Source organism: Ricinus communis, chromosome 2 (genome assembly GCF_019578655.1).
Source record: "Ricinus communis isolate WT05 ecotype wild-type chromosome 2, ASM1957865v1, whole genome shotgun sequence".
In the NCBI taxonomy this organism is placed as follows: Eukaryota; Viridiplantae; Streptophyta; class Magnoliopsida; order Malpighiales; family Euphorbiaceae; genus Ricinus; species Ricinus communis.
In genome coordinates this window covers 13,100,630-13,172,718 of record NC_063257.1, presented here as the reverse complement: position 1 = coordinate 13,172,718, position 72,089 = coordinate 13,100,630, and the positions used below count along the sequence as shown (strand labels likewise).

The 72,089-nt window shown below is 33.3% G+C and overlaps 2 protein-coding genes and 1 long non-coding RNA gene across 5 annotated transcripts in view; 2 read left to right on the top strand and 1 right to left on the bottom strand.

Moving 5' to 3' along the window:
* Nucleotides 1–25,387: 25,387 nt before the first annotated feature.
* LOC8282017 (ATP-dependent RNA helicase DBP2) lies at nucleotides 25,388–32,182 on the top strand. 3 transcript variants are annotated; one of them, XR_001535542.3, is made up of 15 exons: nucleotides 25,420–25,809; nucleotides 25,993–26,085; nucleotides 26,204–26,368; nucleotides 26,499–26,594; nucleotides 26,768–26,842; nucleotides 27,169–27,330; nucleotides 27,886–27,966; nucleotides 28,925–29,023; nucleotides 29,419–29,514; nucleotides 30,022–30,153; nucleotides 30,676–30,750; nucleotides 31,075–31,164; nucleotides 31,253–31,327; nucleotides 31,541–31,777; nucleotides 31,851–32,182. XR_001535542.3 is itself a non-coding variant. In XM_002523909.4 (14 exons), exons 1-14 carry the CDS (start codon nucleotides 25,540–25,542, stop codon nucleotides 31,709–31,711), a joined length of 1,680 nt encoding a protein of 559 aa, XP_002523955.2. In that variant the 5' UTR covers nucleotides 25,421–25,539; the 3' UTR covers nucleotides 31,712–32,182. The 3 variants fall into 3 exon arrangements, 2 of the variants coding, with proteins under 2 accessions (XP_048227048.1, XP_002523955.2); XM_002523909.4 differs by having other exon boundaries at nucleotides 25,421–25,809; nucleotides 31,541–32,182; XM_048371091.1 differs by lacking the exons at nucleotides 31,253–31,327; nucleotides 31,541–31,777; nucleotides 31,851–32,182 and having other exon boundaries at nucleotides 25,388–25,809; nucleotides 31,037–31,164.
* Nucleotides 32,183–37,967: 5,785 nt separating this feature from the next.
* LOC8282009 (protein NETWORKED 4B) lies at nucleotides 37,968–43,310 on the bottom strand. Its single transcript, XM_015722237.3, has 4 exons — nucleotides 43,095–43,310; nucleotides 41,567–41,636; nucleotides 40,942–41,053; nucleotides 37,968–40,039 (listed from the first exon to the last, which is right to left on the bottom strand). The coding sequence occupies exons 2-4, from the start codon at nucleotides 41,579–41,581 to the stop codon at nucleotides 38,280–38,282; spliced, it is 1,887 nt and encodes a 628-aa protein (XP_015577723.2). The 5' UTR covers nucleotides 41,582–41,636; nucleotides 43,095–43,310; the 3' UTR covers nucleotides 37,968–38,279.
* A 25,012-nt stretch (nucleotides 43,311–68,322) lies between these two features.
* LOC8282012 overlaps nucleotides 68,323–72,089 on the top strand; it is a 6,835-nt gene continuing 3,068 nt past the window's right edge. The window contains exons 1-6 of the long non-coding RNA XR_001535539.3: nucleotides 68,323–68,478; nucleotides 69,685–69,735; nucleotides 70,152–70,273; nucleotides 70,394–70,449; nucleotides 70,561–70,611; nucleotides 70,726–72,089. The exon at nucleotides 70,726–72,089 is cut by the window's right edge and continues 970 nt beyond it. This is a non-coding gene — a long non-coding RNA (uncharacterized LOC8282012). The remainder of the gene's footprint in view (nucleotides 68,479–69,684; nucleotides 69,736–70,151; nucleotides 70,274–70,393; nucleotides 70,450–70,560; nucleotides 70,612–70,725) is intronic.

Genomic DNA, 72,089 nt, shown 5'->3' with positions numbered 1-72,089 from the left:
TTTCCATACGAAATTTTCAAAAAATATAGTCGAATCCACTAAAGTATGGTTTGAGGTGTTAGACCCTTATATTGGTTGCCATTTGATCTTTACACTTGCAATAAAGCTTGAAAATGAGTGAAATGCTCTTATACCACTTGTTGTCCTTTGGAACCAAGAAGGGTGAGTTGAATTGGCGACTTCAAATTGCAAAAATTAGATGAAGTATGTAAGTTCAAGAATCCCAAAACTAAAATAGGCAAATAACATGAGAGTAAAGGTAAGAAAAATTGACACAAGGGGTTTATAGTGATTTGGGAACAATCCTCCCAATGTCTACTCATCAAGATCGCACTTAAGTATTCCACTACTATCAATTTTGATTAGAAACCTTGGATTTTAACAAGCTCACTCAATAACTTGGTGTTTTAATAGGCTAATACTAAACATCTTTCCTTATTATATCAACATCTCACTAAGTCTCTTAACCTTTGAATTTTTTATGGAAAGTCAACAACCAATTCCTTATATTTTTAAGACCTAGGCTCACACAACAATCCCTTTTAGTATAGTTGAAAAAGAATTCAACTTAGAACATTATACAAAGAAAGAAATTTATGTAGTAAGATGAGAAATAAATTTGTAAGAGTTTAGGCATTAATAATTTCACACACATATGTCTTATGTCTTTATGAGGGGTATTTATATTTATACCAACCCCTTAAAGAGGTTACAAGGGTCCATAACTTATTTAATGCAAACCTTGATGATTTGACAAAAAGCAACTTTCTGCTTGAAAAGCGCCCTCACGCTTTCTAAGTATAGTCATTGAATCTCCTATGGCTCTAAACACCTGGCTTTGTAACAACAGTTATCTTTGTAATGGTCACTGACTCAGCATTAATTGGGAAAATTGTCCTTGCACTCTAGAAGCGCCCTCACAATAGCCTTGTCTGTGGTCAAAGGCACCCTTACACTTCAACTCACGAACCTCGTGCCAAAAACTATGTTTCTCTTTGATTTGAAGCGCCTTCGCACTCCAAAAGCACCATTATGCTTCTTAAAGAGGAGACTCTTTGACTGTCAAGTGGCTTGATGAGATTGGGGATCTTCTAGGGGTCTTTCCATATAGATGGTCAACTTTGATCAAATGAAAAATACCATCGCGCTTCTCAAGCGCCCTCAAGCTTTTTAGGTTCTTGCAAAGGATTCTTGAGAAACTTAATGCACCTTTATCCAATCCTTGTCGCCTTAAGATGCTATTATATAAACACTGAAACAATTTATTAGCAACTCTTATTTTGAGTGTTAAGATCAAAATAGAGGTCAGCACACAATTTCACACACACACACACACACACACACACACACACACACATATATATATATATATATTAAATATAAAACTGATAACAAGTCTCCTAACAGAAGATTGACGGGTCTCCTTAGAGATCAAGATCGATCGCCACTTGTCGCCAAACAGCCTATTACCTAGAAAGAGCCATTGAGACAGACCCCACCGAGGAGATCTAGTGGGTTAACCATAGACCTAGCTTAGAGACAAAGCATTAAGTATAGGACACGTGGCAGTATCTAATTAGACCAAGAGGGGGAAATATTACTTACTCTCACATATAAAGAACATGATGGATAAGGTAAAATTTAAGTTATTTATCCTAACCTTAATCTCACTACTTTCTCTCTTCCTCTATCTAACTTGATCATCGGAGTGGGTGCACTGTTCTTCCCTTTGACACTCCTTACTCACTGATTATTGTCTTGCAGGATCGAGCTAGAAAACTCTCAAATGGTTGTCATCAATTGGTGTGGTGAGCTCAGCACGACAAATAACCGAGAGAATGAGAAATTTGAGATCTAAAGGGTACATAAACAACCTAAAAAAATAAAATTTTTGATAGTTAAAGAATGCAGGCAACACAAGATCCAAAAATAAGGAGGAAATATGACCCGAATATCCATTTGTAGTACCTCTAATGATAAAAATTCAATGCCTATAATCTTTACTCAAACTAGCTTAAATCTCTATGCATAAATGGTATATAACTATGGCTATTGTATCTATTTGGTACGATAACTCAATAATCTAAACAAATGGTACCTCAACTGACCAACAATGAATCGGGTTACACTTTTCGGTCATTATATAATAATGTGGTGCTAGATTCTCTCATTAACTACCACATCATCTTTTATTTGGACACAACTAATCCTAATTAGATGTTGAAAATTCTCTCGGCTCTTCTATTTTGAACGCATACCTTGCAATTGCGCTTGTGAATTTAAATTTTTAGGCTTACTAGAATTAATTATGTACCGTTCAGTGGTAACGTAAAAGTTAAAGAAAGAATTTGGCTACCATATCAACCTAAAACGGACAAAAAGTATAAAGGTAGCCTCATATGAATCATTAATGGTGATTTAAGGTATCATTTTTGTGATTATTGAGTTGAGTTACCAAATAGATATAAGTGAAAAGTTATGGGTTCATTTATGTTTCTTACCCCTAAAAATCCACAACAAGGAATGCCATAGATTTTGTTTCAAATATTGGTTACTAGCTGTATTGTTTGCAGTTTATTTGGCAGTCAACTCAAAGAAGAATTTGAAGAAACCATATAATGGGAGGCTTAGCAAGGTTTTCGCAAGAAGGATGCGTCGACAGAAATCGTATGTCGTTGTTCGTAGAAGCTGTTGCCATATGCTTGGAGTGAGCTTGAGAAGTTTTCTACCCTTTTAAAGTGATTATACTACTAATTTGATAACTTTAACTCATATTCATGGATCTTTTTAGTATCCCTTTACTTTTTAAAGGTGCTAAGTGATATAAGTTTTCACCCTTTTCACTTTAGCTATTGCTGAGCACGATTTAGGTGCATTATTTTTATATGATTAGCTTTACTATCTAAAAACCTCCTAAGTCTTGCATGTTTCCAGCCATTGTAATGGAGTAATGAGCCAACACTTAAAATTTATGAAGATTTTTTAGCTCTTTTTTTACTATTTAAAATCCTTATGTGGGTATATAATGTGTAGTTTTATATAAAGTTATGTTTTTAATTCTTATTTACATTTCTACTGTATTGGTGCCTTAATATATAACGTCAAAGCAAATGGAAATCTTTTAGGCCCTACCACTAAGAAGAATTAGCCTAAATTTCAATTGGTAGGCCATTTATTTGTTTAATTACTTTATCAAATAGTAGTAATTGAATTCGCTTATTAGGGATGAATTTTGAATTGATTTAGTGGCACCTCCGAAGTTATCAACCATGAAGTCCACACACGCCGACGTATATATTTACATGTTATTCATCTGCAAAAATTTGCACATACTAAATTATCATATTTCCAAAATTGATTTTTTAAAAACCAATTTCATAATATTTTAACTCAAAGAAAGGGGTGGGGCGGCAGTTACATGTGGGTTGTTTAGTTTCAATGTGATTTCATGAGGGCAAGGTATTTGTCAAAAGTCCTAAAAGAAAAATGTATTAGCATTGGAAAACAACACTGCTTCTATTTTTGTGTCTGATGGATAAGGTATTGGTGCATGCACAACACATGTTCGGTAAAATGCTTGAGAGGAGGAGGTTCTTTTTAGAGCATTTGCTTATTTAGTTTGATGAATTTAAGATTGCCCGGAATTTTTGTTCAGTTGCATAGTTTATTTGAGCCTAGTGGGCATGTAATGCATATATAATATATTGAATACATGTGTTGGTTTGTATGCTTTTTCCTTGCAAAGATTGGTTCATGCTCATTAGTTGTTGATGTTCAACGTGGAAATAACATGCTTACATTTCGGTTAACAAGTTTTCTAGTATTCAATATGAATGTGGGTCATTAGAGCGGACTTTGTAGGCTTTAAAAGGAACATAAGTATATTTTATCTTCATTAGATTTGGTGATTCTTGGACTAGCAAAAAATAAAATAGTTGAATTAATGTAAAAATATTCTGGTGGGATGGTTAAATTAAGGAGAATTTATTTGTTTTAAACTCATATAATTGTTTATTCTAAAGTAATTCTCTTCAAGTATTAAAGCCTGAAGAAGAAACTCAATTAGCAAGACACGCGATGGAGCTGCAAGAGTCTAAATAGAGGGGCTTCACCGCATTCATCTGAACCGCTCTCATCAAGGATTAAAAGCCAAAAACAGATAAGGTTCTATTCTTTTCAGTGTTAATCTATTTAAGGGCACATAAATAATTAGTGCTTCTAAGTATTCTTAGCCCAAAGGGCTTAAGAATACGGCAAACTTTAAAATAGGACTTGCTGGTCTTTTCGCAAGCTTTGGATGTTATTTCTTTATAAATACGAGTACGTAAATTTGATTTAATATGGCAAGATGGTAGCTTAATAAGGTTTAGTGTATTTTCAATCCTTAATTGGATAGTAATAGAGCCATGTCAATTAGTTGTGCACTTGTTTACGTTATGCATATTACACTTTCTAAACCAGTCAACATGATATCATGATTGTAAATATAAAGTCATAATGCTATCACTAAAACTAAACTAAGAATGGAGCACAAATAACCAATATGTTCTACACTAATTCATATTTTTCTGCATCAAAATTGCAAAAGGTGATAAGAGAAAAACCTAATCACATACTTTATATACAAACTCAAAGTGTAATTATCGCTTTTTGTTTAAAACTTGCATCATTATGTCTGACACTAACCGACCAACATTGCTTCATGAGTGAAGACATGCGACTTGATACATGTGAAGACTACTGAAATGCCATCGTACACAATGTTCAAGTTCAGAACTTAGAGAAAATGATAAACCCATCTTAAAAATATTTTCAATCCTTTTTAAAATGCTTATAATTTACTTTTGAAGATATATAGATTCATACCTTATCAATAGGTTCATTTCAAAGTCTCGTGGATCATAATTCTTTAGACATCTGACTTTCGAACTCTCTAGTAATCCATTACGAATATGATTCTCTTCAAAACCGAGAAGGTCTCCCCACTTTTGCTATCCAATCAGTCTATTTGGATAGTGGCAGCATTTTTGACGACTAATTAACCTCATAATGATATAAACACAACCAACCACATCAACTTCAATAAACAACAAGCAACAATAATAGTCAGAATAAGAATAATAAAGCACTTCTAGACTAGTATTACATGTCAAGCCTGCGCCCATAGTCCGATGATTGCCCCATCATTTAGGAGGTTCTAACTCAATCTCGTTATACAATTAAAATCTATTTTTCACATAATGTATGCATGCATATCATATTAATCGCTAAGTGTCACCAATCTCATTCGCATTTAAAGGCATCCTTAATGCAAAGGGGAGAGCGGATAATGCATATACATATATAAATAATATACTACTCATAGTACGACGCTCCATAACTAAGCTTCATGCGGCGCGCTTGATAACTTTGGGTTATCTAATCTAGGGCTGAGCATGGATCTCGGTGATTCCCACTCGAACCGATTAACCGTATCGAAAAATATCATAACTGAAATAACCAAAATTTTTTATAACCGAATTGAACTGATCCGAATTTTTTTTCTATTACGGTATAGTACTGGTTCTTTAGTAAAAACCGTACCATAACCGTACCAGAGCCGATCCGTTTTGTATTGATCCAGACCAAACCGTAGAACCAAATTTTTTACATATATTTATTAATAATTATTTATATTATATAAATATCTATTAAAAATAACAATAATATTATAAAATACTTTATACTCTATAAAAAAATTATTTTATATTTATCATTTTATATAATTCAAGCAAGTATTATCGAAATAACAAAAAATACTACATATTAAAAATAACTATAATATTATAATGTACTTTATACTTTATAAAAAAAATATAAGTTGTATATTAATATATCATATAGTATATTGATACTAATATACATATCTAACATTAAATTTATAATTTACTATCTACTAACTTAACCGTAATATCTTTTCTTACCACATACTACAAGCATACACCTAACAATTTGAACACACCGTCTTTCTCTTTAGAATACACCGTCGCATCTCCCATTTTGCAATTCAGAAAGACAAAATCCCTAAAGCAAATTCCTGAATAGAAAATCAAAAGGAAGGAAGAAAATCGCTTGCGTAGACATCTTCCTCTTTAGAATACACCACCGCACCTCTCAATTTTCAATTCAGAAAAATAAAATTCCTAAAGCAAATTTCTAGACAGAAAATCAAAAGGAAGAAGAAAGAAATTGGCTCGACTAGACGTCTTCCTCTTTAGCGCCACGCATAATTGGCTCGCAAAAATGCAGAAGCAAGAATTGGTTCACATAGACGTCTTCCTCTTTAGCGCTCTCTCTTTCCATAATTATGTCGTCGTTGTTTAGTCCCGGATATTTTTCTTTTCTTTTTTTCTTTTTTATTTTTATTTTTGATGGGTAGATTGTTGGCTGCAACTGTGAAAAATATTTTATTTTAATGATTATCATCTGCAAAATATATTTATGCTAGCAATAACATATATTTTAATGGTTTGTATTTGAACAATGAATGAATTGTTATACTTGCAAGTGACTGAATTGCAAAACATATTGTTAAGAATGTGATTGCAATTTTAATTCAGATTTTCATGCTACTTTCTTTAGGTTGGTAATCATATTTTCTCTAAATGTGTTTGATTAAAGATGAGATTAAAGTTGTATTTTTTAAAATTTTTTAGAACCGAAAATAGCACTGAACCGAACTGTATTTAACCGTAAAAATTGGTACAATACGGTACGGATCCTTTTATGTTTGGTACAGTACTGGTACCTTCAATTTTAAAAGAACCGAGGTTTGGTATGGTACTGGTGATTTATAGATAACCGAACTGTACCGATCCGTGCTCGGCCCTAATCTAATCAGAAATAGACAAATGAGAGTTTACAAATTCTTGAGTTCTAATCCTATTACCCATCCCCACATGCGGTACACACAACAATTCTCATCACACTATCACAAGTAATTCAATTCAATCATAAAAAAAGAATAAAGCAATTTAAAGAAAAAAAATTAAAATATCCCAACATAGTCAATAATCATCATTTGAAGTAACCCAAAGCTCTTACTCACTTCATCATGAAACTTAATAAAATTAAAAATTAGCTACTAACCTAATCATGGAATTATTTAGAGATTATGTAAAGGTACTAATCTTAGAAATGGAGTTGGATTTCATCAAAGAGGACTTTACCATAGACATGCAAAGAGATAACTAGAGGTAGAGGATGGTGAATAGTAAAAATTGTAGAGAATATGTAGAGAGAAAAAAATAATTACGAAAAAAATAATTACGAAAAAAATAATTACCATAAAAATGGTTACTTGAGATATTAAATTTAAAAATGAAACGGGATATAAATTAAAAATAAATTGGTATATTCTAACTTACTCAGACAAGAGGACATGTAAATGTAACCAAAACATCAATCAAATGACTAGATCTGGGCAGTGCTAAAGCATTAGAAAAGAAACAGAATTCAGAGTGCAGGTTCATCTAGGCATTTTCTGCAACTTCTTCTCTAAAATACACAAAACACCAAAAGATTGAAGGAACAATGAAGTAAAATATGCCTTGAGGTAGTTCCCTGCTTATTGCAGGTTTACTGAATTTGGATATTTGCAGCCGGTCTTAAAAATCACAACAGTATACTTAAAGGTTAAAAACAAAATCTAGTAGACAAGCTACGTATTAGGCACTTAAAACTTCATTCAAGAAGTCGATCAGTCAATCGCTAGCCAGCTTGGCTCTAAGGTCATAGAACTTACTCACATGTGTTACCAAATTCTACTATCAACTTCAAGCACCAATCTTACGCAGGGGCCTTTGGATTTATTTAAAAACATTCACAACTGAGTTGTAAAAATTTGTAGCATAATCGATTTGCAGGTTAATGTCATTGGAGTAATACTTTGCTCAAAGTCCTTTTTGTCTGGCTTTTCATTTATAAACTTAGAGAGAGGTGGAAGGAGTGGGATGGACCAGGAGAAAACAATGACTAATAGGAGTTCCAACAAAAACAAAACGAACAAGAAAGCTGCATGATATTGTGCACTTACTGAAAAAACATTGTCCTAATCATTTATTGTTCTGTACCTAGTGATTTGTCATAAAAGTTATTCAACTTAAAATTTAGAAACAAGATTTGATGCATACCTAACTGGCTGCATTCAGGGCCCTCGTCGCCTCACAAAGATTGGCATATTTTTGCAGCAACAGCACCAAGAATAGCAGCACCCAATAAAACATGATTGCTTTCTCGTGGTAGTACAATAGGGCAACCTGCACCAATCATGAACAACTAAGCATTAAGTTTGTTAACATGCACAACACTAAAAAAATAACATAAAACTATTATTCTCAAAAGTAGTCAGAGCAAGCTATCAGTCTTAAAAAACTAGTGTTCAATTCACAACTCAAATTTGAAACTTTTCACCAACTCTTAGTTTTAAAATGAATAGACTAAATTAACCTTTTCATTATTTCGTTAATGTTATTTACTACTCTTTTAATTTTAATTTAAAATAACTTAATTTGAATTTTTTAAGAATAAATAAAAATTTAAATTATTTCTTATATCCCTTAAATTTACTAATTTAATATTAAAATAAAATATTTGTTATTTATTTTAATAAAATTATTTTAGAAGAATAATAAATGCGACACTTTAATAGAAAGGAGAAAAAAATAATTAAATTGATGTCTACGTCATTAAACACATAAACAGCACCAACCATAGATAATTTTATCAAACACAATTTCTTGTTTATGTTGATAGTTTCTTTTTCTCTTTATGTATTTTATTTAAATATTGTGTAAATTGCAGATATTAGGTAACCTCTCTCTGCCTCAATTTAATTCACATAGAATCATTAATCCACAAAGACATGAGATTGTTCGAAACTTTCTAGTCAAAGACCTTGAGGCTTTAAGTGTGAAGGCATTCCAATGGTGGAATCAATAACAAGTTGACAAAAAATAATAAATCAGAAGCATCATTTATTTTCAAAGCTCTGAACTATTGTAAAATCTCTGGGTTATGTACCTGGTGAAAATGCCAATCAACTTTATAAAGATTTCTTTCTCAGATTTTATCAAATTCCTATGATCCTGCACAAGTTTACACAAGTCCTGAGTAGCAGGAGGACCTATTCCAAAGCTTTAGCAATTAATGCACGTTGAGATAGTTGCTGCTCATAAAGCTCCCAGAATACTCGGTATTTGGCATCATGATACTACTTCAACTTTGAGTCTTTTGATGGATGAATGACCTGGAAAAGGATCAGGTTAATTACATTTAATCAAGTGGATATTAATAAAAAAATATATATGACAACAGAGTAGAACAGTTTGCACAAGTCTTAATCCCAGGTTAGCAGCTATTTACATTTTAGAATATCCCAGGTTAGCAGCTACAGTCCTCTCAGTTTGCACCCTATTTTATTTTATATAGTAACATACAACTCCTATTGATTTTGAAATTAACGGGAGCCAATCCATGTACCATTGACAACAAGATAACAAGTTGTTACTAATCAAACATAACAGATAACTATTCCAAACATATTGACTAGTAAAGGCAGTGCTGAGTAGAAAAATAAATTAATGTAGTTTAAGGCTATGCAGAGGTGGTTTATTAATGTAATCAAACCTTCAACCAAATGACTAGACCTAGGCAGTGCTAAAGTATGACATAAGAAACAAAATGCAAGTGAAAATTCATTTAGGCAATTTTTGCAAGTTCTTCTATATAATACGCAGAACACCAAAACTTTGAAGGAGCAATAAGGTAAAGTCTGCCATGGGTTGCCGAATTCTATCATCAACTTCAAGCCTCGATCTTAAGTAAGAGCCTTTAGATTTATTTATTCATAACTGATCTATAAAATTCTGTAGCATAATTGAGGTCAACGTCATTGAAGTAATACTTCCTTCAAAGTCCTTTTGTCTATTTTTCTCATTTTTTTCTTAGAGAGGTGGAGGAAGGTGGAGGGAATAGGACAAACCAAGAGAAAACAATGACTAATAGGAATTCCAACAAAAATAAAATGCACAAGAAAAGCTGCATTATGTTTTGCACTCACTTAAAACCTCTCCCCTAATCATTTATTGTTTTGTATCTAGTTATACAGGTGTGAGTCCATTTTCCCTTACTTATGGTCATAATATTGTGTTGCCTATAGAGGTAGTAGTTCCTTCATTAAGAGTAGAAAAACATAATGGTTTGCACCTAAAATGGCTGGGGAGAGGAAAGGTTCCTTATTTAGGGTACTCCCGGGAGCAGATCCAGTGGAGACGGGGTGGGGCCTGTAGCTTAGAGGATTAGAACACGTGGCTACGAACCACGATGTCGGGGGTTCAAATCCCTCCTCGCCCACAACCGGCCAAAAAGTCATAATACAATGAGCCCATGGTGATGGAATTAGAATAGATATATGAGGAAAGAATGCAAGCTCTTAACAATCTAATTGCCCAAGAAAAGAAGGTAGCCAGACTATACAATAAAAGAGTAGGAAAAAAGTCATATGATGATGGGGACTTAGTTTGGAAAATGACATTACTTGTAGGAATGAAGGATAGAGAACTGAGTAAAATGGTCTCCGAATTGGGAAAGTCTATTTAAAATTTATAAGGTATTGGAAGGTAATGCGTATTGATTGTCTAGTTTGAAAGACAAACCACACAAAAGATACATTAATGGAAAGTACTTAAAGAAATATTTTTCCACTATGTGGGAGATGATGAAAAAGGAGAGAGTTGGAGTGTAAAAGCCAATCCACAGCTTGAAGGATCTGAAAATGATATTTCTAATTGTTTAGAGATTTGTAAGGCCAAAAAATGACCATTCTTTTACTTAGTTTGTCTTAGCTTTAGTTCTTTTTCTTTTTCTTTGTAAGTTGGCTTTAGAGCCATTGAAATTTAGATTAATGAAAATAGGCCTCATGGCCACTTCTCCTATTCTTCTCCTATTCCTCTTGTTTTATTATATTTTGGCTAATAAGATTATGTAGAAATGCAACAAAACATATAGTTGCATGATGCAAAATGGCTGAAAGTGTAAGTGTGCTGAGGTAGAGTGAAGTGAATGCATGAAATGAATGACTGCATGATGCAGAAGATTTGGTTGTGTGCAAGTATGTTCAAGGTAAATTGAAATGGCTACATGAAGTAGCAAGAGAGAAATAAGGCCACCTTTTTCCAGAAAAAGAAAATACAAACACAAAGCATAGTTGAAGAAAGATCAAGACTTGATCAAACATTAAAGAAAACCAAAGTTCAAATTCAACTAAACCAAATAAAGATAGCCAACACCTATGGCCATCACCAACCAAGCATTAAAAAAAACATATTTGAATAATGCAGTGATAAGAAGAATGCGAAGTGGAAGATACCTCATGAGCTAGAAAAAGTGTCACACCCCCGTTACATGCTAACCAATAGATATTAGCCAGGTAGCATACAAGCATCATAGACCATATACTACATGTAGATAGGTCAATATGCAGATTGTTAAGAATCAAAAGGTTATTAACACATAAACATATGATTATACTTAAACATCATTTAACAAGTATTCAAAACATCTTCTTATGCCTTACAAGGCACACTTCCATATACATCACATAACTGCATACAAAATGCATCAGGAGGAGACTCCACAAAACTGGCCCAACCTGGCAAAACTGCTAAAAGCTAGACTTCAGATACAACTAACGGATGCATTACTATTTACAAACCTGAAAAGAAAAATTTTGGAGAGGGGTGAGTCTCCAGCTCAGTAAATAAATAATCAATATAATCTATATCACATACACTTAATACAAATTTCCACCCAATCACATAACTTACCATGATTCATAATTTAGGCATAAATTTATACCATTCTACTCAATTCATTACAACCATCATAGAAAAAATACAATTCAGCAATTATGGTTAGTTTTCACGGCTTGTGGATCCCCTTTAATGTGCTGCTATACCTCATCCTCACCTATTGCACACGTAAGCTGCTCCGCCTCATCCTCGCATTACACACTTTTATAGCCTCTCTAGGCTTTAGCATCCTAAGGCTTTATATTTTTTTTTCACAGGAGAATCCACCATTCACATGCACATATGCACCTAACATCATAATTCAATCATTTCACTTATATCATATTCAAGCAATAACAATTGTTCTACTCAACACCAATCATTTCCATCTCATTCATTCAAACATAATACAATATTAAGCAAACACAACCATTCGCGGAATATTTGATTAAATATATGAACATAGCAAATACTAACTATTTACTTACTCAAAATACACTTATTCCTTCATCATAGAAGAACTTCCTTTCTCCACAACTTCCTTTCCAGGCCTTTGAGTTCCTGTTAACACATTCATCAATTCACATTTCATGCATATTCCAAATATTCATGTAAATGCTAGTTCTAATGCATTACAAGGTCATCCCCTCTCTAATTTATAGGTCTAACTCTTCCTCTAAGACTATCAATTACTGTTTTAATATCATATAAACATGTTCCATCTAGCTATATACCAATTTAACTCAAATTTACATCAAATAAATTGCATAAAACTAATCTCTAACATCTTTGTTTTCTAGACAGAATTTAGTATCAAAGTATATTTATTGCTGGAAAAAATTGGCTTAATACAAAAATCTCATATTAAATAGACATATACCTTTATGTGTCTAGTTTCATCTCTAAGAAGAATTACTCAATTCTGACTTCTATAGATTTAATTATTCCCAAATTACTGAGCAAGGGTCATACAGCAATCTATTTGCTCAATTTAAGAAACTAAAACGGCAAAAATAGCAAAATCACAAAACTACAAAGTTATAGAGGACTCTTCAAAATTCTCATAGACACTAATTAAGCTTAATTTGGACTTATATAATGCATGTTATGCCCAAATTACAGAACATTAAGGTTGCTGGAATTTTGACAGCTTTCTGTCTTGACATACTTAAACTTAAATCAAGCTTAATCTCTATGCAATTATTCAATACTAAACTAATTCATGATAATCAGACCTTTAATTAATCAATGAAAGTGTCAATTGAAGTTTTCTCAATTTATAATCAAGAACCCTAATGACAAATTAATAATACTCAAGTAACAACTCACCAATTTCAGCTTTTGGGTTGCTAATATGCTCAAATCCTTTAGCTTTAGCTTGGCTCCTTCAATAGTTGGTAAAATCCTATCTTACTCTTAAGTTTTTCTAGGTATTCCACTCCTCTCTCTTGTTCCAAATTTTGAGTTTTTGGTCATGTACGAATTTTAGAGAAATGAAGAAGTAAAATGAGCTTGTTCATGGTTCCAATTTCCAAGATTCATCTCTCAATGCCACCACCTACTTAAACTAGTTTTATCATCCTAAATTAATTCTTACTAACCATACATAGGTACTAACTTTTAATTGTATCTTTTAAGTCCAATCTATTTATCCAACCTTCAACTATTTGTTCAATTAAGTCTTAAGGCTTAATACACATAATCCAAGTACTTAATCAACTTATCTAAATTAATAATCTAATATCATGCTTTTTATTCTCTACTTATAATTAATATATATCTATTCTCATAAAATAAAAATATTATTAATATACCATCATATGCTCAATGATTAAATGTAAATGCACATAACATGTATGATGAGAAAATGCAGGCGTTACAACTCTCCCTTCCTTAAGAAATTTCATCCCCGAAATTTTAACAACTCACCAACATTATTATGGAATAGATGCGGATACTTCTGTCTCATATGCTCTTCCACTTCCCAAGTTGCTTCTCTTGGTGAATGATGACTCCACTTAATTTTGTCCATAGGAATGTCTTTATTTCTCAATTTTTTAACCCTTCGATCAAGAATTTCTATCGCTTCTTCCACATATGTCAACTTTTCTGTGATTTCTATCTCTGGCTCTAGAATAATATGACTAGGATCTTATCTATATCGCCTCAACATAGAAACGTAAAAAACATCATGAATAAAAGACAACTCTGTAGGTAATGCTAACCTATATGCCAATGGTCCAACTCTTTCAATAATTTCATAAGGTCCTATATACCTCGGACTCAATTTTCCTTGTTTACCAAACCTTAATATTCCTTTCCATGGTGATACCCGCAAAAAAACTTTATCACCCACAATATATTTCATTTCCCTTCGATGCAAATCAGCATAACTCTTTTCATGCATCTTGCCTTCAGGCTACTTTCAAATTCTTTTTAACTATCTCTATTTTATCCACTATTTCTTGTACCAATTCTGGACCTTCAAGCTGTCTTAAACCTTCAACATCCCAGCATATTGGACTTCTACATTTCCTCCTGTATAAAGCTTCATATGGAGCCATACCGATACTAGAATGAAAATTGTTGTTATACGCAAATTCCATCTATGGTAAGTAATCATCCCAGTTACCCTTGAACTCAAGTTTGCAAGCCCTCGTCATATCTTCTAATGTCTGAATAGTTCTTTCTGATTGCCCATATGTTTGAGGATGAAAAGCTATACTAAAATGAAGCTTTATACCATATGCTTTCTACAAACTCTCCTAAAAACGAGAAGTAAATCTAGGATCCCTATCTAATACAATAGATATAGGCACACCATGCAATCTAACAATCTCAAAAATATACAATTCAACAAGTTTATCAAAGTGAATCTGTTTGCTTCACAGGTAAGAAATGAGCACATTTAGTAAGTCGATCAACAATTACCCAAATAGCATCATGCTTGTTAAATGTACGCGGCAGTCCCATAACAAAATCCATAGTAATCTTGTCCCACTTCCACATAGGTATAGATAAAGAATGAAGTTTACCTGCAGGTGCCCGATGCTCTCCTTTCACTTGCTGACATGTCAAACACTTACTCACAAATTCTGCCACATCCTTCTTCATTGTCGGCCACCAATAATAAGGCTTCAAATTTATGTACATTTTGGTACTTTCAAGATGCATTGCATAAGGTGCATAGTGCGCTTTATGCATGATTTCCTTTCTCAAATCCCCTACATCAGGTACACATACACGATTTCTATTCAATAACACACCATCATCTTTCAACACAAATTGTGTATTCTTTCCTTTTTGTACTCTACCCTTCATCCTTTGCAAATAAGAATCTTCACACTGTGCATCCTTAATTTTATCTCCAATCAAAGGCTTTATTTGTAATGTGGCTAACAAAACATTGTCATAAACATAAAACTTCACATCCATAGCTCTAAGTGCAACTAAATATTCCACATTGTAAGAAATCATACTTGAAAAATTTTCCATTGTCTTCCTACTTAAAGCATCAGCAATAACATTTGCTTTTCCAAGATGATAATCAATAGTGCAATCATAATCCTTTAGAAGCTCAATCCATCTTCGTTGTCTTAGATTCAACTCTTTTTGCGTAGGGATATATTTCAAACTCTTATGATCGGTAAATATCTGAAATGTCTCCCCGTATAAATAATGTCGCCATATCTTCAATGCATGTACAATAGCTGCTAATTCAAGATCATGCGTAGGATAATTCAGCTCATGAGGTCGCAATTGTCTTAAAGCATAAGCTATAACCTTCCCATGCTGCATTAAGACACATCCAAGTCCTTGCCTAGAAGCATCAGTATATACAACATAACCTCCATTTTCATATGGCAATGCAAGTATTGGTGTAGTAGTAAGCCTTTTCTTCAACTCTTGAGAATTTTGATCACACAACTCAGTCCACTGGAATGACACATTCTTCTTTAACAAAGCTGTGAGAGGCTTAGCAATAATTGAAAAATCTTTTACAAATCTTCTATAATAGCTAGCTAACCCAAGAAAACTTCGAACTTCAGAAACATTTCTAGGCAGTTCCCATTCAATAATTGCTTTAATCTTTGATGAATCTGGTTGCACTCCATGTTTAGAAATAATATGCCCTAAGAATGCAATTTCCTCCATCCAAAACTCGCATTTGTTGAATTTTGCATACAACTGTTTTTCCCTTAAAATCTGTAAAACAATTCTCAAGTGTTGTTCATGCTCTTCTAGGCTTCTAGAGTAAACTAGAATATCATCAATGAACACAATAACAAAGTGATCTAAATATGGCTGGAAAGTCTTGTTCATCAGTGACATAAAAGCAGCAAGAGCATTTGTTAACCCGAATGGCATCACAATAAATTCATAATGCCCATACCTTGTTCTGAATGTTGTCTTGGCAATAGATTTCTCTTCAACCTGGAGTTGCCAATAACCTGATCTTAAATCAATTTTAAAGAACACAGTTGCACCTTTTAACTAATCAAGCAAATCATCAATTCTCGGCAATGGATATTTATTCTTCACTGTAATCCTATTCAATTGCCTATAATCAATACATAATTGCATACTACCATCCTTTTTCTTCATAAACAGAACTGGTGCTCCCCAAGGTGAAGTACTTGGCCTGATGAAACCTTTATCAAGCAACTCTTTTAATTGCTTCTTCAATTCTTTCAATTTCAATGGAGCCATTCTGTATGGTGCAATGGAAATAGGTGTCGCGCCAGGGATGATGTCAATCTCAAAATCAACCTCTCGATTTGGTGGCAAACTAGGCAAATCATCTAAGAAAATGTTAGGAGATTCTCTGACCACTAGAATGTCTAATACCCCTGGATTGACCTTAGTAGTATCTACAAAACTAATTAGATATGCTTCACATCCATCTTTAACTAACTGACATGCAGTCATTGCTGAAATCAAACAATTAGGAATTGTTTTCCTTTCACCCACCATTATTGTTTTGATTTCTCCTTGTATTTCCATAGCCACTTCCTTCGTTTTACAATCAACAATAGCATGATTTCTTGACAATCAATCCATCCCCAAAATAACATCAAACTCTGTAAGATTAATAACAACCAAATATGCATGTAGTTTGACACTATCTACTACTACAGGACATGATCTCACTATCGTATTTACTGTGATAATACCCCCAGTAGGCATAGATACATATATATCATAACCTAATGCCTCTATATTATCATGAACATGTGATGCAAAATCATGTGATATGAATGAACATGTGGATCCAGGATCAATAAGAACATGTGCATCAGAATCATGAATAGAAAGTATACCAGTAACAATTTCAGGTGCTACAAATGCTTCATTTCTAGTTGTAGCAAATACTCTAGCTTGTGCTTCAGGTTGACCAATTTGTTCTAATAGTGTTACTGAAATAGTTAAACCTCATCTGCCACCTCTTCCGCTGCCTCTGCCTGAACCAACTGGAATATTTTCACCAACACTACTTTGACCCACTGTATCAGATTCTCCAGCATTATTTCTTCTCATAGGACAATCTCTAGAATAATGTCCTAGCCTACTACAAGTGAAACATACTATTGGTCTAGGTCCCCAATATTCTCCAGTATGTCTCCTGTTGCACGTAGGACAAACAGGAGCAAACCCTCTACTGGCCGAAATTTATCCTCCCTCAAGTCCGGATGAATTGTATCCACCTCTGCTATAAGGTATTGTGGAGGATCTACTAGACTGACCACCAAACCCTCGTCCACGATAACTACTCCTCTGTGAGTTAGAGCCTCTGAACGAAGAAATACTAATCTGTCTTGGAGGATTACTATAAGTACCAATGATTTTCTTCTTTTTAGCTTCCATAGTATTCCTTTCAAATGATGTTTCTTCAGCTCTCAAAGCAGCTTCAATTGAGGCATTGTAATTCTGAGGTTTCACTGCCATTTTCTCATGAATGTCAGCCTCAAACCCATCTCAAATTTCTTCGTTTTCAGTTCTTCTGGTGCATACTTAGATAATCTCACAAATTGAACTTCGTACTCTGCAACTGACATATCATTCTGCTTCAACTGAAAAAATTCAAGCTTCTTTCTGTCTCTATAAATTTCTGGAGTATACTTCTCAACAAATTCTATCAATAAATCATTCCAAATCAAAGTCATTAGTCGATCTCTGCTTCTTAAAACTGTTTCCCACCAATCAAGTGCATCTTTTTCTATTAAAGGCACTGCATATAGAAGCCTCTGTTCTGATGTGCAATTAAATCTGTCCAACACCCTTTTTGTATTTCGTAACCATTCCTCAGCCTCAGTAGGATTAGTAGTACCCTGAAAAACATTAGCACCTTGTTTCCTAACCCTTTCATAATTCTTATCTATCATGGCCTCTTGTGGTTGAGCTTGAGGCGTTGGTGCTTGTTGTCGAGCTACCCTTTGCATCAGAAAATCCATAAACTGTTCCATAATATTTTGTACATTCGATTGTGCGGCAATTTCAGAATGTAGCTCATGCTCATCATGTTGATCATGTTCAGATGCATTTTCATGACCATGTACAAACTCTAATGACTTATTTGGGCAACTGCGTGTTCTCCTTGTCTCTCCATCTATATATATGAAATGCAAACACTCAGTCAAGTTCAAAGAACATATGTCATATGCTTAATGATGTGCAACATGAATATACTCCCAATGAATCTAATCCCTGCTCTGATACCACTAAATGTCACACCCCCATTACATGCTAACCAATGACATTAGCTGTAGCATAAGCGTCAGACCATATACTACATGTAGATAGGTCAATATGCAGATTGTTAAAAATCAAGACATAAGGTTATTAACATATAAACATATGATTATACTTAAACATCATTTAACAAGTATTCAAAACATCTTCTTATGCCTTACAAGACACACTTCCATATACATCACATAACTGCATACAAAATGCATCAGGAGGAGACTCCACAAAACTGGCCCAACCTGACAGAACTGCTAAAAGCTAGACTTTGGATACAACCAACGGATGCACTACTATTTACAAACCTGGAAAGAAAAAATTTGGAGAGGTGAGCCTCCAGCTCAATAAATAAATAATCAACATAATCTATATCACATACACTTAATACAATTTCCACCAAATCACATAACTTACCATGATTCATAATCTAGGCATAAGTTCATACCATTCTACTCAATTCATTACAACCATCATAGAAAAAATACAATTCAGCAATTATGGTTAGTTCTCACGGCTTGTGGATCCCCTTTAATGTGTTGTTCCGCCTCATCCTCACCTATCGCACACGTAAGCTCCTCCGCCTCATCCTCCTATTACACACTTTTATAGCCTCTCTAGGCTTTAGCCTCCCAAGGCTTTATATATATATTTTTGTTCATAGGGGAATCCACCATTCACATGCACACATGCACTTAACATCACAATTCAATCATTTCACTTATATCATATTCAAGCAATAACAATTGTTCCACTCAACACCAATCATTTCCATCTCATTCATTCAAACATAACACAATATTAAGCAAACACAATCATTCGCGGAATATTTGATTAAATATATGAACATAGCAAATATTAACTATTTACTTACTCAAAATACACTGATTCCTTCAGCATAGAAGAACCTCATTTCTCCACAACTTCCTTTCCAGGCCTTTGAGTTCCTGTTAACACATTCATCAATTCACATTTTATGCATATTCCAAATATTCATGTAAATGCTAGTTCTAATGCATTACAAGATCATCCCCTCTCTAATTCATAGGTCTAACTCTTCTTCTAAGACTCTCAATTACTATTTTAATATCATATAAACATGTTCCATCTAGCTATATACTAATTTAACTCAAATTAACATCAAATAAATTGCATAAAACTAATCTCCAACATCTCTATTTTCTAAATAGAATTTAGTACCAAAGTATATTTATTGCTGGGCAAAATTGGCTTAATACAAAAATCTTGTATTAAATAGACATATATGTTTATATGTCTAGTTTCATCTCCAAGAAGAATTACTCAATTCCGACTTCTATAGATTTAATTATTCCCAAATTACTGAGCAAGGGTCATACAGCTAGTTGTCCCCAAGCAGCAATCTGTTTGCTCAATTTAAGCAACCAAAACGGAAAAAATAGCAAAATCACAACAAAACTAGAAAGTTTTAGAGGACTCTTTAAGATTTCCATAGACACTAATTAAGCTTGATTTGGACTTATATAACGCATGTTATGCCCAAATTACAGAATATTAAGGTTGCTGGAATTTTGACAATTTTCTGTCTTGACATACTTAAACTTAAATCAAGCTTAATCTCTATGCAATCATTCAATACTCTACTAATTCATGATAATCAGACCTTTAATTAATCAATGAAAGCATCAATTGAAGTTTTCTCAATTTATAATCAAGAACCCTAATGACAAATTAATAATACTCAAGTAATAACTCACCAATTTCAGCTTTTGGGTTGCTAATATGCTCAAATCCTTTAGCTTTAGCTTGACTCCTTCAATAGTTGGTAAAATCCTATCTTAATCTTAAGTTTTTCTAGATATTCCGCTCCTCTCTCTTGTTCTAAATTTTGATTTTTGGCCATGTACGAATTTTAGAGAAATGAAGAGGTAAAATGAGCTTGCTCATGGTTCTAATTTCCAAGATTCATCTCTCAATGCCACCACCTACTTAAACTAGTTTTATCATCCTAAATTAATTCTTGCTAACCATACATAGGTACTAACTTTTAATTATGTCTTTTAAGTCCAATCTATTTATCTAACCTTCAATTATTGGTTCAATTAAGTCTTAAGGCTTAATACATATAACCTAAGTACTTAATCAACTTATCTAAATTAATAATCTAATATCATGCTTCTTATTCTCTACTTATAATTAATATATATCTATTCTCATAAAATAAAAATATTATTAATATACCATTATATTTCCAATGATTAAATGTAAATGCACATAACATGTATGATGAGAAAATGCAAGTGTTACAAAAAGTGGATCCCTAGCATTCAGTAGTATGGTCATTTCCTTACCCAATATAAGCAAACCAGTGAGGAAAATAATATCTTAGTCAAAGAAGCAGGCCCAAAAGGGAAATTGAAAGAATGAACAAAAGGAGAGCAAAATCTCAAAGCATCACAAAGTAGATCCTGCTCCATAGACATCAGGTGCCTAGTCATCTGAATGAGATAAAAAAAAGCCCGGATGCTTCCACATTTTCTCAAAATGAAGCTGAAGTCTGTCTACCCAGGTGCACTAGTCTAAAGAAGATTTTGGCCAAGCCTTGATCTTGCTGGAAGGCTCCAAAGGCTGAACCACAGAACCTAACAAGAGCTCACCAACATCAAGAGGATAAGGGGAGATAGGAAGACTACCCTGATTATAACAAGCTCCCACGTTGAGATAAGAGCTATCATGAATAGCCTAAGGTGTAAAAACATTAGGAAATTCCCTGCAGTGGAATAATTTTTATTTATTTAGTAATGAATGATTGCAGGTGTTAAATAAAGAAAAGTATGAAGGAAATTTGAAGGTAAAAAATGATGGTAAAGAAGGAGCACTATCGTGAATAGCCTCAGGGGTAAAAACATTAGGAAATTTCCTGCAATGATATATTTTTTGTTTGTTTAGTAACGAATGAATGCAAGTGTCAAATAAAGAAAATTATGAAGGAAACCTAAAGGTCAAGAAAGATGGTAAAAAGGAGGAGCCAAATAAGGGAGTAGAGGAGATGTAGTAGGAGCAACGTCCAAGGGAGGCACTTGTAGAAAGAAATAAAAGAATATCAAGAAAGAAATATAATAGGAAGAAAGGGCGTAGAAAAGAAAATCCTCTCAGATGAGAGAAATATTCACTTACGGATTTGCATAAAGAGGCCTAGCGAGAAGACGTGAAGAACCAAGTGAAAGAAGTTCCTAAAATAAAAGGTGCAAACATATTAGTAGTAAAGATAAAGGAAAGCATCAAACACAAGCCAAATAAAGAAAATACCTCATTCTTAAAGGTGAACAAAGCCCTAAAGCCTGACCCATGAAATAAAAGGAAAAGGTGCACACGAAGAAAAGATTTAAGATATAAAAAGTATTAAGAGTCTAGATTTTGTTGGTTTGAGTTCCTCAAAAGAATAGGACCAACTCAGTATTTAGAAGGAGATCCCCAAGTTGGAAATAATCTTGGGGATCCAGTTCCCCAAGTTGGAGATATTCTTAGGAATCTAGTTAATATTTTAAAATACTTTATTAAGGGAGTCCCAAGTAAAATTGGTAATTGGGGATCCGGTTCCCCAAGTTGGAAATATTCTTGGAGATCCAGTTAATATTTTATTAAGGGAGCCTCAAGTAAAATGGGTACGTGGGGATCCAGTTCCCCAAGTTAAAAATATTCTTGGGGATCCAGTTAATATTTTGAAATATTTTATTAAGGAAACCCCAAGTAAAATGGGTTCTTGAAGATCCAATTCTCCAAATTGAAAATGTTCTTAGGGATCCAGTTAATATTTTAAAATATTTTATTAAGAGAGCCCCAAGTAGAATGGGTATTTGGAGATTTAGTTTTCCAAGTTGAAAATGTTTTTGGGGATATAAGGAATATTTTAAAATACTTTTGGGAGGGCCCCAAGTAAAATTGGTATTAGGAATCCAAAGCCCAAAGTAAAATAGTTCTAGGGGATCAAAAAAAATTTGTGAGGCCATAAAATTGATTTTTGTTCGAGGCACTCAGAATTTGAATTTCCAATTTACAAAAGAATATATTTTGCTTTAAACTCCGAAATAAAATTTATAGATCCCAAAATAAAGATTAAACTTTTTCACACAAATTTTCAGTGTCTCAAAAGCAAACATATTCTACACACATCAAGCTATGTCTTAAGATTTTTCTAAGCAGTTTGCACTCTAATTTAGCCAAAAATATGATAAAATATTAAGGACAATGGATAAAAAATGTACCTTTTTTTGTCTCCTTTGGTACACTAGAAATTTTTTGCAGTGGGTATACTTTCCAATACCAAGATCGGGTCTTTACACAAACGAAGTCCCACAAATCACTGAAAGAATCAGAGCAAATGGGTACGGTTTGAACCAAACCAGTTGGTCGTCAGTTTGGTCTAAGACCACCAAAGAAAACTGTCCCAAAATCAGATGGAGCAAAAACGTCGTTTGGGTTGGGCAAGCGTACAACATCTACATTGCATGAGGAAACGACAGTAGTTGCAGACGGTGGCGGGGCGATGAGCAATAGCGGCGAGATGGCGTGTGGATGAACGAATGGCGGAGACGTGGCTCAACTACGATGGCGATCGCTATTCACTTAAAGGGAAGGTTGTCATTAAGTGATGAGAAAGAATTGTTCTCACCCATGGAAAGGGAGGACGATGAAACAGCACCACCGGTAAAGGATCCAATGGGGAAAGAGAGAAAAATGAGAAAAAGTGAGATTTTAGGGATTTTATGGAAAGAAGAAGGGACCTTGAGGTATATTTGTGATTTTAAATGGGTTTTTATTTGCAAAGTCAAGAAAAGAGATGAGTTTTGAAGGGAAAAGTTGGAAAAAAAAAATATTTTAGAGTCCCAGTGGGAGATGAAGATCTTGAGATTAAATTTTTTTGGGACTCTGAAGATTGTTTTGCTTCAGTTAATACCACACATCATATGGTGATTGGACTTTGGGCCTAAAATTCTTTGACATTATGGATTGGATAAGGATGAGAAGAATGGAGATTGAAAGAAAATAAATTCATACATATAGGTTTGGCCTATGGGCCAGGCATATAAATAAGGGGGCAAGTGTTGGGCCTAAAACTATTTTTGGGCCTAAAAATAAAAAAAAAGTCCAAAAGACCAAAAGCCAATAATTATGAAGTTAACTAATTAATTAATTTATTCTAGTTAGTTAGTTTAATTGATTAATTAGTTTAGTTGGTTAATAAATTCATGGAAACAAGGGTGGGTGACATGTACAAACGTGAGGAGTTATAAAAAGCAGTTACCCCCAGCCCCCCAGAAGAAGGAGATAACGGGGCTCTATGGCATAGAAGGCAGAAGAATATCCCCAAGCAAACTGAAACTTGGGAATCTGTATAAAAGCATCAGGGTGTCAACTGTGAAGAAGGATCAACAATCTACAATAACAACTACACTGCACAATACAAATTCCCAGCAAACACATTTCAAAGCTAGTTTTCTAGTCAATTATTATTATTCAAACATTCTTTTTGTGTTTATGTTCATTCCAAACATTTAATTGTTTATGCAATTCTCCAAAAAATTAAATACCATTCGTTTAGTAACCATTTACTACTATTCTTCAATTAATTCTTGCGGTGTCTGTTGAGGATCTAAGCAAATTGTGATAAATGAGCTTAGGAATTTACAAGAAATCTAATTAAAGAAGTCAATTAAGGCGCATTAATTACAAATGTTCATGTACCTGTACACGTGGCATGCTGAGCATCAAATTCTCGCCAAACAATAACCATTTTTGGTTATGGCAAAAAATATATGTATTGTAACTATAATTATAATTTTAATATTTAATTTATTTTGTAATAGTTGTTGTAGAAATTAAATGTTAAATAGAATTTATTATTTTTTTTAAATATCACTAGTCACCGGAATTCGGTTATCCATTATCGTAATCCAGCGCCGATCTCTGAAAATTAGTCATTGGATTTTAATTATAGATCGCTGCCGTCGAAATTTGGTGATCGGTCACCGGATAATAATGGTGGTTGGTGGTTGAAAATATTTAAATTATAATAATAAAAATAAATATAAATATATTATAAGTAATTATAATATATAGATTTTTTATGTATTGAGCATTACATTAAATTAAAAATAATTAATTAATAATATATTGTTAATACATAAAAAATTTTAATTACTAAATAAAATAAAATAATAAAGCATGTAATGCAATTATCAGTACATGCTTCATTACATCATAACAAATATAGCCATACAGATAAATGTTAAACTGGCAAAATTAATAATTAAATTATCAAATTCACTAATATAAACTATTAATGAAATTAATTTCCCTAATATCTAGAAATACTTGAGATTCCCTTTTGAACTCATCTGATTACATTTTATAGTTAGTAGTTTAATATTTATCTTCATTTAGTTTTATTATTTCATTTCACACAATTCTAATTACTAAATATTTTATTTGCTAAATATATTTTAGTAAATAATTTATAATTTTCGTGAAATTGATACTCTATTCTTTTTTTTATTACTTATTAAGTTATTTGTGCGTACTTGAGATCAGTCATTTATAGTCATGGCAAAACTTTTATTAGAATTTTCGACTAAAAGATTAGGAGCTAACGAGCTATTAATTGGATCAGAAAAAAAAAGCGAGCTATTAATAGAAATTTTAGAAGCAAATTAGAAAGAAAAAAAGAAATTTAATTTAGGAGTGAATTGTACCTTGAACGTAGTTCAGGTCAAAGTTGATCCTTAAGCCTATCTGACTACGAAGTAAAGTTAGCCCATCACACACTTACACACGGTCTCAGACAACCAACCATCGTCTTCCACGTCATTATCTGATTTCTTCTTTGTTACCTCATCTCTCTACTCCATTCCACCTCATTTTGACATTTTCACTCTATACTGTATCTTCTGAAGTGAAAAGCAAAAATTGTTACAAACCAAACGCTTAAACGATGTCGTATGTACCTCCACACCTGAGAAACTCCACCGCCACCACCACTACCACCACCACCACCACCACCATTACTTCCTCAATAACGCTAGAGAATGATCACAGCACTAAGCTTTCTACTTCTACTTGGAAATCTCTCTCCTCCACTTTATCCAATGGCTCTCGCCGGACCACCGCCGCTTTCACTTCGCCGAGAACCTTGTCCGTTCCCGACCCCGTTTTGCCTCAGTGGACACCCTCCGAACGCGTTCTTCGCTTGAACTCGCAGCAGGTTTACTCGCAACCTTTTTTTTTTCTTTTAATTATTATTGTCATCATTTACTCTTTCTCAACTGCTTAGGTATCTCCTGGTTGTTTTTATTTGTTCTTATTTAATCTCTTCACTTATTTTTTAGCTTGTTATTTAGGGTTTCTCTCTGGCTCATTTTGCCTTCTTGTTGCAATTACATCGCAGGTTGAAGATGTCCGTGCACGGCTTAATATTGAAGTTACTGTTGCTTCAGGCTCCCCTCCGGCGCCTGCTCCAATTGAATCCTTCGAGGATATGGTAATGTGTTGCATTTTAGATAATGAGATTTATATTATATTAATCTTTTGTTATCGGTGTGATTGTTTTGATGAACCTATTCACAATGTTAAAATTTGGTTATACGTACTTGTGCTAGTGTTTGAACCAAAACATTATGAAGGACATTGCGTATCATGGATATACTAGGCCGACTCCAATTCAGGTTCAGGCCATGACTGTTTCTCTCAGTGGAAGAGATCTGTTAGCTTGTGCTGAAACTGGTAGTGGCAAAACAGCTGCATTCACCATTCCTATGATACAGGTATTGTGCGTATCAGTGATTTTTTATTTTCAATTTTATTCTTTTGAAGGTTCTTTTCCTTCTCTCTTTTTTTTTTTAAAAAAAAAATGTATGTGCTTATATTTAATTGGATTATTGTTTCAATCTACAGCACTGTTTGGCTCAATCTCCCATTCGACGTGGTGATGGACCACTAGCACTGGTTTTAGCTCCTACTAGAGAGCTGGCTCAACAGATTGAAAAAGAGGTTGATCTAACTTTTATCTATAGAGAACTTTGAGATCATGAATTAACAATTATATGCACTGGTCTGGTCTTGTGTGTGTGTGTGTGTGTTATTTTTCTACATGCGAACTATCTTCAGCTATTGTTTGAATAAACAAGTGACTATGTTGAGTAGCATTGTTATATATTTTTCAGGTCAAATGTTTTAGTAGGTCTCTTGACTCCTTCAGGACTGCAATAGTTGTTGGTGGAACAAACATTGCTGACCAGGCAAGTACTAGTGGCATAATTGTTTACAATGGTTGACTGAATTCTCAATGAGCATTGGAGTGTAAAAAAAAAAAAAAATGGTAGTTCACGTGCATGTCTTCCTCCCTAAGGGATTGTGTGCATGAGGTTAGGCAGAACGAAAAAGCGTTATCATTTTCTGTGGTTTTACTGAATCAATCCTCATAAGAATGGCATCTTGAAACAACATTTTGTTTTCTGCTGCTTGTTTTTCTATTTTCTTGTTTTAGTATAGGAACCATAGTCACTATTTAATTACTTAAAAGGCATTTTCTTGTTTTTTTTCTTTTTGCTGGGCACAATGACAGAGGTCTGAGCTACGAGCAGGAGTGGATATAATGGTTGCTACTCCTGGAAGATTTATTGACCATTTACAACAGGGAAACACTTCCCTTTCTAGAATTTCATTTATTGTTCTGGATGAAGCGGATAGAATGCTTGATATGGGGTTTGAACCACAGATTAGAGAGGTATGAGATGCTGCAATTTAGCACTGAAATGTTGGCTTCAACGTTTCATGTCCATTTTTCTCAGTTGGTAAACTTGATCTTGTAGCTGACTCTTTAAAATTAGCTCTTTTTCACTTGTGCATACCAATAAGGATGAGGATGAGGCTCACACATGAGAATCTTTCATAAGCTGAAACTTTATCTTAGAAAGGATGTTTAAAGGTGAAAAATTAAGGATGCTCTTCCTTCTATTAAAACAAAAAGAATTTAATGCCAAGACTAACAAAAAAATTGTTAACTGGGATGAACAATCTAAGGGAATCATTAAGGTTAGATTTCCCTTAAGCATACCGCTGAATTTTGATGATTGGTTTCCTTTTTTCCCTTTCTTCTATTTTTCTTCTTCTTACAATTTAAAAAACACTTTTATTATCTGTATTGTGCTCTCATGTTTCTTAATGCATTGCTGTAGTATAACTGGATTCATCAACATTGAGCAGATTAGAAGTTTGCTTGCTGTGATAACTTGCTCACAATGTTATGAAAGAAGACATTAGTTCTTTAATAATGCTTCAGGTACTGCATAACCTTCCGGAAAGGCATCAAACTTTGCTGTTCAGTGCAACTATGCCAGAGGAGATTGAGACACTAGCCCAGGTAAGATTTCCAGCTCATTTTCATTTTTATTCCTATACAACTACAAGCATGGCACTATCTACATGGGAGAGGAAACTGGAAGCCTGGATGATCTGATTCATCTATGTTGCTTGTTGTAGCATATCAATCCCCTAAATCAAATCCTTGTCTAAATAGTATGATATCTACTATTCAATTTGAGATGTAGTACCCAGGATAGAGGCTTCACATTCACGTCTTCAGGTTTCCTTATGTGGAAGTTAGAGAGTCATGTAGGAAGCCTCGAGTATTTCCTTTTCTACTGTAAGAATTTTCATATATATATATATATATATATATATATATATATATAATGAAATTTGAGTTGTTCGATCAAGTGAAGGAAACTCAATGGAACTCATAACTGTCTCAATGTTTTTTCTTTCACTGATATTCAAGAGCTAAGACCACTCTAATGCTCCTTTTTTCCATGCATAAACTGAACCAACTATTAGGATAAGTGTTGATTGCTCTTGTTTCCTATAATTTTTAAGTAATAATTTCTTTTTAATTAGCTAGACTCTTGTACTATGAAAAACTTTATATGAAGGATCAAATTTGTGGTACATTCTGATTAGACTGAGTGATTTGAAGTGTAATTAATGTTTCTGATTGCTGTCTTCCCTAATTTAGTCCTGTTGGCATATTCTGTGAGGCCTTTGCAGAGTTTTATAGTTGATTGGCTGTAAAAATGGCTGATTCATCATTTCTTGTTCTTGGTCATGTAATCTTCTCACTTGAAAAACTTTAGTTGTAGCATTGGTGCAAAGCATTCAAACATGTCGTACCATTTATGGGCACTAAGATAATTTCTGTCTTGCATGATCAATTTATTTGTTTTACAGTTTTCAGGAGAATAATCTCTTACATTCGCAGTTATTAATATATTTTATTACTAAGAATATCTGTAGAATTTTGTCTTGCTTTTGTTCAAATCCAGGAGTATTTAACTACCCCTGTACAAGTTAAGGTTGGAAAAGTGAGTGGCCTGACAGCAAATGTCTCTCAAGTTTTAAAAAAGGTTTCTGAAAGTGAGAAGGTAAGGCCTTATGGTATACAACCAGATTATGTTTTCTTCTGTACATGAGATAGAGAGTTCTGCAAGTTAATTGGTTTGCGTTATAACAGCATATAGTTCTTTTTATAGATGTAATAAGGATGAGCATATTGGAATTGTTTATATATCTTAAATTGTTATCTGCTGTTGAAATGGTTGAATACATGTTATTGTAGTCAAATAAAGATTTATACTATTCCTTTTCATGGTTTATTTGAATTCACATGTTTTATTCAGCTGGTATGATGCTTGATTCAAAGTTTCAACTTGGTTCAGTCAACTGATTGAAAGTACACCTGTTCTTAAGCATGCATTATCCTCTGTTTAACAGAGTTGATAGCAGAACTGTAACAGCATTTTATTAAAATGTGGTGTAGATTGATTGCCTTCTCGGTTTACTAGTGGAAGATGCATCTCAGGCTGAAAGAGCTGATCATCCGTTTCCTTTAACTGTTGTATTTGTGGATAGGAAGGTATGAGAAGTGTTGTATTTAATTCTTTGTATAATTTCATGTCTGTTGGATGCAGTGAATCACTAATTACACTTGAAAAAGTCAAGGTAACTAAACTTATATAATTTATGTACTTATTTGGAAAAACTTGCTGCTTGCTAACGTTTTAAAAGACAAATGAAATCTAAGAGGAAACATGATGAGGTAAAGAGCTTCCATATGGTGCATACCAGTTGTTTGATCATCTTCCCAGCGGCTTCCTGAAAAGGAGAGAAAAAGATAAACAATATGCCAAGCTCACAAATATTTAAATTATGTATACACATGCAAAATTATGTAGGCACCATGCTTGATAAGGTTGGACATGCCAATTTTTGTTCTGCTGACCAGCATTGCGACCTCTTGCCCTTATTCTTTTTCTTTGATAGTCATCCCAAGCATGTTATGTCCAGATAGTATATATTTACACTTGAATCTTGGAAGCTTTTCTTGTGATGTCCTGATACTTGAATATGCATGTGCAAGTAGGCAAGGTGTGATGAAGTTGCTGAAGCTCTGGTAGCACAAGGTTTACGAGCAGTTGCACTTCATGGTGGCCGTAGTCAGAATGAAAGGGAGGCTGCTTTGCATGATTTTAGGAGTGGCTCAACTGATATTCTGGTAATCTGATTTTTGTTCCTGATGTGCTTTATTCCTTGCTTTTCAAGTATAGTCCATATAAATAGTTGTCATGTATAAAATAGGATGTGAAGTAGAACAGTTTCCTTTTTCCTTGGTCTCACTATTGTACGAGAAATTTCAGGCACTACATAACATTCACTTATCCACCTCTGAGTTTTGTGTCAGGAATTTATAGCATGCTAATGTCATCATGCATCTTTGAAACTCAATTTGAAAGAACCTAGATGCGCACATGCTATCTCTTTTTGTAGATTTTGTTTTTTGATAACCCAAGTTTAGGCTCAAAGCTTATGCCTTTTCTATCAAGTTCTCAGCATGTGCATCTCTCTCAATCTGTATGTGCATGCGCCCTTCTCGTCTTTTAACTACCTTGTGGTACTTTTATTTGATTTATTATTGATCCTAAAAAGTGCCTGGCATAATGTTTAGAAGATTCATGTCATGATCTTCCTTTTATACTATTGGTTGTTTCTTGTCTATTGATGAGATTTTAGTATGCAGGTTGCCACTGATGTTGCATCTCGTGGCTTAGATGTTACAGGAGTTACTCATGTGATTAATCTCGATCTTCCTAAGGTATTTATGGCGAAAACTTGTTCAGCTGAATTTACGTAAAATCCACTAACATAAGTCAGATGGGTGTTTCTTTCCCCACATTTGTTCATCTTGGATAGCTTCGGAACATTATTTGTCTTGTGGATTGCCAATCTAGTGATGCACAATATTACTGGTAGAAATCTCTTAGAAGTATTCTGTTGGGATAGATTATTGCTTAAATCTCAGCTTGTGACCACTCTTTCTGCTGTTGATGTGTTAGCATCACAATAGCATGATTGTCCCTATTAATTTTATTCTCGAATAGAATACCTGAAGCTTCAGTTATGGCTGCCTCAATTATAGACAATGGAAGATTATGTACATCGAGTTGGAAGGACAGGTCGTGCAGGATCAGCTGGCCAAGCTACTTCATTTTACACTGATCGTGATCTGGTACGTTCCCCTTCAACTTGTATCTAATATTCCCTTCTATCCTATATTTGTATATTCCAGTGTTGACTGGTGCATCTTCATACTCAAGTTCCTAGTGGCACAAATTAAGAAAGCAATAGCAGATGTTAAATCGGGGAATACAGTGGCTTTTGCAACTGGGAAGGTATGAATTTTCTTTAGCGTGTACAACAAATTATTGCTTTTTGTTTAGCATTGTGCCCTTTATACCCCTCCTCCCTTCAAACCATCGTTCTTATTTGTCTTAAATTCTCAGCACTTCTCTTTATTTAGGTTGTACATTCAAATTTTTTCCGCTGGACTATTTTGGTTTCTTGTATAATGTCGAAACTAAAAACTACATCTTAACTATATTTAGGTTGCAAGAAGGAAAGAGAGAGAAGCAGCAGCTTCACAAAAGGAAGCCAGGAATGATCTGTCCAAGTTACTAGGACCCACTTCAATAAACATCGAAGATAAGTATAGGTTTATGATTGCGTCTTCAAACACCAAAGGAGAGGGTGTAGCTGATAGTGCTTGGGATGATTGAAAACATGCTCTGATACCAGCTCAAAGAGGACTGATGACACATGCTTAAGGTTCCAAGGCCTTTACGGTCAGTGATACTTTTTATTGTTTCTGCAACTGCTTATGCAAGTTTTGCTTATGAGAGAAGGCTGCACGTGTAGGTTTATGCTTTACGCATTCGGTCTTAAGGGGTAGAAATGTCCTGAAGATTATCATAAGTATCTTGTGAGTCATTCATTCCGATATGATCACTGAGTTGCACTTTCTGTGATTCGATTACCAGTCAGTCGCTCAGGGCAGTCCGAATGGGTGCTGATAGGAATTGTAGCACTCCTTTCATAGATTGTGCATCTTGTATATAGCGCAAGTGTTCTAGGGGAAACTTTGTCAATTTAGCTATGATCTTGATACTTATCAAGAAGTTTTTCTGTTTTGTTTTCTTTTTCCTTCCTGTCAAATATCTTGACTTTTTAATCATACATTATAGCTTGAATTTTTCCTTTTCTTTTTCCTTACTGTTATAGCTTGAATTTGATTGATTTGAGCGCCTTATTCTAAATTTTTATTAATGCAAGTAATTGAAGTGAAAATGTATACTACAAGGTAGGAGTAAAAACGAGGCGAGCCAAACCGAAGGTCTCATTATTCAGACTCTGCTTGGTGAAATCATATTAGTAATCGGGTTCGGTTCGAATTTGAAATATTTTGAACAAATTCGAAAGAGTTGAAAAACAAACATAGTTGAAGTCAAGTTTGAACCATTTAATATTAATATATTTTAACACTTTCTTTGTTTTAATATATAAAATAAAATGAATAAAAGCAAAATAATTTTTATTAATACTGAAACTAATAGAAAAGAAACCAACGTAATAATTTCAAAATGATGAAAAAGAATTTCCTTAAAGAATTAAATAAGAGTACTTCACTATAATGAAATAAGGAAAAAGAAATTCAGTATGATGGAGCAAAAACTTTCATAGGCTACTATTACGTCTTTAAATATGAAAGATAAAAAAAATTACCACAGCTACTACTGCGCTGCTAGAAAATAACCATTTTAAAAATAATATGCAAAGCAATATGTGAAGGATTAAATAAACTCTAAGTGGACCATGAATTATAGAAAAAGAGTGCATATGTAGAAAATGTTTTCTAATTAAATACAAACATCTCTTTTTTCTTTTTCTTTTTTATAAGAAATCTGTTTAATTTTATTTTTAGTATCAATAAATAGAATTAATTTAAAAAAAAAATATATCCAATTTTATTATAGATAATATATATTATCTATAACGAGTTTAAAAGTTAATCAATATATGGAGCTAAGTTTTTATTTTCTTAAGTTCGGCTTGAATTTTTGACAAATTTGAAAATAAAATCAAACTCGTATCGTTATATTTGTTAAAAAAATTTAAATGAGTTGAATTCGAGTCAAATCATAACTGTTATGATCATTTTACACCCCTATTACAAGCTAAGAATTTTGTTTTTTTATTAATTCTATTATTTTTGGACAGAGTTGATCGAGATATTCCATTAAAAGAATTCAAAACAAATTTTTCTTTTTTCATTTGTTTAATTTAAAATTAGGATTTCTACATAAATACTTAAATAATTAATTTTTCAAATGGAGCCGAGAGATGTTCATTCCTATAATGTTCATACTGTAAGCTCGAGGCTAGATAAATCCTCAAATTAAAACCAAGGGAAGCCACTTTCTTAGTCATGAGTGGCCTTTATGCTCTATTAGATTTATAAAGTCGAGCTAGTCCTTTGAACTATAAAAAGAACAGATCGTGCAAGTTAAGAACTCATAGCCAAAGAATCAAGAAGAAAGGTAGAAATTTAGATAGCCATAAAAAAGAAAACCTTTATTTATGAATAAGGAGGAAGGAGTCTGTCCCCCAAAATACAAAGGCTCTCCTTTTATAGGGAAGGAGCCTTACATAAGGACAATATGGATAAGGTACCCTTATACTAAGACAATAGGGATAAGATAGAATCTTATCCTTTACATATATAAAAACAATAAGGATAAGATAAGGAATTTTATACTACTACATACTTTTAATTATTACACATAAAGACAATAAGGATAAGATAAGGAATCTTTTCCTACTACACACTTTTAATTATTACATGAAATATAAAGAAGAGAGATTGGATGTTGGCCTTTTTTCATTGCTTGAATTGATATCACCATAAAATGTTGGATGCCATGGGCCAGTATCATACTCTAGTGGCTGGAAATCTTGCATAATGGCGTCTTGTTGTTCTATAGTTAAACTTGGATCATCCAGAGGTGACGGTAGCAAGGGCAAAGTGGACTGTTCATAAGTGGAGTATTCAGTCTATTGGTTATTAGATCCATTGTAGGTGCAGACAAGTAGTGTAGAGACGTTGATCTTTCCTTGATTATTTCTTAATTGTAAAGCACGCTTTAATTCATTTATTATGTGCGAAGGAGGAAGATGTAAGGGCATTTCAATTGTCATCCAGTAATGACAAGTATTCTAGGTGGCATATGTGTCCGTTGAGAATTTGAAGTAAGGCCTATGAAGAACATAGATGGCATGATATTCTGAAGCCTTGGAGTTATTGTCTATGAACAGTTTATTTTCATGAATGATCTTGAGGAGATCATTTCTCCACTGATATGGGATTTTGAACCAAGTGAGATATTTCTATGGATAAGTCCCTGCATTTGTATCAATATTGAAGAAGTATAGAAGGTCTATGATTGGAACTTCTATAGCATGATAACATATTGTGGAAAGGCACCATAAAAACCATATTTCACTTTCGATTTTCGGATGGGTAGGAGAAAGATGGTAGATCAAGCACCAATGGTAATCTGGATAAAAGAAATTAGGTTGGATAGGGATAGAGAGTCTGCTGGATGACTGTCAGATGATGGAACATCATATTTTTTGGCAAAACTGTTAACCTGTTTTATTGTGAAGTTCAAAGGAAAGTCTGGAGGAAGGGGAGGTTTTTATGGTAAGGATGAAGAAGCCATAAAGATTATTAGAAGGTTGGTTATTGAGGTAAGGAGAACAACATGCTGGTGGTCTGATTGTGGTTTTGAGAGTTTGGATAGAAAATCTGGAATAAGGTTTTTGGTTCCTTTTATATGTTGGACTTCAAAACCATACTTGTTGAACCATGACTTTAACCTTAATAATTATGGCTCTGGTAAAGCTTTCTAATTGAACTCAAGAATTTTTGGAAATGAAGAGTTATCCATTCGTACTAAGAAATGCTGACTGGTCAGCAAGAATTCAAACTTTTTTATTCCATATTTCACTGCTAGGATTTCTTTATACGTTGAATGATAATGCTTCTCTGTTGGAGAAAATTTTCCTGATGCATGCCCGTACAGTTTTTCTTTGCCATTAAAATTTTCAAGGAGAATAGCTCCCCACGCGTGATTTGATGCATCTGTCTGTAGGATAAGTTGTCCTGCAGATGGGATAGTGAGTGGTAGAGGATTCTGGGCCAACTTTTTTAGTTTCCTGACAGTTGTTGTCTGTTCTGTTGTCCAAGGAGGGGAGTCCTTTTTTAGCATCTTGGAAAGGTGACACATGCAATGGGATAAATATGGTAAAGCATCCCTGAAATAGTTGAGTATTCCAAGAATTGTTAGATCTGTTTCACAAAGAGATTCTCATCTAGAAAATTATCAAGCTCTTTTGTCAAGTGTGGATCATATGTATATTGGTCATCCTTAAAATGCATTCTAAGAAATTCTATTTCTTGCTGGCCAATAATACTGTTCTTTTCTGAAAGCATTATTCTGTACTTTTAGATGATAGCAAGGAATTGTTTCAGAAGCTAATGGTGATCTTCAGCTGTTTCTGAGAATAAGAGAATATCATCAATGTAGATTAAGGAAGAATAGAGGATGGGTTCAAAGATCTGTATCATTTTTTTTTTTTTGGAATAAAGTAGGGACCGTTTTGAATCCAAAAGGCATGACAGTCCATTGGTATTAGGCATTTGGAATACAAAAGGTCGTCTTGTATCTTTCTGAAGGGTGGATATCCAATTGCCAAAATCCAGCTTTAAGATCAAACTTTAAATAGTATTGGGCCTTCTGGATGTGGACTCTTAGGCTTGAGATGCAAGGAAAAGGAAACTTGTTATCTTGCAAGAAGAGGTTTAAAGGCTTGTAATCAAGAATAAGTCTCTTTTTTCCTTTTAGTTTTTCAGACATTTTCTCTACATAAAAGGCTTGGCAGGTCCATTGCGAAGTCGTGGGCTCAACTAAGCCTTGTCGTAGAAGGGCTAGGCACTTTATTCTAGCAAGAGCCAGGTCTGTAGGAGACAATCCTGGATGAGTAGCCTTAGTAGGATTGACATCCTCGTTAAACTTGAAAGGAAGCTTGATGTAGAATTGTGAATTTCTCCATAATGGTAGAGGGTGTTGGAAATTTGAATGGGACTCAAGATAGAACGAGAGGAATTTCTCTTTATATGGTAAGACTGGTGGTTCCATGTCTGATACGGCGAACAGATTCGGGGTATCTGTGTATGGACGGAATTGTCTCTTGAACTTGATTCCTGTAGGAAGAATTTGAAGCTTCTGAACTTGGTGATATACATCAAATCCTACCAAAAGGTATTTATTTGGGAGGTCTGAACTAATAATGTGTGTCCATATCACACAATTAGTAAAGGATTGTATCCTGATATTTTGTTTTGTAATTAGGGCAGTCCTGAAGGTCTGACCATTTGCTGCTCTGAAAAGTTGGGTGTGAGATTTCCAGTATTCAGGTGGGAGGACATCAGGATTCATCATTACTTCTTTGAGCTCCGGTATTAAAGAAAGCTATGACTGAAATAGGTTTTGAGTACTTTGAAGATAACACTTGTACATAAACATAGGGCAGTTGAGGTATCTTTTCAGTAGCAAGCTGAGACAATTGGGAATCAATGACGGAGAGAGTGGATATTGCATCATATTTGCTATATGTCTTCTTCACTTTCCATAGAAAGATCAATCATTAAAATCGGAACTGTATCAGAATCAGAGTCTGAAGAGGATTCTTCTGAGGAATCGGTAGAGTCTGAATGCTCCTCTGCTTCTACTCCAAAGAGACTTTCTGGAGTGAGATCATCATGTTCTGACAATAGGTATTCTATGTCTTCCTCAAATAATTCTGGTAGAGACATGGACATACTAACTTGCTGGATCATTTTTACTGCCTTTTCAGGATTTTGGGGACAGTTTTTTGCATAATACCCTTTTTCCGACAGATGTAGCATCTGTCTGATTTGTTTTCCCGACTTTTCTTTCTTCGGAAGTATCTAAACTTCTTAGAATTTTACCTTTTTTTTTCTTAAATTTCTTGTTGCCATCATGAGAATATTTTTGGAAATGATGCCTCGATTTCTTCTTGTGTCATAAGCAACCACAGTTGGAGGATTTGCATTTAATCTTCTAGTGACTTTTGTCGCAAGCCTTTTGAAAAATCAAGTCCCTTTGAGACAGTTTTCTAAACAATTCTTACTGGTCATATAGTCTCTTGATAGATGAGAGTGTAAATTGCCAGATTTCTTAATCAAATTATCAATTCCCTTGCTCGACTCTCCTAAGAAGAGCCCTATACCCTTCTTTATGACCAAGTGGCACTCAGCAATCCACAAGAAGGTCAATCGTCAGTTTGATTGAAAAGAGAATAATAGCTAGGAGCAAAAGCTAAGATACTAGAGAAAATAACAGGAAAAACAAGAATTTCAGATGAAAGAGATACGGAAACACACAAATGAGACTTAAATGATACACTAAAAAAGAAAAAAAACACATAAATGTGGACTCTCATAAATGATATCCTGATGATATGCGAACACTCATTTATTGGAGGGTCAGGAGTTTCCATACTTGAAAAGGAGAACACGGGGTGCGTCCCTCAAATTATTAGGCCGGTGCCAGATGTAGCCTTTCTTCATATGAAGCTAAATTCCGTTGTATTATATGAAAACTTGTCATCACTCTTAATTAATAATTACATTCACTTAAATCTAAATTCTATTGTATTACATGAAGATTTACATTCTATTGTATTACATGAAAACTTATCGACCGCGTTGCTCTTATTTAATTTTAGAACAAAAGAAAAATAAGGAGCAGACAATGGAGATGGCTCCAATTAGAATCTAGCACACTTAAAAGGCCTTACAATGGGCATTTCCCAGAATTAGTCATATAAACCCATTTATATGGCCACTAATATAGGCACCATTTTGGCAAGACAAAACATCCACAAGCTATATATGCAAATCTAGCAAATATTATTTTTCTTCATTCTCTGCCTTTAGAAGCAAAGGCCACTTGACATCAAGCTCACTTTGTACGAAGACTAGAGGCAGAAGAAACAGAAGCCTCATCTATCAAAGTAAATGAGGATTGGACAGATCTTTGTCAACCCTATTACTTGCTTTCTTTTTTTTCTTCTTTCTTTTTTTATACATAAAAGTGACAAACCATGAGGAGAAGACATTTCTAATCTAGCTATCGATAGTGAATCTGGGCAAACTCAGACCTAAGGCATAAGAAATGCAGTGTAGAAAAATCTCACATTAACTTATGTTACTAAAACTGGTAATCTCTTGTGCTCGACAAACGCCTTGCGCAGCCTATGATACCCATTTCTGTAATGTTCCAGTGAGAAACACAGTTGCCTGATAGCTTCCCGTTTCTCTTCCGCTCCTTCTGTAATAGCAATCTTTTGTCTTTCAACCTCTTTCTCCAAATCATTGGCTTTTGATCTTAACGTATACACCAATTTACGCGCTTCTTCAGCACCGGCAATGAGCTCCACATGCTCCATATGTAATTGCTGTAAATGATTATCCATCTGATTAATCTGATCATCTCTAGATATTATATCTGCCTTGAGTAGAACAACTTGTGCATTAAATGCATCTCTCTCCAACTTCAAAGCATTAAGGCTTTTGTTCAAATTTTCAATATGACAGTCTCGTTCCACAGTTTCTGCCTTCAATTGATTGATTTCAGAGTAATGTCTTTCCTCTGTTTCTGACTTTTCAGTCTGTAATTTTCTAATATCATCCTCTAAACAACGGCAGCGTGATTCCCATTCTCTGAGCTGCTCATCCAAGCTGGTCCGTTCCTCCAACAATTTAGATATTTCAGCCTTTATCTGTGCTTTTTCAGGAAAGATCTTCTGCTCAGCATCAGATACTGCTAATTTCAAGTCTCTGATCTCGTGATCCCTGTCAGATAAACTAGTTCTCAACCTTGCAATTCTTTCTTGGAGCTTGGAAACCTCCCTTTTTTCTGCATTGAGTCTGGTTTTCCATGTATTAATGTCTTTATGAGCCAAAATAAGTTGATCCTGCAAATTGTCGACTTTTTCAGAAGGCCTGTTGCTCTCAAGTTGAAGTTTCAAACTAGCGATTTCTTTTTCAGCATATTGTAGCTTCTCTTTTGTGATTCTAAGTTCATCTGTCAGTGCCCGAATCTTGCTATCGGAATCCACAGTTCCAGCTTCCAGTCCATCAGTATTTTCTTTAAGCTTCGATGCCTGAGTTATCTCAGATTCCAGCTCACTGTCCTCAGTTTTAACATTTTCATCTTTGGATGATATGAACTCTTTCTGCAAACTGTTGACGGCTTCCAACGATTTATACCTGTGGAGTTCAATGTTCAATCTAGCCACCTCTTCTTCAGAATGCTGTATGCTCTGATTAGCAATCTTCAACTCTTGCTCGTATCCTGCAATCCTGGCCAGAAGATACTCAAAATTCTCATTCCTCGCTCCCCTATACGAACCATCTCCATTATCCTCCTGCTGCATCTGAAGTCTATCTTTCATCTCACGCAGCTCAATCTCTAATTCAATCACTTTCCTGCTGAGTGCATTATCCCCACCATTCCCTAATAAAACTGAGTAATTGTTTACAGAGGAGTCATCAGATTCTGGTTCAGAATCTGTTAACGTGGATGATTCATCTCCTTCTTTCTGAAGATCGGAGCTACTTCCACCTGAACCAAGAAAGAAATCAAAACCAGCAGCTCGGTTCCCGGGTTTGCGATGAGATAGCCTCTGCTCAGGTACAGGAGAGGGCCAAGTAGAAGTTAGCTCAGAACCAATGTCAGAAATGCCTGAGCTCTGGGATTGGAGGTCTGATGGAATATTCTTCCTTAATTCTCCAGTCACATGGTCATAACGTTCAGCTAAAGAACGGTACATCCGGTAGAACTCTTCAACAAGGGAAACCAATTCTGGCCTCTTCTGATAATACATCTCAGCCTTTTTAGCAAATGAATCTCCGTCTTCTTCAATTAGCTTTAACATCCGCCTGACACTTCGGTCCATTTCTGATGTCAAAGATCGCTTTGTCATTTTCTTACTTGGCATTTTGAAACAATATGATCACTAGCATCAAAGTTTATTGTAATTTAGAATGAAAACTTAAGATTAGTCTCTCCTCTTCAATAAAAAAACGCTGTTGGGATAAGAAATGGCAATCACTCAAAGATTTCCCCACGTTAGGATTCATACTGTGGTTAGTTGTAGAGGAAATGGCTAAATTTATCAAACGGTTACCAACTTTACTTGTTTTAACCATTACTGTTGTGACCATAAAAATGACTCTTTTAGGATACCAAAAAAATTGAAGGGAGATCCCAAAATATAGGAAACAGAAACTTTGGTTAAGACCATAATTAGGCCAATAATGCAAAGAAACTGATTCTTGTTAATTAATGAATCAGTAAATAAAGAGTGTAAAACACAGAGCAATATGAACCTAATTGATTCATAATAAGTCCAATGTTTCTTTAACTGAGAGAATGGGAGTTTATGGGGAAAGATGAGGGAGGATGCTACGATTTCTTCCCAAGCTCCAAAGAGCTGCTTCATATTTTCTTTGAATATCCAATTGCAGGATGGTCCACGAACTGCCTACATTTTGATTTGCTCTCTCTCCTTTATTGAAATCAGAATCTTAGAAATGTAAAATCCAGGATGACCATTAGCCTCTACAGGTTTTATTTATAGCATGACATCTTAGGTCCTTATTTAGACTAAACATCTGTCTTTTTCCTTAAGAAGCAATTTAACATAAAGCTGACTTGGAAATGTGGTGTGATGACTCAAAATGTGTTAAGATCCATTTTGTGCTTTCATATCAATGCATGAGACGTTCATTTACCAATTTGAAAGCAAAAAAAAAAAAAAAAAAAGAAGGGTGGGGGTAAAAGTGCAAACTAGTTCTTACCCTCAAGATTTTCTGCAAGCCACTTTGAATTTTTAGGACTGACGTGACTATCCCACCACCAGGAATGTGATTTCCTCGATTGCAACCTCTTCATGTTCCTATTTGACTTCACCTGAAATAAGGAGCTCACAGTATTTAATTGTTTTGATTGAGGAGACAAAAACAAAGCATATGAGTGACCTGCAATGAAATAGAGAATGATCTCTGCAATACAAATGGTGGCTAGAGCAACCACAGGGATTTGTTATGTTGTATTAGCTCTAACTTCTTGTTGAGAAATCTGAACCACTGTCCTAACTCAACATCCCCTTTTCCAAGTAGAAATACTATGATTTCCAAAAACAATTTTGACATAATTGAAAACAGCAGAGTTATTACATGGCGGTTTTACTATTGATAATCTCATTAAATATTGGAAAGAGAATAAAGAGAAGTTATGCAGCATGAAAAGACAAAAGCAGAACATCTAGCAAGCAAACTAAGAAGCCCTTAAAAACATGGATCACTGTGCTTCATACTTCCAAATGTGAGTGGGACCATCAGAGAAAAAGGTGTAATGGTTGGAGATATTTCCAAATTACAATTTAAGTGAACTAAGGTGTTTTGTTGAAGATTCATCTCTTACCATAGGAGAAGCCATTTGGTGAGTTGGTGGAAATGAAGGGTGACAGATAAGAACTTCAGTGCTAACCTGCCTGCCACACACAGACACAGTGTCAAATCCAACATATCGAAAAAGTCAAATTCACAGTATAAGACTACTAGTAATACTTTAACACTATATTTTCCAGCATTAATTCCGAGCTTTCCTAATTTAATCTAGCCACAAATAATAGTTGGAAAAACCTGTCTGAAACATTTTTTTTTCTTTTTGCCAAATTACTTTTAATCTCGATAAGACACTGGAGAAAGAAGAAAAAGACATTCTTGTCCATGCTAATGTTTGGATGTATAATAGACAAGATACAAAAAATGTTAAAATGAAATACTGTAACTAATAATAAACAACATTTATTTTATCTATTTTCATCTCAATTAAAGTAATTATTGAATAAAACAAAATAAAGTAATATATAATAACATCAAATGTTCATATTTAATAGTCAAATTTTTAAAAATTTTATTCTTAACAGAGATATACAAAATTAATACTCAAACAATAGCATATTTATAGTTATTCATAGCCTTTTTTACTTGCTATTGAGTTATATAAAGCCTAGACTTATTAGTTTGGTGCAATTGGTCCAAAATAAAACTCAATCTCTATATATATATAAAAAAAAAAAAAGTTCATAAATTATTAATTGGAAAGGTAAAAATATATAAAGGAAAAAAAATGTCATTCACCATATTAACTAGTAAATCACTAATCATTGAGGCAATCAGAGAATGGCCTGGTTAATAATTTTTGGTATTGGTTTTTTTTTTTTCTTTAATGAAATTGCACCATTCTTCCCCCCCAAATCATAACATCACAAAATGATTCATATGTAATCTTTTTTTGTTTCCTTTTGAGAAATAATATGGTATATTCATAAAAGTTAATAATGATCAAAGTATTTGATTGAGAAACCCATTTATGTACATAAGGCCATGCATGTTGATGTGGGGGCCTATTGTTACAAGAGAAGTTTAAAAATAAAAAACCCCAAAAGGTAGGTGAGTACACGCGCTATAATAATAATAATAATAATAATAATAATAATAATAATAAATATCTTATCCGCGGGGAAATTGACTAAATTTCACAACTGTCCAAACGCCACGTCCAGCTATTTCCTCCACAAATTAATCCAAAAAGAAAAATCTTCTATATTTTCTTTAAAAAGAAAATCAAATGAAAGGAAAGAAAAAGAATGATGTATTTTTCTCCTATTACTTTCCAAAAGAATAAACAAAATTATAATTAGACAAATAATTAGATTTTCCTTTTGTATTTTTCTCCCATCTTGATTTTCTCAGTCAATACTTGAACAGCTTTGTTCTTTCTCCTCCTTCCTCCTTCGTAAAATTATAATAATATAAATTTTCTTTTGCGTGAGTTCTTTACAATCAATTCAAAAATTTAAAACCTAAAAATAAAGATTAGAAAATCTGAATTCGAGAAATGAAAAATTGGATAAATAAATAAATAAATAGAGTTATAAACTTACAGATGAGAAGAGAAGAGAAAAAGGAGAGTAAATGGATGATCAGTTCTGGCTTCCTGAAGACAACCCCCGAAGAGCTTTCACAGAGAGAGAGAGAGAGAGAGAGAGAGAGGGTATGGTGTGGTGTGTTATTGGAGTTGATGGGGAGACTGGAGAAAGGAAGAAGGGAGGGATGGAGAATGGCCCTTAAAGACCGGTTTTCTCACATGGATATTATTATTATAATTGTCGTTCAATTAATAATTAAAAAAAAAAGTCAAAAAGTCTACGAACTTTTTGTTTTTTGTTTTTCCTTTTTATAGCAATGTGAACTAGATGTGCAATTATACTGCGTTCGTGTCCTGCATAATCTTTTATGTTATAATAAGAGCGAAATGTATTTTTAAGCTATTTACTACTTTAGTTTTATTTTATTAAATATTTAAATTTTTATTTAATTTTATTGGATCATTGATATTTTAATAGAAATAAAATGTTGGCATTAAAATAGGCAAAAAAAAATAAAATTAAGAAAGTACATCAACAAGAGATAAAAAAGAGAAATGGTTTTAGAACTCCAACTAAAAGTCCAATTGAAGAAATAAATTTATAGTGCTTCTGAATGACTAAACAGGCCATACAACTCCAACAAATTGGCTCATAAGCCTACCAAATAAAAAGATTACAACAACGCCTCCGACCTAAAATCTTCATTCCAAAAGCCTCTGCCATCATCTTCAAATCAACACGCTATCAGAGGCCTAAAGGATGCAATTATTTATAACATCCATCTCATACTGGAAAGTAATTGAGGGTTTGATGTGCTTATAAGAGCTAAATGAGTTGCTAATTATGTTTAGGAATTGACTTTTGGCCATGTGAACAAGCTAACTCTGCTTCTAATTGTTGGCTCATGTTGGCTCAATAATTCATGCAAGCTCAGACTTCAAAAATAATATTAAAGCGACCTACGAATCCGATTATAAAACTAAATATTGTCCGGAGCTAAATGCTATATCAAGATAAATCAGTGAGAGTCATCTCTAAAATCTATACAAGCCACCGCTAGAATATACACAAGCCATTATTAGAATCCATAATTTTCTTGGTGGGCCACAATTTGGGTTATTAGGTTATGGTTTGACTTTGACAAGGACGTTAGAGCTTTAAGCGGGAGAAATTGTAATACTTCGTCCCACATAAAAAAAATGAGGACATCAGAACTTTAAGTGGAAGAGATTATAACACCTCGTCCCACATCGAAAAGTGATTATGGATTTGATGTGCATATAAGAGTCTAAATGAGTTACTGCTAATATTTAGAGGCTAACTTTTAAGGCATGTGGATAGTACTAATCCCGTCTCTAGTTGTTGAACCAGTAATTTATGTAGGTTCGAGCTTTACACTTTTATAGCTTCTATTTGGAGATAAAAAGCTCAAGAAAACCTACGCTTAAAATTGATGCACTATTGGACCTTAGAATTGACCAATAAGAAAAATTATACTTGCTAAGGATAATTTTGGGGAGATGAAGATTTCCAACAACAATCCATGAACAATTATTGACTACAAAAACTGACATCTCCTTTTAGAGGTGATGAGAATTAAAGGAAGATCTAACACAGGCCTGGATTGATGTCGCTCTAACAAGCTGATTATAACTGACAACAATCGGCTCTCCAAAGAGTCTAAGTTAGCAAGAGAGTCAAATCTAGTCGGACTAAACCATGGCTGGCCATATATCATCACACAACTTCACAAAGCATAACAATCAAAAAGGATTACACATATAGATAACTCAATACTGAAAACAGAAGCATAACAAACCCACAAAGAATATGCACACACATAATAAAAGTAAAACCACATCAAAATAAAATTTAGGAACTCGATAGAATAAAAATTAAGAATTCAGAAACTTAATAATGAACTCTGCCAATATTTTAGCCTAAAAGAATGCTGGAAAAAAGATTTTATGAACATATGAATAAAATACTATTTATTTCATAAAATCTGGTCCAATAAATAACTTTTTTTATATATTTTTAATATTATATTAATATTCTCTTAATTTCTTTTTACTCTATTAACTTTGTTACTTGCATGACCTATTTGAGGTTATTAAAAGAAATTCTTATTTATAAACTCAAGTATAGTCTGATCTGGTTTTTAGTTTTTAAATTTATATATAATGCATACTTTACATATAAATTTTATTTTTATAAATAAAAAATATAATTTTTATATAGATATTTTGGCAACTGATAAGTAATTTCTAAAAAATAAGCTTAATACGTCTGGTTAGTTTGCAGCTTGAATATATTTATGAAAACTCAATAAGTTTCCGTTATGTTATAAGAGTTTGGAAAAAGAAGAAGAAAATCAAGGAGAAAATGGAGGTGAGGGAGAAGAGAAGGAAAAAAGAAGAAGAAAATGGAGGTGAGGGAACAGAGAAGGAAAAAGGAGAAAAATCAAACTTTTGTAAAAATAAGAGTTTGGAAAAAGAATTTTGAGGTGTAGTAGAATTTTGAAGGAATTTTTATTTTTAAAATCAAGAAAAGAAATGAGTTTTGAAGGCGGAAGTTGAAAAGAATGTGGTTTTAGAATCCCAAAAAGAGATGAAGAGCTAAAGAGTAAATTTTCTTGGGACTCTTCAGATTGTTTTGCTTGGTTTTCCAATACCATGCATTATATGGGTGACATTGGAATTTAGACTAAAAATTCTTTGACATTTTAATTTGTATAAAAAAATGAAGAATATGAAGTTTAAATATATATATATATATATCATTGGCTCATGGGCTGGGCATATACATGAAGAGGAAAATTGTTAAACCTATAAATAATTTTGGGCCTAAAGAAGGTAATCATTAATCGAATTAATCAATTAATTGACTAATTAGTTAATAATTAAAGTTAACGACTAAGCACAGCACATGTAAATAATGGAAAGATTTATATAGACAGTTATTCTCACATTCCAAGTAAAAAGAGATAATAGGACTTTATGACACAAAAATAAAAGCCATCTCCAAATAAAATGGAAGTTGGAGATCTTATAAAAGCAGAAGTAGACATCAAAGATCCCAGCATCAATTGAATAACAATTACAATGCAATATAAATACTTAAACATAAATTCTCTACAATATTTTAATTTTTTGTAAACTATTTTTTATTTATTTTTTTATATATATTTTAAACACTCAATTGTTTATATAGTAATTTAAATACAAATCTTTCAACTTATTTATTTACAATTACTTACTATTATTTTATAATCGTACGATATTTTTATAAATTTAAACAAATTTTTAAGAAAGTTTAGAAATTTAGAGAGGCTAATTAGAAAGTTATTTAAGTAAACAATTTTCACCAAACACGATGTTTGATACTTTATTTAATAAGTTGTACAACCTTTTCCAAGCATGTATGCAAAAGATTTGCCAGAAATCATATTAAAAAGTGTTAATTATTATTATAAGAAATAAAATATATATTTATCTTTATGGTTGTGATGTAAGGTAAGCACATCATATTTTACGCTTAAATAAATAAGAAATATTGCACCCTATCGTACTTACATTTGGATAAAAACTCGGACTAATTATTATAAAAATAAAATATATGGATATTTTATAATTTAAATATAAATACTTAAATAAATGTGCATAATGGTTGAGTGTTATAATATAGTAATTGATAAGATTTTAAAAAATAAAGAAATGCATGACATTTTGCCAGTTGCATGTGTTTTCTGTCTTCTCACAATGAGTTGTAATCTTCAAAAAAAGAAAAAGTTAGACAAGAAGACAAAGAGAACCGGATCGAGTTTAATAAAGGATGAGGATAACATTATGTGGAAAAATCTTTAAATAGATTTATTTTACCAAATGAGCTGTAAGTAAATTTAATTATAAATTTATATGAATATAATACTTATATTAATTGAGATTATTTATTATTATTAATTGTTCATAATTAAAAATTAATTAATATTAATATTTAATATAAATAATGTCATATTAATATATAGAATTAGATTTGCCTCAAAGTAATATATAGTATAGTAAGTCTAATTCTAAAAATTCATGCCAAAACAGATATTTTCTTTAATTTCACAATTATGAACATGAAATTTAAGAAAAAAAATAAAAAATGAAGATTTAGCCAAATGAAATTAAGTAAGCAAATGGAACATAATAAAATAAAATTATCGAATATAATCTTTATCTTACCATTAATAAAAAGTAAAAATGATTAGAATATCCAAAGAAATTATGAGAATTTAGAAGACTTGGACATTTGAATTATTTAGTTTTTGTTCATTAATATTAAGAGTTAAGGTATAATAAAAATTAGAAAGGGGAATATGAAGCTACTTTTCCAATATCAACATTATGTTTAAGCTGTAAAAATTAATGTTGATTTCAAAATAGTAGATTTTATTATTCTATTTTTTTAATAACAATCTAACTTATTATTCATTTCTAATTTTTTTTATCGTTTATTAAAATATTATAGCTTTTACAATCATAAAAATTTAAATATAAATAAATAAATAAAATGAATTAATAACTTTAATATTTAATCTTGTTTTCTTTATCATTAAAATTGCAGCTATGTAAATTTTAATTGATAATTTCATTATGAATTGAAATTAAGATTAATGTCAAAATAAATTATTAAAATCCAGAAAAAAATAATTTATTATATCTTAAAATACGTGAGCAGTTAAAGTTAAAAAAAATAATAATACAGTAAAATCTCTCTATAGTTATACTTTATATAGAAAAAATCTTTATATACTTATAAAAGATATTAGTTCTAATTTAGCTAAATTATAAATATAAATAAACTGTATATTGTAAGTTATAAATTTTTTAAGTTTTATTTTAAGAAAATATTTTTATATAATAATATATTTATATTATATTTTTTAAAAAACACATATTATGCTTTATTTTATTTTACTGTATTATTATCTTATTTTTTAATTTTATTTATATAAAAAATAAAATATCAATATATTTTATTATAACTATTATTTTATCAATAATATTAGATATTAAATCAGAATAAATCTAATATTTAAATTTATATTAAATTATAATTTTTTATAGTTGTAGATTTTATTTTATTCTAAATATATTTATATGAAAATATTTTATTATATTTTTATTTAATTGTATTATTATGGTATAAAAAAAAAACAAAAATAAAAGTCAAAAGCTTGAGTTTTGTTTTTGGCTGTGCCACTGCCATCTGTCGTTCCTGAGGCCAGCAACAATTTGCTTGCCATGATCTTTTGTTGATTTTATATAATTAATGCATTCCCACTCTATATTTATTAAACGCAAGGGTTGCAGGCAGGGCACTCCCTTGCTTGATTTGACGTTATAAAACAAATATTTTATTAGCTTACACTATAATTTAGTCTTTTGATAAGGAGAAAACAATATTATTATTATTATTATTTTATTTATTTGAATAATTGAAAACTAGAGAAGAAAAAAGTGGAACTATCATATTTTTTTTTCTCAATGAATGTGGAGGGAATGCTAATAAGGCATGCTTAAAAATTAATAAATTTATTAATCATGTGTTACATGCCTAATTAATTTTCAATGTATTAGAGGTAAGAGACAGATTAATTTTTCAGGTATTAGAGGTGAGAGACAGCATCTATGAGTAATATTTTAATTTAAAAATTATTTTTATAAATTAAATATTAAAAAGTAGTTCTAGAATTTTATTTATTATTCTTTTAAAACAAAAATTAGTTACTCGAGTTCGATTAGGAGTTATTTTAAAGGATGTTGCTATTCAGAAATTTCTATAATTTAAGAAAATCTAGTAGATTGCACAAAAATTTCAAAATAAACTACACTTTTATATCGGATAATGTTTAAAATACTGAAATTTTTTAAAATTTTCAAATGCGTATTAAAACTTTATTCAAATCACCTAATAGTATTTTTTTACAGATAATGACTAAATATTATTACTAGTCAATGACCAAATTATCCAAATACAAAAGATACTTCAACTCCTTGGGAATATTACTAAACTACCGAGAATTATAAAATAAAAAAATTTAGATTTAGATATCCAATCCGCCACTTTGTTACATCTCTCGGAAATGAAAAAGGAATAGTGCATAGAATTTTGCGCCATCTTTCAAATGTCATCAATTATAGGTTGGAGGTCTCAAGAGATAGCCTTTTCATGGTCATTAATAGAAGAAGCAAGCGGTAAGGAATCAATTTCGCAAGCAACCTTGAGAGACTGAGTTGGCTTGCTTAATTGACTACATCCCTAATCGTTAAAGCCTTTGCTACCAAAGGGAACCCGCAAACAGTTTCTCACCCTGCCAAGAAATAATAGAGCTTAAGTGATTCCTGGCAATGAAAGCCAAAGGTGCACTGCCAGTCACCCATGAAGCATCAGTATTGATCTTAATGACATTTGTCGAAAGGGGCACCCATCTCAATTGTTCTGAGAGGGACCTTTCAAACTTTCTGTTAGATCTCACGTGAGCTATATAGGAATGCGGATCCGACCTAACTGAATTAAAAATGCAAGCATTCCTCGCCAGCAAAATTGCAAACATATATAAGCTACCAATTCTAACATCTCATAACTATGATATGACTTGAGCTTTGAAGACACCACCTACCACCAATCACACCAAGAATTAAATATAGAAGCGTTATATAATAAGGTAAGGTTCAAACTGAACTAAGTCGCACGAGCATGGTGACACTCAAATATCATACGCACAATGGACTTATAAGCAGGCCCACAGAATTGACAAGTGGATCTTGAGCATATTGCCTTCGATACAGGTTTTCCTTAACAGCCAAAGCATTGGAAGCATATTTTCACAAAAAAACTTATCGTCAGCGGCATCTTCAAAACCTAAATAAATAGCTAAAACTCTTTCAGAACAGAAATATTCCTACTCCTAGAACCGATATCTCTTCTACTCACTGTTGAAGGATCTTATAACTTTTTTTATTGAATAGACTCTGAATAGACCCTGTCTGGACTTAAATGTCAAACCAGAACATCACGACAATCCTGCCTCCCTATAGTAATCCTCTTAGTCCAATTTTGGTCTTCAAGCACAAACAATCTTTCACGAAGATCTTGGTTCCAATTCCTACTATGCCTATATAATAAATCAGATACCATCATCACAGAACTTTCTCAAAAATCTGTAGGGGGGAGGGGGCAACAATTTATAATCAATAGCATCGAGGATCCACTTATCCATCCAAATACAAACTATTTCCCCATTACTTATGTTCCAATGACAATATCTCCTTATCACCTCCCTTCTAACTAAAATGACGTGTCAACCCCAAGATGATAAATGACCCTTCTTTACCTCTAGAAACTCAAAATGTAGGAAATAAATACCCTTTATTATTCTAGCCAAAAGACTTTGAGGCTCTGAAATTATCTTCCAACTTTCTTTAGCCGACAAAGCATCATTAAATATTTATAAACTCTTGAAACCTAACCTACCATCCATTCAAGAGGTTGTAATGCCAACCCAATTCTAATAAATTCCTATGTCTTCCTCATCTTTACACCCAAAAAAATCTCATAATAACTAGTTCCATTCTTCTAATGAAGCCTTTAGGCAACTTGAAAGTTGATATGAGGTATGTTGGCAAGGCTTGCGCCACCGATTTCAAGACCACTGACAAAGCTGTCGCGTGTCTATAAAAAATAACCTAACTAGACCTTCTAACTATATAGTCGGGCAAGCAAAGGTCGAATCCCTAGAGACTGAAGTAGTAAAAACTAGCTAATCTTGACTTTAATTAAGGCTAAGTAAGTAACCAAATCAACGATTGAGGATGAATTAATCTATAATGCAAATAATAATAATGAGAATAAATTTAAGGATAAAAAGCACCTAGAGTTAAGTATCTCCACTAGCATAATTAACGCAAAGATAAGTTCCTACCCCAAACTAATTAAATAAATGTTCATAAGGAAAGGTAAACCCTATAAAATACCATAGATCTCTCCCGAGTATAAATGGCTTCCCTAATATGCAATCAAAACCTACCCCCGTGGAATCATGCAAATTAAAGACATTAAACTCAATACCCTAATTTCCTAACAATCTATTCTACCTACTCCCATGGAGAATTTCATGTCCTTAATTGAAATATTCAAATCCGTCAAAACCCAACTCCCGTTGTGATAAAGGCAATGGAATCATAAAAATATTAATTATCCCTAATTTAGTATTGGAATATGCACAATCAATTAAGCAAGAGCAATTAAATAATTAATTTGGAAAATTAAAGGAACAAATCATACATCAATCATGGCTAGAGTTCACTTAACCCTAGATTAGAAAACTACTCACTCATGATAGTTAAATAAATAAAATAGATTATAAAAGAAAACATAATTAATAACAACTTAAAAAGGAAAAGGAAAATACTTGGATTGATAAATGAATGATGAGGTCTTTGATAAATCTTCAAAGCATAAAGAAAAGTAACATAATAGAGAAGGAAAACAAACTAAGGAGAAAAGGAGAAGGGGGCTCTCCTTTCAAGTTCTTTTCACAATCTATTTATATCATAGGATATCCAAGAGTTTGGCTAGGTTTTCACCCTAAAAATTCGACTAGACAGGTGTCCAAAATGCAGTTTTGCAGATCCAGCCACGGGCAGGCCGCGAGTAGGGGGTGGAGTGGACTGTTTCTTTGCTTTATCGTTGGCCTTGAAAGCTAAGTCGCGGAGTGGCCGCAGGATAGCTTCCCTTGCTCATTTCGCGATATAAGATCCTCCTAGGCATGAGTATCTTTTTGACATCGTGTTTGACCATGAACGACTCTACAAGCATTCTCGCCAACGCCTAGCAACTCGAGCCAATTCCTACAAAAATAAAACAAAACGAACCTGAGCAGAGAAATATCGAAAACAATGAATAATAGCTCTAAAGATTAAATATGCGAAGATAACATGAAGAATAACGTATATATATAGCATATAAAATGCATATATTATTGCATTATCAAATTCCCCCACACTTAACCTTTACTCGTCCTCGAGGAAACAAAATAAAAAAGAAACTATACTAATAAAGTAATAAAATCCTAACTCACTGTCGTAGGAATCACGATTGCACTTAGCATGTGCAACAAGCCCTTTAAACCCCTAGGTTACCCGAGCGGACAAGTAAGGTCTCGTGAAGGTTTTCAAATGGCATACCTACAAAGCCGAATAATGAACATCCAAACTAATAAATTCAATCAAGTAATAATTATGAAAACTTAAAATCATTTTAGAAACTATGTTAATGTCACAAATCAACGAATATGGCATGAAATAGTAAGTCGATGACACCCTTCAATGGCCAACTAATCTTACCGCTTCCTTCCTCTAACTCAGTCATATGCATGTAGCTTTTCACTTTAGTTATGTAAAAGAAAACAAATTGAGTCTCTCATGTATTTAAAAAGGTAGCAGCATTATCACTCAACCTATTTCGCGTCGACACTTTTATAATCTTCCTCTTTAGACTCGCCTCTCGTCTTTCTCCACTTATTTTGGGGTGGCACAAACACGGGGGTAATGAGTTCCTTGTAATAAGGTGGGCTTGGTTAAAATAAGGTAAGACAACGTTATTTAGGGATGTGGTGCTCAAATCCTAATAAAATATACTCCGAACAACACAACTATTTCTAAATGTTAGGTTCATTCTCCTCTTTTTTTTTTCTTTTTCTTTTTTTTTTGTATATCGGGAAATTATGTGCTTCTTTCCCAAACTTTTCACCTTTTTTTTGAAAATAAACTAACACTTTATTTGAGTAACAAACTTTGCATCTTTTCTTTCATATCACAATCTCCATATTGACATATAAAGCATACATTGTAGTAGCATACTCCACAAAATCTAAACAAAACCTACAAAAGGGCTCTAAGGCATGTAATGTAGGGCGTCAAGAAATGGGATCGAAGCTCAACATGGTTCAACCTAGAGGGGAATTAAAATAAAAAGAAAAATGAGCGAATAATCCTAATCCTAAAATTTGAGGCTCTAACTACCTATAGGAATCTTTAGTCATCCCCCCACATATGTGTCACAAAGTCTCAAATAGAACTAAGGCAAGTCCAAAAATCATACTACATAAGAGGAAAATATCTAATCACACATGAAAAATAGAGACTAATTCAGATGTGTCAGTCTATATGGCTCAAATTCCTCACAAGTTACTCAAGATACATGCATTAGTCGAGTCGGGACCCGGAAGATAATTCTAGCCACAACCTATTGCCAAGAAAGGATTTACACATCATTACCGAATTATTCAATCTAGTGTCAATCAACTCATGACAAGAACTATAGAAAAACATTTTTTCTTTTGAAATTACTTGCTTCATAAATTGGCTTAGAATGTTCAAAATGTTTTCTCTTTTTTTCATTTATTTTTTTTAGCAACACCAAAAGAAACTAATACATACACTAATACCCTCCCCCACACTTAAATGTTGCAGTGTCCACAGTGCAAAAGCAAAATATAAACATAAGTAAAAGGGAGAGGGACTCACAAAATCTCACTAAAGAGGAGGAGGATGATTCGAAAACCCTTGTGACTTCATCCAAGTATTTAGATTCTCCAGAGCTGCAAACATGGATGACAAACTTTTCTTGAGTTTCTTTAGCTTATCCTTGATCTCATCAACTGAATTTTGGAGCTTTTCAAGGGCTCTCTCAATCGGCGTAGAGGAGGAACTAGCACCTTCAAAAGTACTAGGTATGATTGGTGCCTCGGGAAGAATAGGCACTCGAACTCTCGGTTAAGTGCTACCAAAAGACCAATTTGCCTCGTTGCGCAAAGACATTTCCTCTGGGGAAGGCAGTTCATCTTCAACGTCCTTAATACACTAAAGAGTGGTTCCTCCTTTCTTTTTGAACTAACCTGAAGGGATATCTAGAATATCGGTTCTATTAACATGACCATCTTTCTCGAGTTGATCCCTATGGCCCACGTAAATAGCAATCGGGATTATGAGTCCTCCTTGCACAAAGGCTCTGCCACTAGTGATCGATTTTGCCAGGGTTTGCATTTGCCGAATAATGTAAGCACCAACATCAATAAGTTGAGCATGAAGCATGTGATTGAGCATATATAGCTCATCTACTCGAACCTTACCCCATTCTCGTCGACCAAATATAGTGCTTGCGAATAATCGAAGGATGTATCAAAGAGCTGGGTGTCGAATTAAGGTTGTCCGGCTCCCTTTCGAATCATAGTCACTTTCACTAGTCAAAGTTCGCCAAAGGGACGTGGTAGACCAATGTTTAGGGGTCAACCTCAGTCCACCAATAGACAAACCAAGAACTTCATTGAGCTTAGGCAAAGTCCAAGTATGTTCCTCATTGTACATTCGAAAGTGATCATACCATCACCATAGCTCTGTCCTGAGTAAGTAACGACTTTCAAGGAGCTCAAAAATTCCAGTGTGACTCTCTTATATGTGGGGTATTTTGTTATGAGAAGATCACCTAAACCAATGTTAGAAAATAGCAACCGGACAACATCTTCAATGTGTAAGGATTTTAGAACATCAATATCGCAATAACGAGTAGCAATTACTCCTCTTACAAATAACTTTTCGTACTTCGCTTATTGGTCGCCATCTCTAAATTTGATATCATAGTAATCGATGACAGCCTTTTCTTTTTGTTTTGCTTGAGAAGATGAAGAGGCTACTGTTTTACCCTCCGTAACTGAAGATTTGGTCTTGGAGTCGGAGGTTTTTTCTTTAAAAACTGGCTTTCCTTTGGAACTTGGGTATGCAGGGGCTTTCTTTTGCTTAGTGTTTTTGGGACAAGCCATTGATGTAATACTCAGTAAGTTTTCTAAATGTCGAGGTTCAAAGTTTCTCTCCTTTACTCACTATTCACAAGACTTATAATTTTGCTTCAATATCCGCTCACAACAATTTCTTACAACAATTAATAGCCCAAAGGAGTAGTATTCATGCCAATTCTATGCCAAAAGCAAATTAATCGCTACCCCCCTTCAAATATTCTTCAAAGAAATTTCAATTTTATATACTAAATCATAGCCAAGAAATTATATGAAGCGAACTAACCGAATTTGGTTGACGTCTGGTTAAATCAGGCATCAAAAATCCAGCAGATTGTTCCCGACTTTCCTCCAAAAATCAAGCAATTCCAAACCTAGGTTTCGAATTAATTAGGGCATTTTGTTGTTGGTTACAAAATCCCTAACTAATAAAGAGTAAATTCAATCAAGGTTTTATGCGACTTCAATGAATGCCGAAGATTTGAGCCGATTTTTTTTTTGTTCGCAGCTGTGAGTTGATGAAGAGGCTGGAGAAAGTTCAGCACCGAACATAGGGCTCGAGCTGTCGCCTTTAATTGCAATGAGACGAGTTGCGACCAGGCTGTGATGAATATGGGTGCATCACGTCCATCCCGTGGAGAGGACTGGTTGTCTCCTTTCATTTTACGTGTGAGGTCACAGTCTGGTAGTGGCTCGAGATATCAGGTCGCGACCTTGCTGTGGAGCGGACTGCCTCATGTGCTATTTTATTTTGAGAGCCGCGCGTTACCTGTGGTTGAGAGTAGACAGTCGCGAGATGGTTGTGGACTATACTGCCTTCATTCTCTCGCTTCCCCCCATTTTTTTCTTTTTATTTCTTTACTAATTTGGTGAGGGCATGAGTACCTATTAAAAATGAAATGAAAGAGATAAAACAAGAATAAGGCTTAAGCTAAAACAAATTAAGTAAAAGAAATAAAAACACAACACACAAAATAAAGCAAAATAAAAGAAGACAAAAAGTCAAAGTTCTAAGTTCTAAGAAAATTGATTTTGTACCAAAATGCTTGCATAAAATGAAAAATTATTTTTATGATTTTGTTTTTCTAATTTAAATTTTTTTATTTTTTAAATGTAAAATGTAAATAAATAAAGTAAAGTATGAGTAAAAGGAAAATTGAAAATTAAAATTAGGAATGAGTTTGGGGTGCCTCCCAAAAGCGCTTGTTTATAAGGTCATAGCTCGACCTCCTTTGCGATTCATTCCGATGAAGGGTTGGAAAGTGTGATGTCCACACTCTCGTCAATAAGGTCACCAACTCTGTAACGTTTCACTCTTTGACCATTCACCTTGAAAGTACCATTTTGTCTGTTCCAAAGCTCTATTGAACCATAAGGGAAAACCTTACTAACTCGGAATGGTCCTGACCATCGAGAGCGAAGTTTCTCAGGAAAGAGTTTCAACCTAGAGTTAAAAAGGAGAACTAAGTCGCCTTCCTTAAACTCTCTTCTCAAAATCCCTTTGTCATGCCATCTTTTAGTATTCTCCTTGTACAACCTTGAACTTTCATAAGCATCAAGTCGAATCTCTTCTAGCTCATTAAGTTGCAAGAGTCTCTTCTCACCCGCCATTGGAGAGTCAAAATTTAGGCTCTTGATAGCCCAAAATGCACGATGTCTAATTCAACAGGAAGATGACATGCTTTCCCATAGACTAGTCGATATATAGTGGTGCCAATAGGGGTCTTAGATGTTGTTCTATAGGCCCATAGTGCATCGTCGAGTTTCACAGACCAATCTTTCCTTGAATTCACAACCGTCTTCTCCAAGATGGTTTTGATCTCTCGGTTAGAAATCTCTACTTGACCACTACTTTGTGGGTGATATGAAAGCCCCACTCAATGATGTACTCCATACTTCTTAAGCATTGCCTCAAATCGATTCTCCAAGAAATACTTGCCTCCATCACTAATCAACACTCGTAGTACACCAAATCGAGGAAAAATATTCTTTTTAAAAAACTTGCTTACCACACGAGCATAATTGGTTGGAGTAGTTATGGCTTCAACCCACTTTGAGACATAATCCACAACGACCAAGATATACCTATTCCCATAAGAAGAAGGGAACGGTCCCATGAAATCAATTCCCCACACATCGAACAATTCTACCTCGGGAGGTGTAGTACTCTCTTTAGACTCCCTTGGTTTCAACACTTCCTTGATAGGCTCATCAGCTGTTAATGCTTGTGTCTCCTCCAAGAGCCTCTTGCACTCTCTTGTTTTCCAATCCTCTTCATCTGCACTCCCCATTAAGATCATCTGCAATGAATCATCGAGTTGTAAATCTGCGGCCTTAGCTTCCACTGCTTCATCTAGAGCATCCACACTATAGATTGTTTCCTCCTTAGAAGAAGAACCATAGAACTTGTGAGTGAATACTCCACCTTCTCATCACCCACTTCAAAGGTGATTTTCCTATTCTTCATGTCAATAGTGGCCCCAGTAGTAGCCAAGAAGGGTCTTCCTAGAATGATAGGGACTTGCGCATCTTCTTCCATCTCCATAACCATAAAATCACAAGGGATGAAGAATTTTCCAACTCTAAGTGGCACATCCTCAAGAATACCCAAAGAAAATTTCACCGATCTATCTACCAACTGTAGGGAGATGCACATGGGTTTTAATTCACCCATCTGAAGTTTCTTGCAAATTGATAGGGGCATAAGACTGACACTTGCCCGTAGATCACACAAAGCCTTCTTTATTTCGATGTGACCTAGCTTGACTGGTATGGAATAGCTCCCTGGATCCCCTAGCTTCTTTGGAAGCTTGTTCTGTAATATAGCACTGCATTCAGCTGTCAGTAAGACCATTGCATTCTCTTCGATTTTCCTCTTGTTAGAGAGCATGTCCTTTAGGAATTTAGTATAGGAGGGCATCTCTGAGATTGCGTCTAAGAATGGGATGTTGATCTGCAACTTCTTTAGGATGTCTAGGAATTTTCCATACTTCTTTTCTAGCTTTGCCTGTGCCAATCGTTGTAGGAAAGGTACAGGTGGCCAAAATTTGATAAGGTTGTCGCGTGCCTATCAAAAATAACTAACTAGACCTTCTAACTATGTAGTCGGGCAAGCAAAGGTCGAATTCCTAGAGACTGAAGTAGTAAAAACTAGCTAATCTTGACTTTAATTAATGCTAAGTAAGTAACCAAATCAACGATTAAGGATGAATTAATCTATAATGCAAATAATAATAATGAGAATAAATTCAAGGATAAAAAGCACCTAGAGTTAAGTATCCCCACTAGCATAATTAACGCAAAGATAAGTTCCTACCCCAAACTAATTAAATAAATGTTCATAAGGAAAGGTAAACCCTATAAAATACCATAGATCTCTCCCGAGTATAAATGGCTTCCCTAATATGCAATCAAAACCTACTCCTATGGAATCATGCAAATTAAAGACATTAAACTCAATACCCTGACTTCCTAACAATCCATTCTACCTACTCCCGTGGAGAATTTCATGTCCTTAATTGAAATATTCAAATCCGTCAAAACCCAACTCCCATTGTGATAAAGATAATGGAATCATAACAATACTAATTATCCCTAATCTAGTATTGGAATATGCACAATCAATTAAGCAAGAGCAATCAAATAATTAATTTGGAGAATTAAAGAAACAAATCATACATCAATCATGGCTAGGGTTCACTTAACCCTAGATTAGAAAACTACCCACTCATGATAGTTAAATAAATAAAATAGATTATAAAAGAAAATATAATTAATAACAACTTAAAAAGGAAAAGGAAAATACTTAGATTGATAAATGAATGATGAGGTCTTTGATAAATCTTCAAAGCATAAAGAAAAGTAACATAATAGATAAGGAAAACAAACTAAGGAGAAAAGGAGAAAGGGGCTCTCCTTTTAGGTTCTTTTCATAATCTATTTATATCATAGGATATCCAGGAGTTTGGCTAGGTTTTCACCCTAAAAATTCGACTAGACAGGTGTCCAAAACGCATTTAGATCCACCAGGTAGGGGGTAGAGTGGAATGTTTCTTTGCTTTATCGTTGGCCTTGAAAGCCAAGTCGCGGAATGGCCGCGAGATAGCTTCCCTTGCTCATTTCGCGATATAAGATCCTCCTAGGCATGAGTATCTCTTTAACATCGTGTTTGACCATGAACGACTCTACAAACATTCTCGCCAACGCCTAGCAGCTCGAGCCAATTCCTACAGAAACAAGACAAAATGAACCCGAGGAGAGAAATATCGAAAACAACGAATAATAGCTCTAAAAGATTAAATATGCAAAGATAACATGAAGAACAACATATATATATAGCATATAAAATGCATATATTATTGCCTTATCAACCACCTCACAACCAACATCTGAAAGAAATTTACATTTCCAGTTCCCTGTACACTTCAGCCATCTTTCCATCAAAAAGTTTAACGATTGCAACTTAGACTTATCCTTTCAGCATAGAGTTTCTAAGTACTTAGAGATAGTTGTTGTCTCTTTAATCCTCAACACCTTGCAAATCGCATCCTTATTAACTTGAGTCGTGTTAGGGCTAAGAATAATTTTTGTTTTCCAATTATTAATCTTTTGACTGAATAACATAGCATAAATACCAAAGATCCTCTTCAGATTAAACGCCTCTGACCTAACTGCAGCCCTAAACAATAGCGTATCATCAACATATAAAATATAGGAAATGGTAGGACTGTGAGGTTTAATCTTATATCCCTAAATTAACCTATCTTGAAGGCTCTTATCCAACATGTGAAAAATTACTTCAAATGCCAAAATGAGAAGATAGGGGGACAGAGGGTTCCCCTGCCTTATGCCACCCTTAGACACAAAGGATTTAGATAAAGAGCCATTAATAACCACTCTAAACTGGACAGACTTAACACATATCATAACTGGATTAATCCATTAGGGAGCAAAACCCATCCTTCTAAGAATCCTTTCCAGAAACTCATAGTCTAGATGATTGTATGCTTTAAGCATATTAACCTTAACAACCATCACCTTTTCATGCCCTGCTTCCTATGATTTATTGCATGAAAGGCCTTAAGTGCAATATAAACATAATCATGTATGTTACGATTATGTAAAAAAGCACCTTGGAAGGAGAAACTAATTCAGGCATAATTTGATTAAACCTAAATGATAAAACTTTAGAAATTACCTTGTAAAGGAAATTCGTGCAGCTTATGGGACAAAAATCAACCAATTTTTCTAGAATCGTGGTCTTCGGAATCAATACTATATTAGTCTTGTTAAGATGACTCAACATCTCACCTATCTCAAAAAACTTCCTTACCATACCAATAACATCTGATTTGATTATGTCCTAACAACTATGATAAAAAATGTAATACCCCAAAAAAAATATTCTCCTTCCTTTTTTTCCTTCCTCCCCCCCCCCCTCTTTTTTCTTTTTCCTTTCTTCCCTTTCCTCCCTCTCTGTCCCCTTCTCTCCCTGCCGACTACTGCTTCCCCACTACCTGTACCAAGCCGCTGCCGCCGCTAGCAGCGCCTCTCCCCTCCTCCCGCTATCTCATCCTTCCCATCCACATCAGTGTCACCGAAGGAAAATGAGCTATTGTCGTCGTTTCGGCCTTCTACCAGCGTCCATTTGGCCATCCAACGCTGGAATTGAGCTCCTCTCTACCATAAACCCCTAGGCCGAGCTCCGCCGCTGTGAAATCCTCGCCGGCAGCCTCGGTCAAGCTTTACCAGAGTAGCCCCTTTCCAACCCCGATCTGGTGCCTTTCGGCTGAAACTCTCGTATTTTCAAACTCCCTGCAACTCAAACTTTGCGTAGGCGCTTCCAGATTCGAGCCGATACCATTAGGAGGATCGGCTTTCAGACCCTAGTGTTTTCCAGACACGCAAAATATTGAAATTCGATTCAGTATATTTTTATTTAGACCCTAAAAATTATGTTGTAATTTTAGAAAAATATTGTTACTATTAATTATCAATTATGGATAATTTGAAATTAATTAGATTTAATTAATTGTGATTTGTGGTGTGTTGCGGAGTTGGGAAAAATAATGCAGTTTCAGTGGCCCGACTCCCGTTAATTAATTGCAGAATACTTGAAGTGTTTCTAGCAGGTTCTGGACCCGTTGTACCGGGGGTAAATGTCCGTGATTTAGGGGAGGTTCTGTCGAATTTTCGAGTCTAAAATAATTTTAGACAATCTAATCTAGGGGTCTAGGCCTAGGAAAATTTAAGAATTTCTATTAACTGAGTGTTTTCGTGAATGGATAATCCATCCAATCCCGCCAGCTCCACCCGAGCCTTAGGAGAGGACTGCGGAGCGCGCCAGAATTGTGAGTTAAAGTCATATAATCGTTGTACTTTGGCATGTCTAGATTTCATGCGATATTTAATGTTTAATGTTTATGTATGATTATCATTATCATTATTATAAGTAAACTTCATTTAATTGATAATTATTGCAAATAATACTAATATTATTATTAGTTAATTTACCTTGTTATTTATGATATTTTAAATAATGTTACTTAATATTATTACTATTATCTCTACAAATATTTTGCATGGTTGCTTTACCCGATATTACTAAAATTTATTTCTCAATATGTAATCGAATAAATTATGTTACCTATGAATAGTCTATTTATGAATTTGTTTTATATGTTATGCGACTTTGGGATGAGGTAATAGTAGAGCATGCCACCTGATGGGTTGCATCAGGACTGCGTGTGCACCGGTAATAATCAGAGACAGGTAACAAAGGTTATTTTTGGATTTAGCCTTGGTCGTATAACTCTTTGGGCTATAAAAGTTGGGCTGCCGGATAAAGGTCCCTGGTCGAGCAATGCTCTCTGGGCGCCAACTTAATTGGGGAATAAAAGTCCAGGCTGGATGTAAGGACCCTGGTTGAGCTTCGCCCTCTGGGCGCCAGACCTATTGGAATAAGAGAGCCGAAAGGCTACTAGCGTTTTCGGTTAGGGTTTTGCTGAGCCACTCGTCCCATAAGTCTTTAAATGTATTTTCTTTCTAAATTATGGCATGACTCGTATTTTAATACACAATGGCATGATATACTGAGTTAATGAATATTATTTTGTTGAAGAGACTGCAATAATTATAGGGTTATGTGATTTTAATTCACTCTTGAGACTGACAGTCTCAATTTTATTTATCATGTGACAGTTAGAGTTCTTCGCTGTCTGTATTTTGACAGCCCGACTTCTTTCAGCATCGGGCTTATTGTAAATAATCTATACTTTCATACTTTTTTATTATTTTATATTCTAGACCTTCAACAGTAGTATTTTTGATTTGTTATGATTATTCTGGTCCATAATAGACATGAAATATTATCAAGGACTAGTTAGATTTATGTATGGTATGTCAGACATGATTAATATTATATTGATGTAAGAATTTTATTGAATTATCGATTAGTAAGGCTTACTACAGGACTTGGTGGCCTTAAGCCTACCCATTCCCTAGTGTCTGTCACGGGCCCGCAAATCGGGTCGTGATAAAAAAGTTCCAGAAAAACCATCTAAACTCAGAGATTTATTAGGGTCTAAAGAAAAGACTACATTAGTAATCTCTGCCTCCATAATAGACTTACATAAAAGTTCATTCATCCCCTCATTCACCAACTGAGGAACACTGTTATAAAAGTCTTGATTCACCCTTCTACTATGTGTGCCATATAATCCTTTGAAGTAGTGAACTACTTCTTTCATAATATTTTGATCCCTAAAGACCCAATTGCCATTTTCCTTTTTTAAATGAGCCAGATTATTCCTTTATCTTCTTATCATAGTAAAGAGATGGAAAAAACCTAGTTTTCTATTCTTTGCACTCAACCAATTAACCTTGGACTTTTGCTTCCAAAAAAGATCATTTTGCTTATACACCTCTTTCAATTGACACAAAAGTTCTTTCTCTTTTAACTTTAAGGAATCAGATAATGGGAATCGGTGTAGAGGATCAATTTCTTCCTTGAGCCTTTTAATTTTCTCGATGGAATTCCCCACCACTCTATTGTTCCAATCCAAAAGAGCTAGTTAATTTTCTAACTGACCCATTATCCTCATGTCAAACCTATTGAATAAAAGACTTGCACTCCTCCCATTTCAACTATCTAGATTGAAAATTAAATTGATTAATCGTAGTTTGCTTTTTCCAACACTTAATAAAACCACCAAATGATAATGATCTGATGCAATCGGTTTTTCATTAATCATTGTAGCTTTGTCAAAAAGTAATATTCATTCCTAGTTTGCCAAACCACAGTCCAAAAGAGCCATCACATTATTATCCCCAATTTAATGATTTGTCCAAGTAAACTGCTTATCTTTAAAATCCATATCAAAAAGCCTTATTTGAGCTAAAAAAATTTTGAACATCTCCATCTCGGACCAAATCCTCGAATCATATCCTTTTTTTTCTCCAGGTAGAGCAAATTTAAAACCCCTTACTGCCAGCCATGGAGAATCATCATTTATCTTTAACCCCGTAATTAAATCCAACACCTCTTATCTCTCCCCTCTTTGGGCATACCATAGACACCTATAAAATGCCAGACAGAGCCATTATCAACCATACATATATATAGCATTTACAAGCCCCCAAAATCTGAACTGAAATCCCTTCTACTCACCAAAGAGATAGACCCCTTGATCTTTCTTTTGAGTCCACATAAATAGAACCCAAAAACCCAACTTATTACGAAGCTCTTCCATATACTGTTGAATTTGCTTTGTCTCGGTTAAAAAAACAACTGAGGGGCAGAATTTGAAGATGACCTCTTGGTGGGTTTTTTCCAACCACCAAGGCATTTTCAGTAACATTTACAATCTCATCAGACTAATCTTGAGAAATTAGAACAACGATAACAATGGGATCAACTAACTAGGAAAGGTTAAATGAGATATTCGTTTCAGAGGTATTACCCAAAGAAAGAGGCCTGAGAATGAGCCCTGGCTATTAGCTGAACAGTTTGAGAGGAAATATTACGGGCTTGATCCTCCATTATTAATTTCCTAATAGGCTTAGACCTATTTTGCTTCTCAACCTGGGAATGGCCCAAAGAGAAAGAAAATTGCTGCAAACTTAAACTACTTTGGGCTTCCTTTCTCGACTTTAGACTTTGGTTGGGTTTTCATTGGAACATCAATAATCATATTCATAGAAGGCTCATCCAAAATTGGCTTAGCAACCTTAGTTTGTAATTCTATCTTCCTTTTGAGACATACAACATCTCCCACTCCTGCTTGCCTCCTTATCCTTACCGCTTTCCCTAGAGCTCATTAAAGACCTCTCAGATAACTCCTTACCCTTTCCAACCCTATGCCGCCTATCACTCTTTGTCCTAAATAAGGTAGACGTCTACCTTGCTCTGCACGAGACTCCTCCACCTACACCTGTTTATGAGGCCCACGCTCCACCTCCACCACTAGCCCTCTAGAACTTCCACTGATATCCTCGTCTTCTCGTTGTTATTGGCTATGAAAACTTCTTTAATAATAAAAATATGTTAAAAGCAGTGAAAGGGCATTTTGAACTGATCCATATCCAAGTTTCAAAAGGTTAAAATGAAGAACTCATAATAAAAGTAATTTTGAAAATTATATATCTGCAAACATATAAATAAGCTCGTCAACTTTCGGCTAAATCATGATTAAATTTCTACACTTCAATATATCTCAATTACATCTCTAAATTTTGAAAAAAAAATTCGGTTAAATCGTAATTAAATCTCTAAATTTTAAAATAATTCAATTATACTATTAAGATTTAAAAAATAAAATAATTATACTTTTCAAGTTACTTTCGTCTATTTTAAAGTGGCAAAGCATAAAATCCAATTAGTTTTAAGGGTTGAATGATATTACTTTAACTCTTTCCTACTTACTTTTTGCATGTGAAAAAATATTAACTTTACTTTTAAGTAAGTGAAAATCATAAAATGGTTATTCTTCCTTCTTTTAAGTAAGTAAAAGTCATAAAATGGTTATTCTTCCTTCATTTTTAAAAATAATTGTTTTATTTTCAGATTTTAGGGATATAATTGAGCTATTAGATATCTAATTGCATTTGGACAAAAATTTGAAATTTATCTATACCTTTTGATATATATATATACACACACATTCAGAGACAACCTTAGATATCTTCCATCAATATTTAGTTATCAATAATTTTCAAAAGGTAAAAAGAAAACCCATATATACAATTTGAAGAAGAAAAAAAAAACAATTAAACCCCTATCTTTCATTTTGTCTCAATTTGACCTTTTACCTTTTAGAAAGAAATACAATTAAATCTAAATTACTAACAGAGTTAACTCTATGTTAGTGATAGAGCCCAATATAATGTACACCTAATAATAAAATGACACTTAGAAATAAATTATTAATTTTATTTTACTAAAAAAATAAAAACATTAGAAATTAATAATAAAAATTTCTTCAAGAAAATAATTATAAAAATAAAGCTAATATTTATATTGTCTTTTTCTCCACCAAGTTTTTTTCAGTCTAAACATAACTAAATCCATACTAATCCAAATACAATAAAAAGACTAACACTCTGTTTAGTTGAAATGAATTCCACAAAATTTGGTGGATTTTATTTGCAATTCTACAGTTGATGTGTTTAGTTGAAATGAAAATTCATTTGGAACCCTAATTTATTAATTCTATGAAATTGGATATAACTAAAGTAAATTCGAATAAAATTGGTGGGATTTGCAAATAAATTCTACATTTATAACCCTATATTTTTTATTAGACTAAAATACCCCTGTTAACATTTTTTCTCCCTAAAATCAATTTTAATAGGATTTCTATTTTCATAGTGTTTCCTCGATAAAGCCCTAATTTCCATATCTTCAGTTCTTCTTTGGCTCAACAAACAAACGGCTATTGATCATTAGCTTGTGGTATACTTCGTTATTATCTCTATTCAATCAGTTTTCTTTCTTTTTCTTTTTGTGTTTGATTATTGGCTATATATTTCATGGTTGTCTATTTATGTTAATCTTGTTATTCAATCAATCCTTGTTCTTGTTTATATTATTCAATCTGATAATATCAGATATAATTGTGTATATATGTTTGATCATACATTAGTTTGGTATTTATCTAAAAATTTTGATATAAATACATGCGTATTCGCCATTTTCTAAAACATCACAATCATGTCAACTTGATTAAAAGAGTTAAGGTATAAAGAATTAGAGATAGGATACTACGTTGTTAGGAAGAGATAGAAATTTACAGTTGCATTTTCTATGTTAATGTTGCTGATTTTACCCATAGGCTATGTACTCCTCTAGAATAGTTGAAAAGAACAGGCTCCTAGCTCACTGTACCAATCTATACCATAAATAGCCTAGTTAATTAGATATTGATACTCCTTGCAAGAAATAGTGTTACATTTTAAATGGCATTTTATGCTATCAGAAAACTACTTTTAATTAATATTTTCTGTTTTGCAGATAATAGAACTAATGGGTATATATGAAATTATTTTTTGCGTAGATGTTCATAACAAATCTCTACTAGAGAAACGCTATTTAAGATAATATGTCCTTTAGTACGTACATTACAATTTCATTGATGATAAAGCAACACTGATAATAAAATTCATTAATATTAATATTTATTATAATAATTCAATAAAAAATTTAATTAATACTAATTACAGCTAAGATTTGAAATTACAATAATAATAAACATACCCGTAGTAGTAGTTTGATTCTCTTTTGTTTTCTCATCCAGTATTTTTCTTCTTTTAACTCTCACTAATCATGCAATTTTTATTTAATTTAAAATAACTTAAGTGGTATTAATAAATTATAGCATAGAATTAATGATAAAAATAAGAAATATTATATACATACCTTGCGAGGAATCTCCGGTTATTCTTTTCTCATTCAAAATTCTTCTTCTTCTTCTAACTCTTATAGTTTGTGCAATTTCTAGTTTTTTCATATGAAAATAATAAATAATATAAAATTATATTTTAATGATAAAATATGCAATTAGAAGAAAGTTTAAGTTAATAGTTTACCTAGATTTTGATGTTGACCAGACGGCGATATAAATTTTTTTTCTTCTAGATAAGCAATCCACGTTTACCAATTCTTGATTAGTTACTGTCCTGATAGTTGATGATTGTGATTGAATATCTTTGATTGTTTCGATGTTCTTGCAATGCTTAGTATCTAGAAAAATACCTTTCTTTTATGTCTATATAGCTTTCTGCGTTTTCATTCGAAATCATAATATAACTTTTTATTTTTAAAATAAAATTAAAAACAAAATATAAACACATAAACTAAATACAAAGCACAAAATAAAACTTAACAATTAATTAATATAATAAATTTTGAACACAATTCTCTAGCAACGACGCAAAAAATTTAATGTGTCAAACTTAATACTCACAAGTGCACGAATCGTTCTTATAGTAAAACGGTAAATTCGCTTCGAAATTAATCTCTTAAGAAACTATGAGGTCACTTATTATATAGACTAATTATCAATACAAAAACACTAAAAATAAATTTAAACACTCTAAATCAATATTTTGAGAGAATATGAAAATAAACTAATAAAATAGATATATAATGATACGATTTAAATAAACTATATGATAAAAATAGTATTTAGCATAACCAATTACTTAGTAATCCCTGGATTTTAACTTTAAGCATAGATCTAATGAATGAGATGGTGATGTTCCTATTTCTTTAATTACTCAAGCTTATGATGCAACTAAAGTTTTTTATACCAATATAGATCAAAGCAAAGATGCTGTCTTTAATACATTCAAGCTAAATATTTTCATAACAGTTATTATTACTAAAGTAATATGATGGTTAGCCAGTATAAATAACAAAAACTAATAAAAATATGATGATAAAAAAATTATTCATTAAATAAAAAGCTAATGTATAAACTAAATACTAAAGAAATTTAACTTAATATATTTAATTATAAGGCTCTTTCAGTGAATTTATTCATCATCTCCCTTCTTTGCACTTTTATATAATATATGATTATGATACGATGTGATACGATACATACCTGTCAATTTTAAAAGAACAGACAAAAGGAAAAAGAAGTCTCTTAAATTTTTCTGAGAAAATAATCAATGTAGAGATCCAATTTAAATTTTTTAAATAAAAATTTAATTGTAAGGATTTACTTTTATAATTAATTTAATCTAAAAGAATATAGTTTTTTTATTATTATTATTTAATAAAAATTAACATAAATTACCATATAATTGACTTTATAAATGTTATTTCCTTAGAGTATAAATCCTAATTTGATAATTAACTTTAATTATGAGAAAATAATTTCTAAAAAGGATGTGTTTGGATAATTTGAACCCATTATGTGGCCTAATCCCTACAAATAGCCCAAAATTGAAAGAGCAAAAACTGAACCCTAGCACAAGTAAGCAAAACCCTCGCAACTCTCTGTTTTAGCAAAGATAGCGCTGCCGCAGCTAAACTGAGCGACCTCTTTCCCTCAGGTGATTCCCTTTCTCTGTTTGGTTACCGAGAAAACGCAATAAAGGACAAAGTGACAAATCTAATTTAATCCAAATTTAGTTAGTTTTGTTCCCTGCCAATCATTTGCTATCTCTCTCTCTCTCTCACCGATGAACATTTCAAACAGTTCTGTTCGTTTCTTTTAACTTTTTTTGGTCAGTTATGTTACTTGATTTTCAATTGTTTTGAAATTTCCTCTATAAAATTACTAGTAGTTTATTAGGGATTCGCTAATTATGGTTTCTATTTGCTTAATTCTATGCTTCACTGTTTAATTAACATGCTCTATACCTGCTCTACCACTTTTTCTTTAAATGTTTGTGCTCCACCATCCATAGGTTTAATATTTTTTATTTGGCGTTTTGTTTTGTTTGAAATTCCAGTGTACATGTTAAAGACTTTTTTATTACTTTTCTAGAACCTACAGTTTTAGTATTTAGTATACTGTTTTATTACATGTCAAAGATTTGTCACATTTTCTGAGGTTATCCCAAGGATTATTTTATTATAAATCATGTGTAATTTCAATGATTTTGTTATTGATTTTTGTTTTAAAATTTTCTTTAATAATAGTTATAATAAGATTATTTAAGTATTTAAAATGCTAATTGTGGTTTAATTTTTTTTTTCTCAAAGATGGTAGTTCAACATTCTCTTAAATTTAGAGCTGGAAGATGCACGAATTAGAATTTATATATTGCATATGATTTCGTGATTTAAAATATTATTTTAATAGGAAGAATTTATGCTTAATTATTATAAACACACACTTGTTCTGTTGCCTAAATGCATCATTTATATAAACAGGTATTTAATGATAGATACCACCATTTAAATATCCATAAAATTTATTTAAGAGCTATATATTAAAAGGGTTTAGACAACTTCTGGTAATATGAGAGTATTATTATTCAGATTTGGGAATGATCTAGTTTTTAAACGAATTTGAAGCAGATCTGTGTATATATATTATAATGGGGTTTTCACAAACGTCACTTTGCAGCTCAGTCAAATTGCACCTGTCACATGAAGATGAGACTTGCAGCTTAATCGATTATCAATACTAAATTTCATGAATTGTATTTTTTATTTAAAAAATTAAATTAAAAAGATTCATTCTAATTATTGATAATGCTGATGGTGAAATGCTTGATTTTAATTGTTATTAATTACTTTCTGTTGTGTAGAAAATCATGACAGATGACACTCCTAATGTTGTGAAGGACGAGGTTACAGAAGTAAGCTCTTGTGCTTGTTTTGTTTGGAATAAGTTATGTGCAATTATTCAATTTGAGTTGAATTCTTGTAGAATCTTATCATTTGTGGCTCTGCCTTGTCCTATTCATGGTGAATGGGCTCTTCTAATTGATTGATTAGTTCTTATTATTAAGTTAAATAACTGGGTTAGTTAATATGGAACTTTTAGGACTTCATCCATTTGGGGTATGTGTTCTGCTAGATTTATTTTGTTTGTTATAAAATTAATTTTGCTAAGTTGAACAACTTCCATTATTTGCAAAAGACTCCTCCCTAAGATCAGGAAAGAAGGGAGGGGTGTGGGGGTGAAGGCAGTTGGTTTGATGCTCCATTAGTGAGCTGATGCTAAGATGATTTGCCTTTATTGTAATAACATAATTGCTTCTGCTCATTGCAGCTTGCATCCTTCGATCCTACTAAAATGAAGAAGAAGAAGAAGAAGAAGAAGATGGTTGTCATGCAGGATGGTATAGACAATTCTGTAGATAAGCTTGCTGAAGAAAACTGAAACCTTCTCGGGTACTTAAATTAGAATATTTTATTTATTTTATTTTTTACTTATTTTACTTATTTGTCTATATTAGTTGTAAAAGAATATGAATTACCTTTCTTTTTGGGGATTTTTTCCTTTAATTGCAGTCTCTGCAGGGCTTGATAGTACTTTCACTGGTTTGAAAAAGAAGAAGGAGAAACCAGTAAGCTTATGTCTTCTTCAGAACAGATGGTTGGCATAATATTCTATTTATGAATATTCTTATCCTCAGCAGCATTTAATATGTGATATCTTGATGTGATATTTTTGGTAGAAGCCAGTATTTTGAATGAAGAGAATGTGGATGCTGGAGAAGATTTGGATGGTAAGAATTTGCATTTTAAATCAAAAATTACTAATCTATAGCTTACTTGGAATCGAAGGATGGTAAGAATTTATCTTTTGGGGTCTAAGAGATTCTTGTTCTTTGATTTTTTAGATCATGTTGCAGAGTATGAAGATTGAGAAGGACTTGTGCTGCAACAACAGCTTTATCCATGGGATGGGAGCTACTGTGATTATGAATATGAGAAGGCATAGTATGCATTTGAGTGGAGGCTTTTTTTCTTTTAATTTATGTGATTTCTGTTTTCTATGTTATTTTTTCTTTGGCTGTGCTTTTCACTATATGTGCCAATTAATTGATGCTCATGTAGTATCTATATATCCTTTTTAGGCTCTATAGTATATATAAAATGTAAACCGGAGGGAGACCTTATAAAGAATAAGGTGCACTTAAGCATTAAAACATGGGCATAATATGTTTCTGAATACTTAGATGAATTGATATCATGTCTACAATTCCTAGGCAACACCATTCCTTGCCCATCTTTTCTTAGTTGCATAACCAACGGAGGTATTCTCTGAACGAGCATGCAAAAAAGTGTAAGCTGGCTAACTGAATATCATGAGCCTACTAGGACTGAATAAAAGAATAATTCAGCTGCAGTTAGGGAGTCAGGGGGCCCACTGGCCAACCAAATTATATGAATGTACCAGAAACAAGTAGTAGATTAATGCAGCCGGCGATATTTAATTTCTCTAATTGTGTATTTTTAAGTTCAAGTTTATTCAATTAGTTACTACAAGAAATTTAGCTCGGAATTGTTGAACTTTAAATAATTAAAGCCTTCTATTTGAGTAGCTCAACCTCTAGGGTATTGTACTGACCATGAAGTAAAAGATTCTTTGATAATTTAATGACATTGATTTTATGCAATGTAAAAAAATTAAATAAAGAGAAAAAACATCTTTCCATACTCTGATTCTTCTAGATAATTTCTAGATGACCATTTGTAAGTATGGTAATGCGGTCAATGATGAGTAATGATTTGCCTACATTGTCAGATTGTCTAATTCATGACTGAGACATATATCTCTGAGGCCTTATCAGTACCTTTATTCTAATTTTGTGATGTTGATTTACAAAGTGTTGTACGGCAACTGTTGCAACTTCTGCTGTTATTGCCATGAATCTCTAGCTGAATTCGTCACTTGCCCAATCTTATCTTGAGGCCAAGAATGATTTTTAATGATTCTGTAAATTGTCTTATCCCATGTCAGTTATGTTCAGTTGTTTTGGGGCTGCCTTGGTACCCCTTAAAATGTTAATAGTGAAGATTGATGAAAGTTGGGTCCCAGTAGAAGCTTGTCAGAATTTTCATACATTTGCCAGAATTTGCATCATAACATTCACCTTGATGTAAAAATAGGAAATTGGCATTTACTGAGCTGCCTTGTTTAATTTCCTGTGGTATCATTTTGCTAGTCTTTTCTGATCTTGTTTTATCGGCAGTGTGGTTC

Excerpts from the sequence above, each read along its gene's own strand:
- LOC8282009 (XM_015722237.3), bottom strand. Across the intron at positions 40,040-40,941 it reads GCTTGCAGAAAATCTTGAGG|AAATGGACCGAAGTGTCAGG; the intron begins GTAAGAACTAGT and ends CTTTGACATCAG.
- LOC8282017 (XM_002523909.4), top strand. The coding sequence starts at position 25,540 with ATGTCGTATGTACCTCCACACCTGAGAAACTCCACCGCCACCACCACT. Across the intron at positions 26,843-27,168 it reads GAACAAACATTGCTGACCAG|AGGTCTGAGCTACGAGCAGG; the intron begins GCAAGTACTAGT and ends GCACAATGACAG. Across the intron at positions 31,165-31,252 it reads TTTACACTGATCGTGATCTG|TTCCTAGTGGCACAAATTAA; the intron begins GTACGTTCCCCT and ends TTCATACTCAAG.